Source organism: Helianthus annuus, chromosome 9 (assembly GCF_002127325.2).
Source record: "Helianthus annuus cultivar XRQ/B chromosome 9, HanXRQr2.0-SUNRISE, whole genome shotgun sequence".
NCBI classification, from domain to species: domain Eukaryota; kingdom Viridiplantae; phylum Streptophyta; class Magnoliopsida; order Asterales; family Asteraceae; genus Helianthus; species Helianthus annuus.
In genome coordinates, this window is record NC_035441.2 from 178754238 (window position 1) to 178826326 (window position 72089).

At 37.2% G+C, this 72089-nt stretch overlaps 3 protein-coding genes across 4 annotated transcripts; 1 reads left to right on the forward strand and 2 right to left on the reverse strand.

The window, feature by feature from the left end:
- The first annotated feature begins 15736 nt into the window (after positions 1 to 15736).
- LOC110891139 (tryptophan aminotransferase-related protein 2) lies at positions 15737 to 24971 on the forward strand. Of its 2 annotated transcripts, none has more exons than XM_022138807.2 (6): positions 15737 to 16039; positions 16162 to 16458; positions 20646 to 20949; positions 23977 to 24257; positions 24351 to 24655; positions 24736 to 24971. In XM_022138807.2, the coding sequence occupies exons 2-6, from the start codon at positions 16166 to 16168 to the stop codon at positions 24918 to 24920; spliced, it is 1368 nt and encodes a 455-aa protein (XP_021994499.1). In that variant the 5' UTR covers positions 15737 to 16039; positions 16162 to 16165; the 3' UTR covers positions 24921 to 24971. The 2 variants fall into 2 exon arrangements, with proteins under 2 accessions (XP_021994499.1, XP_021994498.1); XM_022138806.2 differs by having other exon boundaries at positions 15738 to 16039; positions 16153 to 16458.
- Positions 24972 to 24992: 21 nt separating this feature from the next.
- LOC110891140 lies at positions 24993 to 26164 on the reverse strand. The gene has a single exon (XM_022138808.2). It carries the CDS (start codon positions 26162 to 26164, stop codon positions 25133 to 25135), a length of 1032 nt encoding a protein of 343 aa, XP_021994500.1. The 3' UTR covers positions 24993 to 25132.
- Positions 26165 to 33289: 7125 nt separating this feature from the next.
- On the reverse strand, positions 33290 to 38418 carry LOC110891141 (copper methylamine oxidase). Its single transcript, XM_022138809.2, has 12 exons — positions 37876 to 38418; positions 36396 to 36505; positions 35985 to 36290; positions 35786 to 35898; positions 35351 to 35681; positions 34976 to 35191; positions 34651 to 34887; positions 34373 to 34558; positions 34133 to 34273; positions 33770 to 34038; positions 33604 to 33685; positions 33290 to 33505 (listed from the first exon to the last, which is right to left on the reverse strand). Exons 1-12 carry the CDS (start codon positions 38048 to 38050, stop codon positions 33395 to 33397), a joined length of 2277 nt encoding a protein of 758 aa, XP_021994501.1. The 5' UTR covers positions 38051 to 38418; the 3' UTR covers positions 33290 to 33394.
- Between the last annotated feature and the right edge of the window lie 33671 nt (positions 38419 to 72089).

A 72089-nucleotide genomic window follows, 5' to 3' on the forward strand; every position in this document is an offset into this window, starting at 1 on the left:
CTCTAATACAGATCTCAAACATGCATGCACGGATCCGAATCGAGAGTCAACGAAAAAGTTGTTTTACAAGACCTTCGGTTCCAATCCGGGTTTATACTAAAGATTGTCGAGTTGATCATGGTAAAACATATTCTTACATTCATTATAAAGCTATTTTTGATGATCAAACTGATTGCATGTCATCTACATTACCATTTAAGCTATTTTTCGCAAAAACGATTTCTGTTGACTTTTTAAGAACATCTTTGACTCGACAAATAGCATGCATAAAGTGGAAATCAGAGAATACCCTTTTGAGGGTTTGTTTCCCACATAAATACCAACTTATAAGTGGTTTTAATTTGAGAAATGACAGAGCCAAACTCGTTTGATCGAAAAGTCAAACTATATGATCAACGGTTTGACTTTTAACTAATAATCTATGCTAGAACGGATTTGAGGATGATATGAAGGCTTACAAAGGTCCTAATGAAGCCTAGCAAGCACTTGGAGTCTGCCTTGTCGATCAGATTGCTTCTGGAGGAGTCTTGTGAGTTCTTGAAGTGGTGAGAGTTCTTTGTTTACAAAACAAGTGCCTCAAAATGTGAAGAATGATCTAATTTATGGTGAATTCAGATGTTACCAGAGCTTCACAGGTGTCCCAACATGCAAGCACTCTTATTGGTGAGTTTTAGAGGTGCTCCCAGCTGGTTCCCACTCGAAATTCGGACTTAACAGCAGCTAATTCGCGAATTCTGTATCTGTGCTTGGGTCGCGGCCCGCATTAGGCAGCCCAGGCGGGCCGCCTGGCTTCTGCTGCTGTCAAACTTTGCCAAACATTGGCAGTTTTGGTCCCTGTCTTCGCAAACGATGTTTCGGCTACTTATTTTGACTCGTAAACCCCCAAACTTGGTTTTTAAGAACCTTGGGACATTTACCAACATGGTAATGTCCTCGGATAACTTTGCGCTCAACCGAAAAGCCATGAAATTCGACGTTGACGCTTTTAACCCCTCAAGTACGGTTTTGGCCATAACTTTCTCATACGGTAACGAAACTTCATGAAATTTTTACCACACATTCTAATGAGTATATTTTAGCATTACAAAGCTTCGGGTCTGCCAAAAGTTCACTCAGAGGTATAAATTAAACATGTTGACACTTTTAGCCCCTATAGTTTATAATTCCTCACTTTTGTGCAATTTCCGCTTCGTATGATCCATGATCCATCCGTTTAAGGTTATAAACATTATGTAGGGTTATCATAGAGTCTATTTATCCATTGTTGACACTTTGGACCCTTACGTTCCATAGTTTTCACCGTTTGTCGATTTTAGTCCCTCTAAAGTTTGTTTTCACATACCGGAACTTTATGACACGTGTCAATACATTATTGGACGTAATTTTTTTTTGAGGTGTTACATCCTCACCCCCTTAAAAGAAATCTCGACCTCGAGATTTACTGAAACAGATGTGGATATTTCTCTTTCATCGTGGATTCCACTTCCCACGTGTATTCGGGACCTCTACGGGCATCCCATTTGACCTTAACAATAGGCACATGCTTCCTTCGAAGCTTCTTCACCTGTCGATCCTCAATCGACAAAGGTTTTTCCACGAACTTCAAACTCTCATCTATGTGTATATCTGTATGCGGTATAACCAGTGATTCATCCGCGAAACACTTCTTCAAATTACAGATGTGGAACACATTATGAATAGCGCTAAGTTCTTCAGGCAAGTTTAACTTATAAGCGACTGACCCTACGCGTTCGATGATCTCGAAAGGTCCTATGTATCTCGGGCTTAGCTTGCCTTTCTTACCAAATCGCATCACCCCTTTCCAGGGCGATACCTTAAGCAACACTTTATCACCTACATCGAAGTGAAAATCTTTGCGCTTTGGATCCGCATAACTTTTCTGCCTATCCCTGGCAGCTTTCAAACGATCGCGAATCTGCACGATCTTGTCCGTCGTCTCAAAAACGATATCTGGTCCTGACAGTTGGACATCTCCAACTTCTGCCCAACAGATGGGCGATCTACACTTCCTACCATATAAGGCCTCAAAAGGCGCAGCTTTTATGCTGGAATGGTAGCTATTGTTGTAGGAGAATTCGATCAGTGGTAGGTTCTTATCCCAACTACCACCCAAGTCGATCGCACATGCACGCAGCATGTCTTCCAAAGTTTGAATAGTACGCTCACTCTGACCATCGGTCTGAGGATGATAAGCCGTACTAAAGTTCAAACGAGTGCCCAACGATTGTTGGAAACTCTTCCAAAAATGCGACGTATATCTAGTATCTCTATCGGAGATAATAGATACAGGTATACCATGCAACGCTACAATCTTATCAACGTATAATTGAGCTAACATATCGGAGCTATACGTCTCCTTGATGGGTAGAAAATGAGCTGACTTCGTCAGTCTATCTACTATGACCCATATGGTATCATTTCCCTTTTTCGTCTTCGGCAACTTAGTGATGAAATCCATTGTCACCATTTCCCATTTCCACTTGGGAATTTCAGGTTGCTGAAGCAAACCTGACGGCTTCTGATGCTCAGCCTTGACTTGCGCACAAGTCAAACATTTAGCTACGTGCTCAGCTACTGACTTTTTCAAACCAATCCACCAGTAGTTTGCTTTCAGATCCTGATACATCTTATCAGCTCCAGGATGAACGGAATATTTAGAGCTGTGGGCTTCCTGGAGGATAACTTCCCGAAGTCCTCCATAAACTGGAACCCATATTCGCCCATTTAGCCTTAGCATACCATCTTTGTCGTAGGATAACTGCTCTTCAGTTACTCCTAACTTCTCTTCAGGATAGTTAGCTTCCAACACAGCTTCCTTCTGTGCAGCTAACACCCTTTCGTTCAAACTATTCCTTATTTCAATGCGCTTGGCATTGATTCTGATCGGTTTCACCCTTTCCTTTCTGCTTAAGGTGTCGGCAACTACATTTGCCTTGCCTGGATGGTATCTTATCTCACAGTCATAATCATTTAGAGTTTCCATCCATCGCCTTTGTCGCATGTTCAATTCCTTCTGATTGAACAAGTGTTGAAGACTCTTGTGATCCGAATAAATTATACACTTGGTTCCGTACAAGTAATGTCTCCATAGCTTCAAAGCAAACACAACAGCACCCAGTTCCAAATCGTGGGTGGTGTAGTTCTTCTCGTGCACCTTTAATTGTCGAGAAGCGTAGGCAATGACCTTGCCTCTCTGCATGAGTACACAACCCATACCAGTATGTGACGCATCGCAGTACACTACGAATTCTTCTATACCATCAGGCAATGTCAGCACTGGTGCATTGCTCAACTTCTTCTTCAGGATGTCGAAGGATTCCTGCTGCTTAGGACCCCAATCAAACTTAATCTTCTTACGAGTCAACGAAGTTAGGGGCGCAACAATTCTTGAAAAGTTCTCGATGAATCGCCTATAGTATCCTGCCAATCCGAGGAAACTGCGAATCTCAGTAGGAGTCTTCGGCTCCTGCCAATTCATGACTGCTTCTACTTTAGCGGGATCTACTTGGATACCTCGCTCACTTACGACATGTCCAAGGAATTGGACTTCCCGAAGCCAAAATTCACACTTCGAAAATTTGGCATAAAGCTTCTCCTGATGCAGAAGTTTGAGAATACAACGAAGGTGTTTCTCATGGTCAGCTTGGCTCTTCGAGTAGATAAGGATGTCGTCGATAAAGACGATGACGAATTTATCCAGATAAGGCTTGCAGACGCGATTCATGAGATCCATGAATGCGGCTGGTGCGTTAGTGAGCCCAAAAGGCATCACTGGGAACTCGTAATGTCCATAACGAGTCCTAAATGCTGTCTTGTGTACATCTTCATCCTTGACTTTCAATTGATGATAACCTGACCTTAGGTCGATCTTTGAGAAATAGCTTGCTCCTTGCAACTGATCGAACAGATCGTCGATCCTGGGTAAAGGATACCTATTCTTGATAGTGATCTTGTTAAGCTCACGGTAATCGATGCACAGACGCATCGATCCATCCTTCTTTTTAACGAACAAGATTGGCGCTCCCCAAGGAGACGAGCTAGGCCTAATAAAACCTTTAGCTAACAGTTCATCTAGCTGCGTCCTCAACTCCTTCATCTCCGTTGGTGCCAATCTGTACGGTGCTCTCGCTACAGGCGCTGCACCTGGAATGATGTCTATTCGGAACTCCACTTGCCTATCCGGTGGCAAACCGGGTAGTTCTTCAGGGAATACTTCAGGATATTCCGAGATAACAGGGATATCCTCAATCTTCGGCTTTGGTTCATCAATAGTAACTTGTGCCATATAAATGACACATCCCTTCTGCAGGCATCTGGATGCCTTGAGCATGGACACTTGCTCCGGCAATCCATGCTGGGTATCTCCTTGGATAGTAAGTGACTCACCAGACAGAGTCTTCACTACCACTTGCTTTCTGTTGCACACAATCTGGGCTTGGTTACGCGATAACCAATCCATGCCTATCACTATATCAAATCCGGCTAGCTTAAAGGGAAGCAAGGATAACGGGAAAGAATGATTCCTAATGGATATAACACATCCATCTAGAACAGTCGAGGCGGTTTCTATGGTTCCATCGGCTAATTCCACCTCATACTTCACACTTAAGGTTTTAACAGGTAGGTTTAACAACTTACATAACTTATCATCTACAAATGAGTTATCAGCTCCTGAATCAAATAGAACTCTAGCAAAAACATCATTTACAAGAAAAGTACCTGTAATGACGTTGTCATCTAGAACTGCTTCCTTGGCGTCCATTCTGAAGACTCTCACATTTGTCTTCTTTCCATCCTCAGCTTTCTTAGTACTCTTTGGGCAATTAGACTTGATGTGCCCCTTTTCGTTGCAACCGTAACAGGTTGCATCTTTCAGACCTTTGCACTTCAGAGTTGTATGATCTGCAGATTTGCAGATTCCACAGGGCCTCACGGGAGACTGCGATTTCGATTCCAAACGACATTTCCCAAAATGATGTCTCTTGCAGGTCTTGCATCTGGGCTTATCCCCTGATGGTTGCCAATCTCTCCGAGATCCCGACCCTTTCCTGCGGTCGTTGTTCCCTCGGTGTCGTTTCTCAGATCTTCGTGAGGTGTCATCCTCACGTTTCCTCTTGTTTTCCTCCGAGCTCTTAAGGGCTCTCAATCTGACTACATCTTGAGTGAGGGAGAGGGATAGATCAGCTGCTGATCTGAACGTCGTAGGCCTGGATGCCTTAACGCTCGCCTTGATCTCTGGTGCCAGACCCCCAATAAAACGAGCGATCCTTCGCGGCTCTGGGGTCACCAAATACGGCACTAATCGAGATAAGGTGTTGAAGGTAGTGAGATACGCCTGACAGTCGAGGTTCTTCATTACCAGGGATACGAAATCCGATTCGATCCTTTTGACTTCGTGTTGCGGACAGAAATTTTCCTTGATCAGGGCTACAAACTGATCCCATGTCATGCTGTACAATGTGGCCTTACCGGCAGCTTGTAGGAGTGACTTCCACCATGCTAGAGCATCTCCTTTAAACGACTGGGACACGTACTTCACCACGTCCCTATCAGCACACCCGCTGATATCAACTACCGTATCCATCTCATCTAACCACGTCATGCAGTCAACTACTCCTTTCTCCCCAGTAAAATCCCTGGGTTTGCATGAAACGAAATACTTGTACGTGCAGGACTTGCTGTGCGTATCATGCTTCAGCTTGAATTCTTGTTTCGGTACGCTGCTGTGGTTGGAGGAGTGATTATCCTCCTCATCCTTCTTCGGCTCATTCTTCTTAGAAGGCGGCTTACTATGAGCCTCCGAATGAGTCTTGGGCTTTACGTGCGATACGGTTCGGGTCCTACTCCGGGTCCCGCTAGATTCTCTGAATTGCCTATCCATAGCTTTGGCAACAGCGTTTTCTACCAGTGCTTGCAGTTCAGCACCAGTTACGTGAATTTTCACGTTATCTGGGTGTTCCCCAGAACGACTGTTGGTTTCCTCCGATTTTGCCATGTAGCTTTAAGCTACATAAAAGTAAGGACAAGGTCTATTTAGAAACCTAACCGCATTATCGTTCTTGACGATTTATTAACCATGGTATTAATAACCATAATAGTTAATTTATTTAATTTCATTCAGCACTTTTATTAGCAACTATATCATAGAATGAAATATATATATATTGGCACCATAGGCCTAGTCACTTCGGACAACTTCTAAATTTTAAATTCAGATTTTTATAGGATTAAAATTTGTATAATTAAACAAGTAATCCTTTGCTTGGCAGGGAGTCATAAACCACAACTGCCTTTATGACATAGTCATAACCCGTAGGCATCAAGTCACAATCAGACTTGTATACAGATATAATCTGTAGATAATTTATTAAAAAGGGTGGCTTGTGTGATTTTACAGATCACGCTTAGCCAAGAATGTTAACATGTTCACAGATGTTAACAGAGATTTGAATCTTTTTAACCAGGTTTTACCATATTGGCCAGGCCTTTTAATAAGACATTCAAGCTAGGTTTTACCTTTTTAAGATTCTTATTAAAATGGTAAATCAAATAAAAATTGATATTTTTCATTTATTTGTATTTTATGTTCATGCACATAGATAAAATGAAAACTTAAATTAACCATTTTAAATAAAGTAAACTAGTACAACTTTGCCCTAAACGGGACTTTTCTCAAATAGCATGCCCACGCAGGGGCTAAACCAAAAACAAACAACAAACAAACAAAACAAACCCACGCAGGGGTTAAACAGAAATAACATACCCACGCAGGGGTAGAATAAGAGAAATATACCCACGCAGGGGTAGAATACAGGAATAAATGTCCTCGCAGGGACATGAGTAAATGAGCTAACAACCAAAGGATTTAATAATCCTTCTTACTCTTACCCTTAATCAAGTCAACCATCTTATTGAACACACCGCGGTTGTGTCGGCGATCTTGTCGCATTTCCTGTCGCAATTCCCGTCGCACGTCGTGTATCCCTTGCAGGATTTCTTGGACTTGCGGTGGCGACATCATCGGCGCCAGCGGCGGTGGCTGATACTGCGGTGGCTGTGGAGGCTGCGGCTGCTGGTACCCTTGCGGTAAGTACCCAAAAGCTGATTGTCCCGTAGCCCAGGGACCTCCAAAAGCACTCTCCTGGTTGAGAGGGTTGTAGCCTGAAGCTAACCAGTAGGGATCTCCCGTATAATCATAACCGGGAGGAAAAGTCGGCTCGAAAGGGTTGAACTGTGCTGCGCTAGCATACGCAGGGATTGGCTCTCCAAAGTTCTGTGGTGGCGGTGGCGCAATAGGCGCAGAAGAAACCTCTGAGACGGGATGCGGAGACTCTCCCATCTCTGACTCCTCGTGGAGCGGCGAGTAGCGGCTGCTACCAACATGCGGAGGGGTGCCAATGCGAATCCCTCCTCGCGTAGACATACGCGCGTTCCTCCTTGGCCTCTGAGGCGGAGGAGGCAAAACCGGTGGTGGTGGTGGCGACGGAGTGACCACGTCGCGCCAGAAGGCCTCAGATGGGTCCTGCTGCTGAGGCTGCTGCTGATGCTGCTGCTGCTGGGAGTGATGCTGCGAGTGCACGGGAGAACCGTGGTAAGACTGGTGCATGGGGGAGTTATGGTAGCTGGGGGTATAGACCCAGTCGTGCTGCTTAAACCTCTCCTCGTAGCTGTCAACACCATTGAAAGGTGATCCCCTGTATGGTGACCCATCCGATATCTCAATGGGATGGTTGGGAATGCCGGACGGTGGCATGGAGGGATCGGTGTCCTCGTCGACCTCCATCTCGTTGCCACCAGAGAAGTGGTCTTCAGGTCCTAGTGGGTTATGACCCACTGGTTCATCCAAGTAGGCATCAGGGTTGTACAGGCCCTGATAAACGGGTGCTGGGTAGTTGTGAGGTGACTGGTGAAGAGGTATGAAAGATCCATGGGAGTCGTGGGGCCCATTTTCAGAATGTGGCCCAAAGGAGTGAGGTAGGGATGGTGAGGTACTCAGTGATACCGAGTGTCTGGCTGGTTCAGCAAATGATCTCCAAAGATCGTGGGCAGCAGTGTTGTGGGATGCTGATGGGGTTCGCCTATGCGAAGGCCCTGCCTCGTGATCATGTGAGGTGGCGAATCCTCCTCGTCCCCTTCCTCGAACTCGTGGCGGCATGTTGAACCTGTCAAAAATCAAACAAGTTGCACAACAAAATATATATATGAGACAAAGTTAGAAAAAAATAAAAATAAACGAAATTTTGAACATTTCCTAAGTTCTTTGTCTAGACTCGAAAATCGAGGAATGTGCAATTGTGTAACTGAGATTAAACACAAAAGACTAGTGTTTAATTCACTCAGCGTTGGCTCTGATACGAACCTGTCACACCCCGATCTCCACGTGTCACCGGTGGGCCCGGTGTGGGGTATCGTGACGTAGTTGGCGTCATCATAGACAAACAACACAATATAATAATGCACAGCGGAAGCAGAAATAGATTCATTTCAACTTTAATTAAAATGTAATAATAAATATCACAAGTAGTTGAAACGGATCCACGGGCGGATCAAATAAAATAAGATAGATTGTTCAACAGTTTATTGTCGTCCGAGCTTGCGAGACTATTGTGGACGCTCTTTAGGAAACAGCCAGCCTAGTACGTATAGTACCTGCACTTAACCTTTTGGAAAAAATACGTCAGTTTACACTGGTAAATACAAATTAACTGACTCATTTTGAAAATGATTGAAAATTGATTTAAATGCACATGGCATAAATATTTTTATAACTTGGGATAATTATGCAAGATAAACTTGTAATGGATTTATATGTTACTCCGCGTTCAGTAGCCCGGGATCTTCTGTCCGGGTTAAAGATTAATAGACACACCACAATATAGAGTTATACACGACGGATGTACGCCTACACCCCGTGCTCTGGTCGTGGCCATCTCGTAAGATAATGCCAAGGATATCCGGGACATGGTCATTAACCCCCCAAAGGCTTCAAGTAATAAAACACATTCAAAACAGGGTCATCTCAATGGATTTAACCACTATACGATTAAATGATTCGATGCCGGACCAAGCGGTATTTTATATACCTTACCCCAAGCCCATATAGGGAAAATAAGTCAAAATGTATTTACCTGAGTAAGTATGAATCACAATTGGTAAGTGTAGATAGCTTTTACTGGGCCTCCTATTCTGGAACAAAGGTTTATAATAACCTATTAGATTCTTAACGGGTCTTTATTTAAGCTTTAGCTTAGACCGGTTAGTTTTAAGGACGGTACGGTACAAGCGCACGATTAAGCGAACGACCGGATAGAATGTGATTTAGACCCGACAAGTTTGAATACTTGTATAATATGGGTATACTAAATACATTCTGGATTTTGAGATAAAAATGATAACGTTTGACCCGTTTCGGTTAATTTACGCAAACTAGTTACGTAAACCGAACCGAACGCAAAAAGGGCGTTACGGGTAGGCAAATGAGTCATATGCAAGTTCCCTGAGATAATATGCTTTAAATATGATATAATATCAGTAAGTTGTGTTCTATTATGCCCCGAATAACTTTAAACTCAATTTATGCCTTAGAAGGGCATTTTGGTCATTTAAAAGATTATAAAAGAGTCAAATTAGAAATCTGAATTACAGGTCTGGTTTATACAGTAAATATACTTAATTTGTCATGTTATAACAGTAGGGTATGACCTGTATACAAAACTTATCATTTAAAATCAAACTATGCACCGTAGGGGTATTTTAGTAATTTCACAAGGGCTAAAAATGCCAAAACTGGAAATCTGAGTTCAAACATTTATACTTACTGTTATTATATGAAAATATGCTAAATACATCAGTAGGTATGAGTCTTATATGTTTAATACGAGTATAACGCTTACTATGCGCTAAAAACGCTAAAAATGCGATTTAGAGCCGTTTCCGGGTTTTTAAAAGAAAGCTGAGATTTTTATATTTCCAGAATGCTCAAAATAATTTATTTAACAAATAAAATCAGTAGAAAAAGGTTTGGGGTCAAAAGGATTTATAAAACTCATTTTATGGCTTAAACGGTCAAAACCGGCATTAACAGAATTGACTTAGCGACGTATGATCCGATCAGCCAAAAATTAAATAAAAATCATCAAAAATCCCAAAATATTATATAACATCAGTGGGTAAAAGGTTTTATATCAAAACGTGGCCTGAAATAGGTTATACGCTAAATGCGCCGTTTATTTAACATAAAGATATAGTTTTACGCTATCGGCCATAACTCAAAATCTGGACCACCAACTGACCTCAAATTTTCGGTGCAAGTTTATATATTAGAAATAAAGATTTACACTCTTTCACTTTTCCAAAAATCACGTTTTATATCAAAAAGGGCAAAATAGTCAACTTTAAGCATAAATCGAAAACATGCATATGAATCGGTTAAGCATAGACTCAAGATGTAAAAATTCCAGAGAGTTAAACTAAAATAAAAATGGTCAAAAATGAACTCTAATACAAATCTCAAACATGCATGCACGGATCCGAATCGAGAGTCAACGAAAAAGTCGTTTTACAAGACCTTCGGTTCCAATCCGGGTTTATACTAAAGATTGTCGAGTTGATCATGGTAAAACATATTCTTACATTCATTATAAAGCTATTTTTGATGATCAAACTGATTGCATGTCATCTACATTACCATTTAAGCTATTTTTCGCAAAAACGATTTCTGTTGACTTTTTAAGAACATCTTTGACTCGACAAATAGCATGCATAAAGTGGAAATCAGAGAATACCCTTTTGTGGGTTTGTTTCCCACATAAATACCAACTTATAAGTGGTTTTAATTTGAGAAATGACAGAGCCAAACTCGTTTAATCGAAAAGTCAAACTATATGATCAACGGTTTGACTTTTAACTAATAATCTATGCTAGAACGGATTTGAGGATGATATGAAGGCTTACAAAGGTCCTAATGAAGCCTAGCAAGCACTTGGAGTCTGCCTTGTCGATCAGATTGCTTCTGGAGGAGTCTTGTGAGTTCTTGAAGTGGTGAGAATTCTTTGTTTACAAAACAAGTGCCTCAAAATGTGAAGAATGATCTAATTTATGGTGAATTCAGATGTTACCAGAGCTTCACAGGTGTCCCAACATGCAAGCACTCTTATTGGTGAGTTTTAGAGGTGCTCCCAGCTGGTTCCCACTCGAAATTCGGACTCAACAGCAGCTAATTCGCGAATTCTGTATCTGTGCTTGGGTCGCGGCCCGCATTAGGCAGCCCAGGCGGGCCGCCTGGCTTCTGCTGCTGTCAAACTTTGCCAAACATTGGCAGTTTTGGTCCCTGTCTTCGCAAACGATGTTTCGGCTACTTATTTTGACTCGTAAACCCCCAAACTTGGTTTTTAAGAACCTTGGGACATTTACCAACATGGTAATGTCCTCGGATAACTTTGCGCTCAACCGAAAAGCCATGAAATTCGACGTTGACGCTTTTAACCCCTCAAGTACGGTTTTGGCCATAACTTTCTCATACGGTAACGAAACTTCATGAAATTTTTACCACACATTCTAATGAGTATATTTTAGCATTACAAAGCTTCGGGTCTGCCAAAAGTTCACTCAGAGGGATAAATTAAACATGTTGACACTTTTAGCCCCTATAGTTTATAATTCCTCACTTTTGTGCAATTTCCGCTTCGTATGATCCATGATCCATCCGTTTAAGGTTATAAACATTATGTAGGGTTATCATAGAGTCTATTTATCCATTGTTGACACTTTGGACCCTTACATTCCATAGTTTTCACCGTTTGTCGATTTTAGTCCCTCTAAAGTTTGTTTTCACATACCGGAACTTTATGACACGTGTCAATACATTATTGGACGTAATTTTTTTTTGAGGTGTTACAACCGAGCATCCCTGGAAAATGCCATCTAGCCTCATGTGCGGCGTAAATACGTGAGATGTCGTGGCTCATCGGTTTACGTAAAAACTCTTTACCATACAACTTAATGACCGCGTTGCAAAAAAATTGCAGACATTTACGGGAAGTTCTGGACGCCATAGCTAGGTATTCATCATATTGATCGGGAGGGTTACCTGTCGCTAGTTGGCGAATGGCGGACGTGCATTTTTGTATTGCCGTGAAACTTGGTTTGCCCCTCGCATCGTAACCTTCTTGAAACCATTCCTCGCTTGCTTCGATGTCTCCAACAATCTTTAAAAATAATTCTTTTGGTAAACGAAACCGATCTCTAAACGTTTCGGCATTGTAGAGCGGATTCTCCACAAAATAATCGTTCATTAACACTTCGTTGACACGTATTCGATCACGGTCTACCATCTTCTTCTTTGGGTGGGACAAACTAGTATCAAGTTCGTTATACACCGACACAAAAGATTTAACGTCTCATTGTCGGAAGACGACTCGGTATAGCTATCGCTAGACATCGGAAACGTCGAATCCGTAGGAAACTCCATTTGAGAAAGATGTAGATTGTGTGAAATGTGTTGTGTTTTGGTATGAGTGAAATGGTTTAAAATGGAGAAGTATATATAAAAGGTTTATAGGGTTTTTTTTTTAATTAAGTTTACCGTTGAAAAACGGTCGAAAATGGGCAACGTTCAAATTCATTCAATTCTTCAACGCGTGATATTATCAACGCGTTAAAGTTTCCACGCGTTATATATTGTGGTGGCGGCGGTGTGCTAAACTCCATCACTCGTGATGGAGTGTCCATAACGGACCACCCCCACTAGCCTTATGTAATTTTTCTATCGTTAATATAAATTAAACTATAAAATTGTTTTGATCCATTTGTTGAACCGTTCGTTGTCCATTCACCCCAAATCCAGAGGCCTTCACATTATTGGATATTGGCCCAATAAGTAAGCTACTTATTATTGGTTCTAATGAAAAGTTGGGCTAAAAGCCCAGAGGGCTTTCTAATCCATGATGATCTGGGCCCGAACCTTCATTTGGAATAACAAACCTTCATTTTTCTTTTTCTAATCCATGCTGATCTGGCATAATAATCTAGCGGTCTCTTTCCTCCCAAATGGACGGTTTTGTAAAGAAATGAAGATTTTTAATTTTTTTAACGGACAACAAATTTTTTTAATAACCACCGTGTCGGTCAACAAAAAAATGTTAACACAACACACTTACATTAGCCTATTGGTATTTTAGTGGTGGGATAAAGCTTATGACCATTAGGTCACGGGTTTGATTCTCAGAAAGGGGGTTTTTCCCAGATTTATTGGGTTTCCTCCTGAATTGGTGTATAGACATTATTGCCTAGTGGAGATGGATATGATCGGGTGGTTCTGGTGGTGACACGATGATACTCCAGTGGTCCGTCAGTGATCCAAATTTGCCGTTAAAAAAAAAAAAAAAACTAAAACGATTACAAGCTACAAAATTGAAGTTGCACGAACGAGAAAAAGATTTTTAATAATCTTCTTCTCAGCTTACCTCCCAAAATGTTATTCCCATCGAGAACTCTGTAACACAAAATTATAATAAACACCGGAACACAATGTCAATCCAAAACAAGAAGATTTTAATAATCTTCCGACTGTAACTTTCATTTTCCTTTCTTTTATCCACTTAATTTCATTTCCTTTTTTTCTTCTTCTAATTCCTTTTCCCTTATTTCCCTTTGTTTATTAAACTCAGTGATGAAACAGTGGTTAATCAAGAGAGGTTAATTCACTGGTCTCGTCAAGTAGGGTTAATCCCTTCTTTCCGATGATCGGTGGCTTGATCGTCCGCTTGATCTGTCTCCTGCATAAGGGAAACACACAGTGACTCGTAACAAGGAGGACGGGGTGGGGGCTATGTAGCACGGGAATGAGTATGAGACTGGGTACGGGGACGATACGGGTACGAGAAACGGCAAAACTCAAAAATCCAAGATAGGGTACGGCAAAGGTACCGCAAAAAATATAAAATATATAGAATATAAACGGGTAGTTGATGATCCTTGTGTTTCTTGAGAAGTGATAATCGATGATGATGAATATATATGATAATGAACTGAGAAAAGAAGGAAATGAAAGGCTGACGTTATGTATAATTGGATATTGATCGGTTTTTTAACTGAAAGGTCGCCTATTTGTTATAGAATTTGAAAGGTTTAAAAGATAAAACCCTAAAAATAATAAGATACGTCCTCGAAACTTGTAGTCGCCGTCCCCAATACCCGGAAACATTTAGGGGACGTCCCCATGGCGTTTCCGTCCCCAAAACGTCCCTGGGACGGGTACCCGATGGTTCTAGGCGTCCCGTGCTACATAGGTGGGGGGTGCTCCTTGTTACCACTCTCTGGTGTGAGAATCAGTAATTTGCTTGAGAGCAAAGTGTGTGATAGTAGTATGAGTGAGAAAGTTAGATAAGCGGTACCTCAAACCTGGTCCGGGATGGGTATTTATAGCCGAGGAGTGAAGGAGTGTAATTGAGTGGCTAGATTGACAACACGCAGCCATTTGCAGGCGTGTCAGGTTTGTCGGTCACGGAGGTGACGCCACGTCCCACTGCGGCTGTCAGTCTGTGTGCCAGCGTTGCTAACGTGTGGGCTGACAGGCAACCGTCATTGGTGCCACTTGTTGTTAAGGTGTCAGTCCAACTTGTTCTATGGATAGGATGCAGTGCCAGGCCGCATCGCTATCTGCGGTAACTGCAGTCGTTTCCGCGTCCCCCGGTATGATGAAGATGTGTATGGGATGTGGTGCCAGGCCGCATCGCCGTGTATGGTAACCGTTGGTGTTACCTAGATCCCTTGTCGTGACGAAAATGTGTATAGGATGCGGTGTTGGACCGCATCGCTATGTGTGACATCCATTTTCATACACAAGGTAAGTCTTTTCATCACTTGACCGATTGGATTCGGTATCTGTGTTCGCGCATGCCCGTACGGACGCAGATAAGTCCTTGCCGGTGGAAGTATTTGATAAGGGTGATGGTCACTCGCGACTGACTGCTTTGATGCGAGATTTGGGACCATACCCCTTCACTCAGGTACACAACAAAGTCCGAGGTGCAAAAGAGGTGGAGGCTGCCCATCGTCAGGTGCGATGCGGCTGCTAGAATGATTAACCTTTTAAGCTTGTTATTTTTCATTGATTAATTTTTGGACGGGTATGACGAGTAAAGTGATGGGGCGATCTGTAAAGTGATCGACTTTATTATAAAACATGAATCAAGGCTACAGTGAATGATATCATTTTTAATAACTATTAGTGGCAATTAATTATAATTAGTGCATGACTTAAGAATAATTACAAAAAAGAATTATTATTGTGAACATATTCCATTCTGTTTATTAAACAGAAGACTCATAAAATACTGGTTACTTTTAGCAAATAATAATGCAAAACAAAAAAAAAAGCTTTTTCCATGACTTTATAGCGTAGTGGCATCTTGGGTGGAATAAAACTTTGGGATTCAATAGGTCGTGAGTTCGATTCTAACAAGAGTGTTTTTCACATATTTATGTCTAGTGGAGATGAATATGATTGGGTGGTAAGGGGGGTTTTCCCATATTTATTGGGGTTCTCCTGAATTGGTGTATAGGCATTATGCCTAGTGGAGATAAATATGATCGGGTGGCTCCGCTGTTGATATGATGATACTCTAGTGGTACGTCAGTGATCCAAATTTACGTTAAAAAAAAGAAAAAAAAAAGCTTTAGCTAGTGGAAAAGCTCAACTCAAAGGACCTGTAACTGTAACTCTGTAAGCAGCCTTTGAAAGCCCATTTGCACCCCACACTCATTCTCTTCACCTTTTGAACTCTCCTTGGTTCAATACATTCCCTATCGACTCCCCAAATCATCTCAACAATCGATGTAGGTCACTATCTTATCGAGATAAATACTACTGTAGCTTCTCTGTCTAGATTCATCATCCATGTTCATAGTCTTAGAATAACTACTAGTATCTTCGGTCCTCAACCGATATTATTCTGGTGGTCAAGTGGTGTGTTTCACAACCAAAAGGTCAGGAGTTCAAATCCTGCACTTTAGACAGGTATAGTGTATTTATCTTAGAAAATCTAGGAATTGGTGTTAAAAGCGTTTTTTTTTTTTTTTTTTTTTTTTTTTTTTATAACTAAAAGGGCATCATTTCATATTGTTTTGAAGCAAAAACAGTTAGATGGCGGATTATTATGTGTTATTTTTGAAGAATGTTCTGGTGGTGTCTTTAGCTATGAATATGGGGTTAATATGGAGAATGAGGTATGAGGATGAAGAAAACCTAACACCCAGCTGGGGGAATATGCTTCATCTTCATGGCTCTGGTTTATATGCTCAGAAAAACAGCAGGATACAAGAGGAGGAGGAGGAGGAAGAGGAGGCTCATGCTAGCAAGAAGACACATATTCTGACAACAACGTTGTCTTCTGCTGCTCCTGATGGCTTGGAGAGTGTAGTCATCAATCTTGATCAGTAAGTGCTGTAGTACAATTTTTCTCAAATCTTTATCAGTGTTTTGTTTTTGTCAAATCAGAGTCAAATCTTTATCAACGTTTTCTTTTTATTTTAAACTAATTGGAGTGAAGTTTTTAAATTTTACATATTAATTTTAACTATATTATTATTATTATTATTGTTGTTATGATTATATGTATTATGTATATGTATGTTCTTTTTATGTTGTAGTAGAGGCGGACCTAGGTAGAGCCTTTAGTGGGAGCATACCTCTTGAAAGAAAATAATAGTGTATTTTGTAGGGCAAAATCCTGCTCGCATTTTTTAAAAATTTGGTTAAACTCGCACCCCTTAAAAATATTACTGGCACCCCTTAAAAATATTGTCTAGATGGGCCAATGAACCCACTAGTTGATCCGGCAGTTCAGAATAAAGAAGTAAACGGCTTACTAAACACAAAATTACAATTTTTTTTTTTTTGATAATAGTTGAGTTACTTCATACAGTAGTTGATCTATTCAATTTCATTAATTACGGTTCAGTTCGTCTATAATTAAAAAAATAATTTGGTTTACTATTTATGAATTCTGCACGAGCATCGAACACAAGTTCCGTAATTGTAAAATTAAATGCAGACAACTGTTTTTCTTATACCAAACCAAACACTCCCCAAATGTGAAAGTTTATAAAAGAAAAACGGGAAACACTAACGTGCGCCATTCACATACGTTCATGTTAGATAAGAGACAAAGACAAGAAGACGATGTTGTGGATTCCGACGGTGGATGTCAGGGTTCGGGGGAGCCACCCCTTTTTACCTCTAAACCCGATTCTCGGGTCTACCGTTTATGCTAACGTGCACTCTGGGTTAACGTGCGCATTGTCTCGTTGCTTTCGTTTTCACGTATTCTTTTTTGTGCTCTTTATTGCCATTACCACCACCACCGCCACCACTACCTCCTCCACCACCGTCCATAATCATTTTCATTGCTTTGCTGTCATTAGCTTTCTTCATGCAGCACCGAGAATATCAATAAAACTAATAATATTAATGTTCGCTACATCACACTTCCTTTATTTTTATTTGAGTTAAATGTTATTTTAGTATTTGGTCCATTTTGACAATTTAGTTCAAAGGTTTTATTTTTCTCTTATGGGTACAAAAATGTTTCATCGTTGCCATTTTAGTCCACTGGATTAACTTCATTCATTTTTTCCGTTAAGGAGAAGGGCAATTCGGTCATTTTATATGGCCGAATTGGTCTTATAGTTAACAGTATCACATATAAAATGACTAAATTGTCCTCGTTACTAGAAAAAAATGGATGAAGTTAACCCAGTAGATTAAAATGGCAACGGTGAAACTTTTTTGAATCCACATGCAAAAAAATGCAGTCTTTGGACTAAACCAGCAAAATAGACAAAATGATCCAAACCATAAGAACTAAAATGACATTTACTTCTTTTTATTTTTAGCCATCAACATTTTTTTTTACTTTTTGTTTTACCACTAAACTTTTTTAATTTTACTTTTTAATGATACCATATTACATCATAAACTACGTAGTAATAGTTAGAGTAAGTTTGTTTGCTGTTTATTTAGTTTTAATTTAACGTTTTACACTATAAATAATATACGTCTTTAATTAAATAGTTTTATTTTTCTTTTATAATTTTCGTTTGTTAGTTTTATTTACAAAAACTAAATACGATATATCATTTTGAAAACGAACCAACCCTGTACCCACCGAAAAATAATTTTTTTACAAAAACTAGATATGTTTTCATTTATTTATTTTTTTTTAAATCGGGTCGGCCTCGCCACTATAATAGTTAATATTAAAACATAACTTTCTGTTTAACGAACCATGCCGGCCACAATCGCAAGTTGCGGTGATGGTGACTATTACAAGTTGGTAATCTTCGGCACATGGGGTCGCAACCACACCACATCATAAGTACCGGTACAATGTCACCATTTTTTCTTGTATTTGTTACATTTATTTTGTTTTTTGGTGTTTTAAATATTTATATTTTGTAGCTTCATACTGGTTTTTACCATTTGGTTCGTATGCGAATTCCCCGCCGCAACGCGCGGCTGGGAAGTTCTAGTTAATACTAACTAGGTACAAGACCCGCGCGCGTTGCGGTGCGAGTACATCGCAAATATCGAACGGATTAGTCCAAACGTTATGTGCTGCGTTAATCATATGAAAACATGTGTTTCGACGTAGCTTATTGAACTCAATACAACCTATATAATCATTGCGATTGGATCAACACAAATTATAATGTATTATATGTGGCCCGAGTATATAAAATCTAACAATTATAATGGAAATGCTGACACGTATAATTAAAAGAGATTAATTGGAACTTTAAAAAAAAGGAAAAAAGAAACCGCAATTAGACTCCACTTGGATCGAAACAAAATTTACAAAACATTCATAAAAGTCACGAAAACATATTATATTTGAACTGACTTGTTTCCCAAAAAGTTTACGTCGAAACATACACCAACTCGAATTTATACCGAAACATAAATAAAAATATGTAGGTAAAATTTGTTTTTTTAAACGAAAACGTATTATATTTAACCAGACTCGTTTCCATAAAAAGTTCACGTCGAAACGTAGAGCAAATCGAATTTATATCGAGACGTACGTAAAAATAAAATATGCATATAAAAATTAGTTTTTCTTAAGTAAAGGAGATATAGTTGTAAAGTCAAAACAAATTATTGTAAAAAACTCAATAGGTTAAATACGTTCGTAAAAAATCGTGCCAAGTAGCACTAATGCCACAGCAGTGCTAGCGACCACCAACATTAGAAGAGCTCGTAAAAGTAAAATAAATAAAAAAGTAAAAGAAAATAATATCGAACGAAAAACATACGTAAAATCGTTGAACCACGCACGCCCGTTGCAGCGTGTTAATACGAAAAAAATAGACATAAATGTAAAACGTAGAAAATAATACCTAAGTCGATCCAGGACCCGCGTGTTGCGACGAACTTGTCAAACGAAGAAAAATAGACGTGTTGCGATTGCCTGGCAAACGGGAAGAAACAAACGAAAAAATGTTGAATCCTACACGCACGTTATGTCGTGTTGACTCGAAAAATTTATATCGAAGCTTAAAACGAAAAACTTGTGAAAGATGAAAAGTATGAGGGACCAAAGTTGAAAATAAAAAAGTGTTAGGGGTTAAATTGCAAAACATGAAAAGCTTTTTGTTAAAAGTAAAAAAGTCAAAGGGGTAAAAATGCAAAAGATTAAAATCTTTGGGTTAAAAGTGAAAGATACAAATTTTTTTTGAAAAACTCCCAATACCAATATTACAATCACATAAAACATATATTTGTTGCTAATTTATAGTTTTGAAATAATAGTAAGATAATGACTTTCATCTTTATTTAGATCAAACACTTCAAGTGTCATATTGGTGTTCTTTTAAATAATAATAAGTTCTAGTAAAAAAGCACGTGTATTTGTATGGAAGTCACGAGGACTGTTTATACGACTTTTTTTGTTCATGTGCTTCGTTCATGTACTAGGAATATAACTGGTTGGTTTCTTTGGTCAATATTAATTCAGTTCATTACAGTATCAATTTGATATCGATACTTAGCGTACCAATTGACATCTGATTTGAATCAACTGATAACCATAAAAACAAATAGATGCACGATAACGGAGTTGTTTGGTTCTTTAAGATACCACCGGTATGTTAGCTAGACTCAATATAGCTTACGATATCAAATTAATATATTATTATGAATACAACTTTGTGTCAAACGAATTTTATGCAGCCACGTTGAGAAAACCAATAAAAACGAATACGGCATCGGTACTGATGTTGACCCCCGCGTTGCGGATGAGAGAGTTGTAAAACCGTGTTAAGTAGTAAGCAAACGGCAACCAAAACCATTAAAATCATAAAACAAATACGCGAATTTATGCTGGCGCGTGAAGTAAAACGTAAGCAAAGACAAAAGCAAACTTATTTCGCAAACGCAAACAAACTCACTACGAGACGAAAGAATAAAAGACAAAAAACCATTACAAGATAAGAACCATAAAAAAAAGAAAAAAAATAAATTAAAGAAGATCACTATTCATAAGTTGCAACGAACATGAATAACATTTTTTTTGTTTATTTAGTTAAACGAGTAAGCTCATTAACTAATATGTTACATTTTTTAGTGGCGACCCGACGATGTATGAGGAGTTTTGGAAGCAAAAGGGTGAAGAAACAACGGTTGTGACTTCAAGTTGGCAGCACATAAGTTATTTTTCAGATGTAAATAACGTTTGCTGGTTTTTGGAGCCTGGGCTCGTGAGTGCAATTACTGCGCTGCATAGAACGGTTGGCAATGCGGTCACTGAGGGTCGACATATTGTGGTGGGAACGGGTTCCTCACAACTTTATCAGGCTGCACTATACGCCCTTTCACCGGTTGATGGTCCAGGTCCCATGAATGTCGTGTCTGCCGCTCCATTTTACTCGGTAATTCAATTTACAATTTAAAAACTCAAACCTGTTTATTACTCTTTTGGTCAATGAAGTTACTTGCACATGCTTTTCCGCAACTATTTATTAATCACTTGTAGTGAAAGCAATGACTAAAAAACGAGAACTCATTCTATATTCGGTCTGTAATGACTTTGTTCCTTGTGTCACACTTCCTCACTGTGAGTCACACATGTAGTGATGGGTTCATTGCACCTGTCGATTTTGTTAAACTGAGATAACTTAGCTTGGAAGTTGGAACTACACTTACATAGGGAACACAACATGAGTTTAAGAAGTCAACGGATTAATATGTCAGCTTAAATGGCATGATAATACTTAGGATACAAGCTACCAAAAAGGATCAGAGTTTTTTTAAACTATCATAGTTTGATGCACATATGAGCTGCTGACATAGTATTGGTTGCAGTACAAGCTGTTGATGACAGACTACTTGAAAGTTTTGGAAGAACAATATTTTCTGTACATTTCACTAATCAACGTTACATACATATATAATCAAGACAAGTGACGAAATAAAGGAAGTGATGACTCTAAATATTCACACAACTATACTAAATCAATACAACTAATACACCTTTGGATTTCTATTTTTAACACTCCTCACGTTGAAGCATATATATGTAACATGCTCAACTTGTTACATATACAATTTATTGGTGCTTTGCAAAGAGGCTTAGTTAGAATGTCGGCGGGCTGAAGATCTGTCCGAACGTGTATGAGTTGAATACAAGGGGGGACAAGAGGGTGTTCCTAACCCAAGACAAGATCTCGAATCAGATGACTATCGACCTTAGTTTGCTTTGTCCTTTTACTCTTCCAGGACATAAGGTTACCACCATAGAAGATACAATATCCAGTAGTGGACCTTCATTAGGATAACCGATAACCTGCCCAATCGCCATCAGCGAACACTGTGATATCCTACTATGTATGTCCCTGATCAGAATATATGAGTCCTTTACCTAGAGATCTCTCGATGTATCTATGGATTCGAATAGCTGCATCCTGGTGGTGAGTTAGTGGCCAGGTCAGGTGATTGCTTACCCCTTCGAGTATATCTGAGTAATAGGAAGCACGGGAGGTGTTGGTGGCTCGCTACTCTCGATATGAACGTCAGGATATTTCAGAATAGTCATGATGGGTGGAGAATTACCAGATGTAGATAAGGTACTAGATTATGAATTTAGGAAAAACGGTACAGACTTCATTACAATAACATCAGATGAGACAAAGTACCTACTAACAGGGGGACTATAAGTCTATAACATTTTATAGTTCCAGAATAAGTTGAATAACCTACAAACATGCTTTCCTTTCAACACCTGGAGAGATGGATGCCTCAATTGAACCTCCTTAGCACTACTAGTACTTGGTATGCCACTCGCTAAGGTGAACCCTATGCAATATAGACCTGTGTCCTTGTCAATCAACCTATTCGTCCCTCCTAGTTCCAGAAAGGCTATTTAGTTGGGGTGAAAGTGACAGAATTGCTTACAGACATAAGATTTTCAGGAAAAGAAGTAACATATAAGAAAATGAAGAAAGCAAATTTTGGACAATCTAGGTTGATCCAATTCCTTTGTTACTAGTCATATGGACATTAGCGTCTGAATCAACAATCCATGATAATTTTTAAGGCTTTTAACACTTCGAAGTTGAGCAAGTCTCCCGGCGAAAAAGGAGTCCTCGGAGTCTGTGGCTGAGAGGTCATGTCAGCAGAGAGAAGCTCAACTGCTCAAGTCGCTGAACAAGTGTAGTTACTTCATCTGAATTGCTTGCTACATTCACTTGGTGATTGATTGACAGTGGCTACTTGAGCACGAGGAGGGTGTGTTGAACCTTTTTGAAGATTTGGCTAGTCCCACTTCCTGTGACCCCACTCCTTGCAATAGTGATACTGCACAATCTTACTGCTATTAGAAGTACCCTCAGATCCTTTTCCTCCTTTCACAAATGACTGACGTGTACTCTTACCTTTTCTAAGAATTTGGCACTAATGCTGAGTTTTTAGTAATAGGAGATGAATCAATCCCATCAGAAGATGATAGGTAGCAGATAACGACGGATCGTGCTGAGGAGAATCTGGATGACATACCTCCAGTAAATGAGTGCATTCAGCTCCTCCCATATTGTGGCTGAATCCGCACCCAAGAGAAATAAGAAATTAATCTTTCACCACATTAGATAGCTTACTGAATTTGAAGTGAAGTACTGCATCACCTTGTTCACACCTTGCATGTGCCTGAGAAACTGCATACGAGTGTCCCATGTTGGTTTTTTTAGAATGTGGATCGGAGTTGAGTCACATTATCTTAGTGGTCTACGGTGGACAGAATATTCGATCCATCGCATTACCTAGAAACATACTATTAGAGCCATCCTTAGCTTTCTAGTCCTCAAAAGTTTGGGATTCTTCTTTCAGATATTTTCCTTTTTCGAAGAAAATCCAACCCGGTCTCAACAAATGTGGACCATCATTCCTCGTTAGAGCTAGAGAGGTTAACAGGAATTTTCAATTGATGTGTGGAAATCGATTGAAAACCTATAGGTACAATTTGAGAAAACAAAACTCCAAACAAGTAAGATGGCATCGAACCCTGGTTTCACAAAGAAAGAAAGAGCAGCCACTGCAGAGGAGTGCGGAATGGAGCAGAACAGAAAGATCAGTGTGTGCCGAACGAAGCGATGCAGAGCGGACGCTGCCATGGACCAGACGAAACCCTAGCTGTCTAGATCCTGTAACGGCAATGATGCCATGAAAGTTATGGAAGAATTATATTTTCTGTATTTCACTAATCAACGTTACATACATATATAATCAAAGACGAGACAAAATAAGGAAAATAATAACGGTAAATAATCACAAAGCTAATCCTAAATCAATACAAGCTAATACACCTCTGGCTTCCTATCTTTAACACAAGCTACGAAAAACAAGCAGGGTTCTTTCATACTATCATAGTTTGATGCACATGTGAGCTGACATAATATTGGTTGCAGTCATACCCATTGATGACCGACTACTTGAAATCAGAGCTACACAAATGGGCGGGTGACGCGTACAAGTTTAACAAAGAAGAACCCTACATCGAGCTCGTGACTTCTCCAAACAACCCTGATGGATTCACGAGACAAGATGTAGTCAAAGGAGATAAAGGGATTTTGATTCATGATCTAGCTTATTACTGGCCACAATATACACCGATTTTATCACCTGCAGACTATGATATAATGCTCTTTACCGTCTCCAAAAGTACAGGCCATGCTGGTTCCCGAATCGGGTATGAGAACATACCCGTTGGATTAAACCTTTTAACTATCTTTTGGGACGAAAGGAACCACCTTTATTAACGTTTTCGGTCGATATGTTGCAGTTGGGCTGTTGTAAAGGATAGAGAGATTGCTAAGAAAATGACCACATTTATAGAGATCAACACCATTGGTGTGTCTAAAGAATCACAAATCCGAGCAGCAAAGATTTTGCAAGCCGTTTCTGATGGTTGTATCCATCACAACCGAAAAGAAGCTGAGACTAATTTCTTTGATTATAGCTACAAACTCATGGCAGAAAGATGGAAGAGAATTAGAGAAGCAGTGAATAAAACCACACTTTTCAGTTTGCCTAGTTTTCCGCAGGAAACATGTTCGTTCAGTGGCCGAACGTTCGGGCAGCTGCCTGGTAAATTTCCCAATCAAAACAATTGTTTTTCAATTTTACCAGTAAACTATTCTGACTCTTATGTTTGTTTTTGCATGCAGCATTCGCTTGGTTAAAGTGTGAGGGAGAGATAGATGATTGCGAAAGCTTTCTGAGGAGGCATAAGGTAATAACACGAAGCGGGAAGCACTTCGGGGCCAGCATGAAATACGTGAGAGTCAGCATGTTAAGTCGAGAGAGCGAATTTAAACTCTTAACTGAACGGCTGCCTGCAATTAAAACTTGAATGGAATCCAATTTCTGTTTTTTTTTTCCAGCAATATATTGGGGTTAGCCATAGGTCTGTGTAAGAAAGATGTTTTCTTAATCAAGTCTACTTGCATAAAAAAAAGATACCATCCATACAACCAAAACATAGTTCTGTGAGGCATTTTGTCGAACAGGTTATGTGCAAATTGTCACACCATTCATTACAAAGCAGACTCTTGAACTAAAATACTATACCCTGAAAGGTTTCCACATATCAACATAAAACCTCAAAGATTTAGGCAAACTCTTCTTCCACAACTCCGAATCAGGCAATTTCCCCGTAAGCGCAATCGAACTATCATCCTTCCTACCAAGATTCAACACACACACCTGACCCGGAAACACGGTCTCCATCGCCTTCAACGTCTCCTCCATAACCACCTTCCCATCCCTCCTAGAATCCTCAGCCTCCACACAACTCCCACCAACATTCACCATAATCCTCCCACCTTCTCTCAACTTCTTCTTCATCTTCACCCAAGTATCCGGATCCTGCAACTCCGGGATCAAACACCCTTTACTAAACAAATCAACCAACAACCCAGCAAACCCAGAGTCAACCTTCGCAGTCAACGCATTGCCCACGTAGACAAACAGCCTATCCGGGTATTGTCTTTCAAGCTTTTCGAGCCCGAAAAACTCTCTCCCAACGGAAATAACCGCCGGGTCAAGCTCCCACCCGTGAACCACACCTTGTGGGTACAGCTCTAATATCAATTTAGCAGCTGACCCGGCTCCGAACCCGAGAATTCCCAAAGGTCCGGGGGGTAAAATGGGTGGGAGTGTAGCGAAAACGTCGAAGTATGTTCCGGTGAGTAGTTTTAGAAGAAATGAGATGCTGTGAATGTTGCCAGGGGTGTCTAGTAACAGGAGCCTTGAACCGGCGAATGGGTGGTCCGATTTACGGGAGACTTCGAGGACTCTGATGAAGTTGTGTCGTGATTTGAATCGGGCTAGGGTTTTGACGTAGTCGGTTGGGATTCCGTCGTCGTGTGTTTTGGTGGTTTGGGATGTTGATATGTTGGGTTTTTTGCATTTGATTGTTAAGCGTTTGTGGGGATTTGATTTTGGTGAGAATGGGATTGAGAGTTGTTGGATTTGGAGGGAAATGAGAGTTGCTGCCATTGTTGTATCTCCTACTACCTCCGGTTTACTCGTCCCCAAGATGTAGTCAAAGAGATAAAAGCTACAAACGAACTCAGCAAACACTTCATGAATCATTCGAGACGGTTGTTAGGCTCATGAATATTTAGTAACGTGTCAATACCTAAACTTAAAGTTATGTTTGTTTGTTTATTGAGACACTATTTTATTATGTTTCTCAAGATTATGTTAAGTAATCAAGTATGTTTCGATAATTATCTATTCTTATGTTCCCATTAAAGTCAATGGGAACAAGAAGAAATATGAACCCTTAGATCAAACTAAGATTAAATCCTGACCCTTATAATTCAATAAAAACTTCTAGAACGGGAGGTTATTTGACAGTTTCTGAAATCTCTTTTGACTTTACATATCGCGAAGAACGGAGGCCACGATCAATATCCAGTTACCTTGCAGTTTATCTTCCAGGGATTCAGTTTGCGTTGGTTTTAGATGATAAAGCGCTCCCATGTTGTCCACCTCCCACAATTTCGCTGCAGTTGAAGACGGTTTTTGGGTTTGTACAAGAATGCAGTTGTTAAATAGTGGGTATCAAACTAGGTATCAAACCTTTTCTTGAGTTCTTCTTCCTCTCTTCTCCCAGACTCCACCATAAATATGATTCAGTGGTTTAAATCGGTAATTTGTATGCTTCTGAAGAACAATAGAAGAATGGGTATAAAGCGATGCCGAAGTTTCATACCGTCATCATTATCCCCAATTAACCATCCGCTATATCATCGAATGAATCCTCTGTTTGATTCCTCTTTCAAAATTTTGCCATATTTTAATTGCAGGAAAATATAATGTTTCTCAGAAAAGATGCCTGGAATCCGTCGCCGGAATGATACCTCCAACACCCGTCTCTCGCCATTTTCAGTTTCAACCAGAGGTACTGTTAGTTTCTTATTTTTGGGAATTTCGCATTAGAACTTGGGGTTCACAATTTTTCACATACATATATCATTAGAATATGTAATTGTATTAATTTTTCATTCACTGCCTGATATGGTTTTGTTTCGTTATGATTTCTCATATTTTCCATTAATTGAAGGCTAATTTCAATTTGTTTTGGCTAGATGTAAATTACGGTATCTTATCTCTTCTATGGGTTTTCTGACCGTTCAGTTTAAAATTCCAAATGTTGCTACTTTGTTACAGATTTCAATCCTCCATCAGAACATCCATGGATTCGTAGTCGCCTTTTGGTTATCTCGTCTTCGGTATGCATTCTTTATTTTTCTCTATTTTCGATATATGAGTTACTAGCATATCGTTGCCAAATTTTTGTTTTTTTTTCAAAATTCCCTAATTATTGATTTGTTCTTTACAAGAACAACTAATACGAATTTGTGAGTGAAATCTGCTTATTAGGTGCATTCATAACTGATATTGGTGATAATTTTGCAGATCCCATTGTCGTTTGACTTATTCATTTTTTTTCCAACTACCTTTGTCAGATCATCCAAATATGAAGGTTATTTGATTTTCATTTACAAAAAGGATGGTCGAGAAGAAGTAGTTGTTGCAAGACTGTTCGCGTATGTGAAGAGCAGTGTAGAATACAACAATAGTGGTGCTTTTGCCCATTGCTTATTACACGTATCTTCACAAGTATAAACTCAGGTATTGCGTTGTTGAATATGCATCATTTTGTTTACAAAACATAATTTATGCTAATTTGCATTTTCTTTATATGTAGGCTGTTTGATTTCGACGGTGGTGGTAACCTAAGGATGAATTAATGGTTTGATCTTCGCACAAGTTCTTTTGTTAGTTGTTCAGACCAACGGTACTCTCAAGCGGGCAGATCATTTCATTTGGGTTGTTCCAATATGCAGTGCAGTTACCTGTATATTTTTATCCCCACTTGGGTTTTTTAGTGGGTGTTTAGCGTTTTGAAGGTGATCGTTGTATAAGTTCTTTTCATATCACAATTACTTTCGAAACAAAATGCGAAACATCCTCTAACCAAGTTGTGTGATCTGATGAAAACTACAGAAAGTGGCAAGATTGTTGGGAGTGTTACAAGATTTCCGGCTGTTAGTGTAGCTCATAAGTCATGGCTTTAAATGTCTCAACTGTTGTTACATGAAGGTTGTGATATCACTCATTTGGAAGGGTTTTAAAGGAAACTACATGTGAGCAGGATCTGATGGGTGGCAATGCAGAACTCAAAGATCTGCAGGTAACTTATGACTACGAGAATCTATAATCCTAAAACTAATCAAGTGTGTTGTGTTCCTTTAAATGATGAAGTTTCTTGAATGTTTGCTTGTGATAACAGGGTGAGGTATCGTGGTGTCTCGTGGCTAGAATGTCTGTTAATTTTAGGTATTCTATTACTAAATCGTAGATCCGGTGGTTAAGTGTCGTGGATAGTGGATATGAGTCAAGAGTTATCTTATCATACGCATTCTTTCGGTAACCTTAATCATTTTTATCGTTTATATTAAGTTTCTTCTCCAATCCATGGGTTATTCAAGTGAGATGCTGATGAATTTAGACATTTGCAGGCTTTGGTTCGAGTTCGATCCCAGGTTCAAACTCGTGCTTGCCGCCGTCGGGTCCAGATTACCGAGTCACCCCAGTCGACCACAAAGGTTGTTTCTTTTATTCGAGTTCGATCCTAGGTTGTGCTCGGGTTGATGTGTTTAATTAAAAGGTTCAACCTGTTAACACGTTTTAAATAAATATACCCCACTTACCCTATTCAACACATTTTTCACAACACACCAACATGATTAACACGTTTTAAACTTGATTACTACCCGACAACCTGTTTTAGACATTGAGGATAAATGGTTAAACGGGTCGTGTCCAGGTTACATATATTTTTAGGGTGTATGTGTTAAGTTTTTTTTTTTTTTTTGATACAGATAAAAATATAGGCCGTGTCCGAGTTACAATTTATAAGTGTGGATGGGTTAAGGCTGTTTTTGAAACGGATAAAAATATGGTTAGTGCTCCGGTCAAGATGTATAAGCATGTATGGGTTAAAGTTGGTGTTTTAGACACGGAGAAAAATATGGGTCATGTTCGGGTTACACAATTCATAAGTGTGAACCGTTGTACGGGTTTATAGCTCGTATTTTTTACATGGATAAAAATACGGGTCGAATTCGGGTTGGACAATCTAACCCGTCAACCCAACATGATTAGCAACCAAAGGTTTCATATCTGACGTAAACTGCTACTCGCGGGGGCCCTGCCTCCAACTCCCGAAAAGTTTGAGCACGTCCATCAATCATGGATGATAAAACATAACCAACTATCGATGCTAAAGGTGGGTGTTATTTGTTCTTATATTTATTTTTTACTATGTTTCCTGCTGGGTTCTTTCCATTTATTATTCAAATTTATCCAAACTGTTTACTGTGGTTCTGTAAAGAGGCAAACAAAGTAGGCCGGGTTGGTTAGGCTGGTCAAACCGTAGCCATAACAGTTCGGTTTGGTCGGTTTGTACTATTTTTTTTTTCAATCATCATGATTGTATTAAGTTTTTAAAAATGATAAAATAACATTCATGAACTTTAGAAATATTCATAGTTGAATGTTGTAGAAAGAAAATAAAGATGAATGGTTGGTTCTCAGTTGTAAATTGTGAATTGAAACATTAAGCATGGTTTGAAAAACTGTGAACTGAACCATATAAACATCAAACTGACCGCTAATTTATTATGCAGAAAAACTGTTCTAGGTTGTACGACGATCACACCGAAAAATCCTTGAAATGGACACAACGAAATCCCACATAAGACGACAGAACATGTTCCAATCGGACCATATCAGTTACAGTCAAAGTCAAAGTTTGACCACTTCTTGAGGGTCAACGCTCCACCCAAAGGGCCCGAGCCCAGGTGGCTCATGCGAAGTAAGCTCTCTAACTGGCCCTTTAAAGTGGTTTCCTCATGACATTGCGAAATAAGTTTCTTTAAGCATTATCCAAAATAGCCCTCCTTTTTACGCGTATACTTCTAAGAACGGGTTGATGAGAGTGGCCCGTTTACCCCAGCTAAGAGTGATAGTTCAAGAAGCTGTCTTAGTGGCTACTCGGACCAGCCTAACTACATTGCGTACACGGGGTCTTCACAGGCTAAAGGCAGGTCTGTAAGTGCACCTAGACAAAGGCCTCATATGGAGTTTCCTAGCACCACAGAGGTATTCGGTCTACGGATACGGTTTAGGTGATCATCGTGGTTCAAACTTGAAGGATAAGTTTGTGAGCAAAGCGTATCCGGGTTCGGGGCGACTTGATCGACTTGGTCTGCCGGTCGGTGGCATCGTTTTTCATGAAGGTGAGTTTAGTGGTGGTTATTGGAATTAGCAACTTATATATGTTAACTTTTTACATTTGAGCAAGTGGTTGGAATGCCATTTGAAAGTTATGATGGCCTTTTTGTAATTTTCTCTATAATTGAGGGTTTGATATGAACTTTTTACTAATGTAGGGGGACTTAATTAATTATCAGATGATAAATAATTAAATATTATATCCTTGTGTTTGAACCGTGGATGAATATGGGGTATCAAACCCTCTGAAGACACTACAATTCCTAAAAGTCAAACATACTGACAAGTTTTACAAGTTTCAGACTTCAACTCTAAACTAATATTTTTTTATTGAATCCAAGATATACTTTCAAGTGTTATCGAACTTTATAACAATCTACAAACAGTCAAATGCATAGATAGATTTCAGAAGCCTTCATAGGCCATAGCTATAAAATGTTTTAGCAAAACATGTTTGACCTCAAAACTCAACATCGATCAATAAGATCATGGAAAAAATCCAAAATGCATATTGGAACATCTTGCATGTTGGATTTCCCACGAGCCTCAATGGGAAGATGACCACATTATCGCCAAGAAATTTGAGGACGAGTACAATCTGAGTAAGAAACATATTAAGAAACCAATAATATGAGACATATTAAGAAACCAATAATATGAGCAAAACTGTCAACATGTGGAAGCATCCCAAGTGCTAAACTTACCAAGGTTAGACGCGATCTATTGTGGTTTTGGAGACGCTGGTGCCCCTCTTGATGCAAGGATGGTAGCCGGCGTGAGGGGTGGGGAAACACAACCAATCCCATTCACACTCACACTTCTTTAAAAAAATTGACTAAATGCCATCACATTTCAAATGACCACAATGTAAGTTTCTCAAATAGTGAATTGATATTATTTGAATAAATGTATTATAAATGGTAAGATTACCTCCGCTACGCTACGGTATTTCAGTCAATTTGTGTTTTGTTAATGGTCTTATTGGTTTTAATATTATTGTTATTTATAATCATTTTATTTCTGTTGTTTGCTTGTCTACTTTACCTCTTTTAAAAATACATGTCCCCGTCCACCGGACGGGTATAGAACTAGTTAGGTTAGTAGGGGATGGTTCAAATGAAAACCACTTTTATTGTGAAAACTCGAAAACTAACTAAAAAAGCCTAAAAAAACCTAAAAAACATACAATTTTTTTTTTTTACAATTTTTTTTAGAAAAATCGCTACTTTTTATATTTGGAAAAAAAATTTAAAAAAAAAAAAAAATTTTTTTGGTTGTACTGCACATGTGCACTAATACGGAAAGCCTAAACCACTTAACCCACCCCCCACCGACACCCCCAAAAACCTAAACCCCCCACCCCCACCCCCCACCCCCCCAAAAAAAAAGAACCTAAACCCCCCCCCCCCCCCCACCCCCACCCTACCGAAAACCTAAAACTAAACCCTAAACATAAACCCGAAAAAAACCTAACCCCCCCACCCCCCAAAAACCTAAACCCCCCTCCCCCCCACACCCAAAAACCTAATCCTAATCCTAAACCTCCAAAAAAACTAACCCTAAAAGCTAAACTAGAATCAAAAAGCTAATTTTAAGCATGTAATGCACATTGTAGTACATGTTATATTGCACATGTGCACTACTATAATAATAGTATTGAAAACAAGACGACACCATAAATCTTTTTTTATGTCATAAAAAATATGCTCGAATATACTTGAATGAAAGATAAGAAAATTTGTGATCTTATGATGCCATTTTTGTTTTAAAATGATAACGTATGGAGAAATGAGAAATGTTTGAAAAGTTATATATTTTTTGTTCCAATTTTACCCCTCCTTCATTAAAAGTCTTCCTCCCCTCCTTTTTAGTGGGTTTTAGTTAGTTTTCTAGTTTTCACAATAGCTAGTGGTTTTCATTTGAACCTTCCCCTAGGTTAGTATACTTTAGATGAATCTACTTAACTAGTTATATGTATGGGTGGTGGACGGACATATTAACGGTATAATTACATAACTATATTAAAACTCATATAAAATTTAGAGTAAATTTCTGTTTTCGTCCCTAAGGTTTATCAATTTTAACTAGTTTAGTCCAAAAATCTAAATTATAACAAATTCAGCCCTGAAGTTTGCATTTCTTAACGTTTTTCATCCCTAAGGGTGCTTTTTCATTTAATTCTTAGGGATGAAAAGCGTTAAGAAATGCAAACATTAGTGATGAAAAGCGTTAAGAAATGCAAAACTTAGGGATGGTTTTGTTATAAATTAGATTTTTGGACTAAACTAGTTAAAATGGACAAACCTCAGGGACGAAAACAGAAATTTACTCTAAAATTTATATACTTGAATATTTTATTTAGAGTAAATTTCTGTTTTCGTCCCTAAGGTTTGTCAATTTTAACTAGTTTAGTCCAAAAATCTAATTTATAACAAATCCAGCCCTGAAGTTTGCATTTCTTAACGCTTTTCATCCCTAAGGGTGCTTTTTCATTTAATTCATAGGGATGAAAAGCGTTAAGAAGTGCAAACCTTAGGAATGAAAAGCGTTAAGAAATGCAAACCTTAGGGATGGTTTTGTTATAAATTAGATTTTTGGACTAAACTAGTTAAAATGGACAAACCTCAGGGACGAAAACGGAAATTTACTCTTTTATTTAAAAGATGTCGATTTTATTTGAAATTTATTACATGTTTGTTATGTTGTTAATAAAATCAAGTAGGTTTAATTCAAGCTCATTTTTTCGTTAACAGCAAACTCAGGTAGATGGCCTAATGTAAGGTTTTGAATGCTATAACCGATATAATCTCTCTTAGTTTTATTACTTTATGACCCGTTGAATGGCAGCATTGCCCACGTCAACATGTTTTACAAGACATCACCATGTTGTATACCATACAGACGTATACGTGCGCAAACATGAGGTATAAACTTAAACACAAATTCAACAAAAAAGTATATAAACCAAACGAAAGGTTGTACTAGTTCACATTCATACACCAAATTAAGATCAAATCAAAGCTTAGCTAGTAACCCATTTGAAACCGCCTTCGTATCTTTCACATCTGACTCACAAGCTCCAGGAGGAACATCGACAGCCGGAGAGCAATTAAAGAACCCATGTGGCTGCACAGTGCACACAATACAATACGATACGATATCACTTTCACTCAGTCACACCCACATGTTAATATATCTATAAACTCATTTTCCTTCAAACTTACCTGAAGCATAAACCCAATCCGCTCCACTGGCATTACAGGCCAGTCTTCCAACCTAGGAACATGAGTGATCCCAAACACATACCTGCAAAATTTTAAATTCAAATGCGGCACTCATTGAATGTTTAATAGGCTTGTAAATTAACATCACGAATATGAATTTACTAACCAGAGGACGATATCAGTTTCTTCAAGAGATCGGTTTTTCTGGACCCATGAGGCCAGACCTTCACCAACCCGTGGGTTTTGGTTCGGAAACTCTCCTCCGGGAAATTCCTCACCAGCTGCATATGGTGTAACCCACAGATTATGTTTTAGAAAAGCGGCCCGTCTCAAAAACTTGGCTTCTGAACCTGCTAAAGGCAAGCAGTTTGAACCAGGTACCAGCTTGTACCCCGTCAATTGCCCCGTTCGATTCACGGTTCTCGTGTTTCTAACCTGACATAAACATATGTTAAATAATACTCATGGTAACTAACTGAATTTCTTAAAAGATGTTGGCCTTAAAAGCAAAAATAAAGAATAGACTTACAATCCAATGACGAGCAGATAACGGATTACAATCCCGCATTGCTTGAGATTCAGATTTAAGCAATGTTTCTTGTGTGTAGAATGCATTATTATGAACATTGTTGTTTCCAGGTTCCTCGACTTTAACATCAACTTCAACAACCTAGAAAGATCAAACATCACACAAGAAGATTTCAACGTACATATATGTACTGTAGCTTATGTTCCTAATAAGTAAGTCAACTTTATTCAGCATGCATACCTGATTGTATGATTCTCCGGGCTTACAATCAACCGCCATATCCATTCGAGAAACAAAAAAATGTTGATGAACCGGTGCATACAGTCCTGGTGCAATTGTAGTGCCGTATTTTCTAACTTCTCCTGGCTGCAATGCTCCCAAGCTTAGAATTCCAGTGAGTTTAACTTCAGCTTCAATCTTTCCATCCTGCAAGCAGCATGCATATCATTTCATAGGCCTCACAATAGTTGAGGTTCGTATAATCGTATAATTATAAAACATGCAAACATTAAACTTGCCTGATAAAAATGCCAATAGAAGCCATATTCATAGTTTGCAACGGTGCATATAAAAGAAACCGTAAGTCGTCGGGATCGTCGAACTTCAGCTAAGCCAGTTCTCCAATCTTGGTGCTTCCATAAGATTCCATGGTCCTCTTCATGCATACATACACAATTTTCAATTGTTTCAACACCTCCAATGAAGTTGGTAAAATGTGCATCAAAGTACTTGATATATCCTAAGCAATCACATCCCTGTAGAAATGAATATTATTATTAGCATAGAACAACATTAACGATAATTAAGACGTCTTAGTTTGAGCACAACACAATCTAAACAAACCTTTTTAAGAGAGTGAGCATTCTTTCCAAGGCCATCTTCACCAGCATCAAATGCATTCTTTCTGTAATGCGGATCATTTGGATCACCATAAGGCACAACCATCTCCACAAAGCTCAATCTATGAGCTATCGGTCGTCTACCTCTATTACCATCAACATATGCAACCGAATGTATTACCAAACCCTCCCTCGGAGTGAAACCGATGCGAAAGTTCCACTGCCAACCAACCAAAATACAAAACACACTCTCAATAAACATGTAAGTTAATAATTAAAGTAGAGGAGGCAGCTATGACCCATTTGGTTCTGAATGGGCGCGTATAGGATGTGTTTTATCTCAAACGGGTCAAATAAAAAGAATGAATGAAAATGTTACCTTTTGCCACTCTACATAGTGCCCATTAACACGGAAGCTTGGTCCATCAGGCTGAAGAATATGTAGAGGTTTTACATCACTGCGGTCAACGCCGCCTCGTGTATGACCAGGAGTGTAGTTTCTTAACGGATCAGCTGGTGGAAGGGGAACAAGCTTACGGTCTTCAAATTCAAGCACTGCCATATTTTGCATATCAACAAGAACATATATTCCTTCAACTGGACGTGCATATCCATTTTCCATCGGACTATCACTTTCCGTCCTACAAAATATAAGTGGTTTTGCTAGTCTGCGGCTAGGAGCATCAGCCTTGCTGTGATATCCCACACACCTGTAGAAGTTTTCATACAAAAGTGTAGCATGTGTAACTCACATCAATACATCATATACGTACGGTGTTAAAAAAAATCCGATGTGAGTTTAAATTTAACTAACCAAGCATCAACCATCACTAGATCCATATCATCGATACCCCTCTTCTTCATAGCCTCCCGAAAGGGAGGATAATCTTTCACAACAGCTTCACATTCAGCATATTCCACAGCATCCTGTGATAGATTAACGATAAGCAACTAACATAAAGCCAAAATCTAAAAAACAAATGTTGCATAACTAACTGTAATATTAGGATTACCATGGGAGGCTGTACATCTGGGATTACTTGTGATGAAATGACTTTTCCTCTGTGATGCCCACCGCGAGTTGCTGCATGTACCTCAGATAATTCAACGATCCATACGCTTGTCTCATTTGATTTTTTATTATAAACAACAAGCCGAGCTCTCCTTGGAGGAAGTTTAGTAGGTATTACAGCTCCTCCTTTGCTTCTGGGTAACAATGATGATTGGAACGGTGGAAAGAAGTACGCATCTGCAAGCGCCACAACGCTTTTATCTGGTTCTGATAGAACCACCTCCACAAATCGCATGCCATCTCTGACCTAAAAAGGACAATTAATTAACAACTTCAAAAATTTCATCACATCACTTAATTTTTTTTAATCATGATTTAGATGCTTTATGAACGAAACAATCATATTGTGTACCTCAGGGGTTGCTCCAGCGGCCCTGACAGTTGCAACGGCTACTTTGATTTCAGCGGCAGATAATGGATCCAAAGGATGACTGCTTTGAGCCCTTGTGAGGACTTGGATTCCTAAATATGACAGCTCAGTTAGCCAACTAACAATAGTGAAATAAGCACAACCAAAAAGATCATAGTATGGTAGTAACAGTTTCTTGAATATAGAGGTCCTTGTGGTGTCATATTATCTTTACCATATTGTTTATGTAAAGAAAGAGAAAAAAGAGTTTTTGGATCGGAGAGTCTCAACAGGACCAGCCTCTCTATCCTTGTGATAAAGGTAAGGATTATACTAGGTACGTTTGTTGGTTGGTTGGTTTGTTTGTTTGTTTGTTTGTATCTACTAGTCAACTTCTATGCACATCAGGCGTCAGCTATGCAGTTAATGCGGTAAAATATCGGATATCGGTCAAGGACCGATATTTGAAATATAGGTTATCTAGGTGAGATATCGGTAATTTTAATATAATGCAGAATTTATATATTATAGCAATTTAACACCAATAATTCAGTGATATATCGGTTATATCGGTCAAATATCGGTCAATATCGCCGATAATATCGTTACCGATATTTTGACCAATATTTGACACTGATATTTTACTAAGGGACCGATATAACCGATATATCACCGATATTAACTGCATAGGGCGTCAGTAAATTAAACTACCAGTTATAAATGACCCCTCTACTGAACTGTTAATCGATTATAACAAAAAAAGGCAATCGCCTTCAAAGGAGTAAATCCGAGATCAGAAGTTACTAAACACCTTATCTGATTCGTGGCGTCTCAAACCAGAGACATGGGAAGCTGTGTGCATAAACTACTGGTAATTAAAAACTGTAGCTGATAAATAATACTTAATCCATGACTATCCTTACAGTCTGTCATCACTAAATAGCTACAAAACCCCTATGGGACACAGAATTTTATTCTTTCAAAATAAACAGTGGATCACTAGATTGTTTTTTCTTTGATTTGAAAAATCCAATTGGAAATTGAATATAGGGAGATGCCAATTCAGGTAAGCCCCACCAACAAACATGACAATTAAAAAGAACAAATGTTGACGAATCTTACCAGCAAACACCAGATCTGATATCAAATTGTCTCAATCTACATATAGAAGCAAATTACAAATTTCGTACATCCATTATCCAACTCACATGTCTCCTGATAAATCCTTATCTAAACATCTACACCTATACATATACGTATACCGTGTATACGTATACATTAGACTAGTATGTAACAGTACCGAGTACACATGTCCATATAGAATATCCACCACATAATTTGTACAATTCATATTCATAATTTGTACAATTCATATTCATATTCTAAGTGTAGATATACTTATGACGGATAAATCGATACAAATATACAAATACGTATGTATATATATATATATATATATATACATGAGAAAACCAGTAACTACCTTTAGTGGAAGCAGTAGACGAAGGATCAGAAGAGTTGATTACGGGATTGTTGATCGGAAGCGGTCGATCGTCGTTACTCCAATCGTCGACGACGATGACGTCGGCGGAGGCGGAGGCAATTGGAAGAGAATGATGATCGGAGGAATGCGACGTCGTTTTCGAAGCTGAGGCCATTGTAAGGGGTTAGCAAGCTCAGTAAATCCACCGTAATAGTAGTAGTTGCAGTGCGTACAATCTACTGACATACAGAAGCAATTCTGCTTTCGTATACGTGTTGTGCCACACCCTGTACGGTAGCACCGATCGTTTCGTTGCGGTTATAGTGGAGGTTGAAATATGTATGTATATGTGGTGGTGGGTGTAATGGGATGAAAGAGGGCTTCTGGTTTGTTCTTTTAAGTTTGCTGGCAGAGCCGCAGAAGGAAAGGGTGTGTATATATAGAGGAGATAGAAGAATGCGTGACAAATTCCTATATCAAGATATTTTTTATTTTTTATTTTCTAAAGAAAAAGATGATAAACAATCACACATTATTTTCTATGCGTTTAACATGTCTGGCCTATCTTGGTTATTATCATCATTCGATTTACCTATTATTTTATCTATATCCGTAGTTAAAATATTCGATTTACCCATTGATTTGTCATCTCTTTTAATATTATGATAGCTATTAGACTAATTTTATATTATTATTAGTTGGTTGATTTTATTATTATTTTTTTATTTATGCTAAGGATTGATTTATCTCTTCAACTAGGTTATAACTCCGTATATTACACGGGTTGAATAAATGAATTTTATATACTAACTAATAAAACAACATATCTTTATAAACCTCCTTTATTGCAAGGGTTGAATAACTATCATTTTTAAGTATTAAGTAATAAAAAGTATGAGTTGAATAAATATAATTTTATATACCAAGTAATAAAAAAATATCTTTAAAACCACGTAATTTACATGGGTTAAATAAATGTAATATTGTTTATCAAATAATAAAAAAATATATCTTTAAAAACCCTCGTGTATTTATTACACGACATGAATAAATATGAATTTATATACAAATAAATAAAATTATATTTAAAAAAACTAATTGATATACTCGGTACGCGATAGATATGGTGATTGCGGAAATGATTATTGAAAAGAAGATAAGTGGTCAAACATGTTATTCAAAAAGCAATATTGAAAGTTATATACAATTTGTTATAAATTATGTAATAAAATCGATATAATATTTTTTTAATAATGAAAATAAAAATAAATAATATATTAATACAAAGTTTGGTTTTGGTGATAAATAATTTGGTTATTTAAAAATATCTTAAATTAATAATATTTAGTAGGAGAGTTATTTATAATTAATTAGAAGAGATTAAACTAAATAATAATTATCCGTAAGATATTAAACTAAATAATACTAGGTTAGAACCCCCTGTAATACACGGGTTGAGTAAATGTAATTTCATATACTAATTTTTTAAATAAACCAAATTATCAATCACGAAAACCAAACTTTGTATTAATATATTAATTATTTTTCTTTTCATTAATTAAAAAATATTATTTCGATTTTATTACTTAATGTATTAATCAAATTGTATATAACTTTCAATGTTATCTGATATATAAAATTAATAAAAAAATTATTTCTAACATATATTATATAATTTTAGTTACTTATGTAAATTGAAACTGATACTTATCATAATTATTCGAATTTAAACAATTAAGTAGGGACAAATGGGAAAAATACGTTTTAGACGGGAAATTCATAAAAAGTGTCGTACGTCCACCATTTGATTTCTTTTATTATATGATAGTATAGATATAGAATAATTTATAAGGTATAATTTCATTAGTGAATCATGATTGTGAGCATTGGCAAAGTATAGAAGGGGCGGGAGGGGCACCCGACCTCCCGAACTTTTCGCTTAGTAGTGTTATATATGTAGTTTTCGTATAGAAATTTTTGGGTATATACGTTTTCGACCCCCCGGTTCAATAGAATTTTTTTGGTATATACGTTTTCGACCCCACGGTCAATCAGGTCAAGCTTCGCCACTGACTGTGAGCGTTTGATATAATATTTACTTATCTTTTCTTTCACAAAATCAGGAACGAAATAAAATAGAGTTTGTAATAGAATAGAATTTTTTTCATCAATTTGTGACCAACACTTAATTTTAATTTTAATGTATTATTTATTTAATTCCTTGGGACTGGTTATAAATTGTACTAAACTTACATTCTTTATTCTTTCTTATCTTTTGTGACTAAAATAAAACAATCACAAAAACTTTAAATAGCTTTACGACCGGTTTATTAATGAAAATAAATTTTAGTTTATCTATTAGCATGTGGTATATAATTTTAATTTTAGTTTATCTATTAGCATGTGGTATATAATTTTAATTTTAGTTTATTATCTTCTTCAGCTCTTGAAGAGTATCCATATCCTCATATACTTAACTCTCAACTTGCTTGATAAAGAGCTGCTTTAAATCATCAGAGCCTGCAGAAGTGTATACATTCTATACATCAAAATTCCAAACTTTATGCTTCTTTTAATACAAAAAAGGCAGGAAAGAACAAACTGAATCTACTTATATATCTTATTAAATAAAATCTTATCTTATAGCAGAAGCAGATCCTTTCTTGCATTTAGTAGGAACCACTGTGGGTTCTACATCATCATCATCTGCCCAAGTCATTCATAATCATCATTTAGTCATAAGCAAAAATTATTTTAACTGTACATTTAATAATCTTTCTTTGTGTTTAATTTAATACCATCAATATCCATATTAACATATTCTAAAACTATTCAGTCTAATCACAAATACTTCTACCACTGGTCGCTCGAAGAAAACAGAGCTGGAATTTATCAACAGTTTAAAATCCACAAACCTAAAATAACCCGCAGATGATTGTATGAATTTCAATAGACTGAAATATAAAGCGAGAATTAGAATAGATCAGTTCAAAATTAAAAATTAAAATTTTCAAAATTACAAAAAAAAACATACGTTCAACGATGTTGGAACAATGATGCTGGAAACAACTGTAGAAGAATCACCATCATCATCTGCTCAAATCATTCACAATCATCATTTAGTCATAACTCAGATAAAAAACAATTACGAAAATCAAAAACCAAAACAAACATAATTATATATATGACATTACCATCATCAAGGCAAACCACATATCCCCAAAATTTGTTCTGAAAGTGGGTCAGAGAGAGCTTCCGTTTTCTCTTATCCTTTATGAACAAATGTCGAGTATTGAGAAGAAGGGATTTGAGGGAGAGATACATTGGAAGTGTGGTTTGAAGATACAAAAGCAGAGAACACGAGAGTGTAAATATGAAGAGTGAAATGAGAAAAAAAAACCTTTATATAAGAAGATGATTGACAGAAGTGAGTGAGTAACATGCATTAATTGCAAATTACATAGCCCCAGGCATTTTGAATTTGAAATTACCGGCATTTTCAAAACATCTTCTAAGTTATACGTTTGCTAAAGGATAGACTTTCAACACTTGCTGGCTTTAAAGGAATGATACGGGCAGAGGTTTTGGGATGAGGCAGACTTTTAGATAGATTTTAAAATGATTTTATATATCATGCTTTATGATGCAGTAATGACATAAGAAAAACATTCTTGGACAGCCTCTCTAGCTGCCACATCAGTTTTTCTTATGCAATTGGGATTTCTCCTTTTATAGAAAGTATAGATAGACTAGGTTAGAACTCCGTGTATTACACAGGTTAAATAAATGTAATTTTATATATTAAATAAAAGAACAATATATTTTTAAAAACCACATTTATTACATTATTGAGTAAATATGATTTTATATATTAAATAATAAAAAAGTTATATCTTTAAGAACCTCGTTTATTGTGCGGTTTGAATAAATGTAATTTTATATACCAAACAATAAAAAAGTTATATTTTAAAAAAACCCTGTATATTCACGGGTGGAAGAAATGTAATTTTATATACTAAATAATAAAAAAGTTATATTTAAAAAAAAACTCCGTGTATTGTACGGGTTGAATAAATCTAATTTTATATAGAAAATATTAAAAAAATGTTATATCTTTAAAAACCCTGTGTATTACATGGGTTTATCTATTGTTACAAAAATCTTTTTAAATCAAAATGGAATTTTTAATTATTTCTTTAACTTAGGTTAATACTATTTTAAATTTTTTGTTTGATTAATAAGTTGTTTAATATAATTTCTCATAGTTAACAATAATAACATTAACAATAAACAATATGCATGTTTATCTATGTTAAGTGAAACAATACTTTTTAGTTTAGATAAGACTTTAAGTTAAGTTTATGCCAATAATTTAGAGTTGATAAGATTTATATTAATTTAATTAATATTTAATAATTTAAATTAAATAATAATGATCTACAATTAAGGATGGTTTAGAATAATGACAAGTGTCCCTCAATTGGTTTCTTTTATTATATAGTAAGTAAGTATAGATAGATATAGATATTATGATTGCTATTAGAGAATTTATGTTATTAGTTGATTAATTTTATTATTATTTTTTTTATGTCAAGTATATAGAGAATTTATGATATTAGTTGGTTAATTTTATTATTATCTTTTTGTGTCAAGGATCAAATAAGAAGATTGACCCTTATAGAAAATTTAAGAATGCATCTTGATCTTATATGATCTTATATGTGGCAAAGTAGAAAAATAAGAGGGAAGAGTATCTTAGTTATTGTTATACCAACTCATCTTCAATCCATTCTCAAAACCACATTTCAACTTTTCCTTTCAGTTTCTCTATTTAGAATCACTACATCATAGTATGATGTTCTTCATCAATCACTAATTTAAACACCCAATCAACTTGTTATTCAAATTCTCTAAAGAAACTCGGTTCATTTTCATACAATTTCTCACTTTTTTCGTGTGATTTTGAAGCGAATCATTCAATTCGTTCAATTTGATCGTTGATTAGTGTTTCTAGCATTCAAATTTCATCAACTATTGAAGAAATTTGAAAAAAAATCGGCTTCAATCTGTGTAATTTTGTCTGATTTTGAAACGATTGTGATATGGTGAGTGATTTGTTATTAATTTTGGTTATGATCGGTGAACTGTTTGATAATTTTGTGGTTTAATTTTGATTTTATGGTTTTTTGGTGGTTTTTGTGGTTTTAGTTCATTGCGTTTTTGTATTGTGTTTCATAAAACACTCAATTCATTGTTTATAGTCCATTGTGTTTTTAATTGTTTTATAACACAGTGATAAAACACATTTTATTGTGTTTTTGTCCATTGCGTTTTAGTCCATTGTGTTTTTTAATTGTATTTATAACATAATGATAAAACACATTCTATTGTGTTTTTGAGTTCTGTTTTAATTTTGAGGTTCATTGGTTATAGTGTGTTGTGCTTTTTGTTGTGTTTTACGCATCTGAGTTTTGGGAAAAAAAATTCAAAGTATAGTAATAGCATACTCATTATAAAGATAAAAAACGCTCGTTTTTATGATTCATTTTTTTAAAAGTAAACTACAATTTTACACCGTGACTTTTACAGGGAGGATCAGCTTTACCCTTATTTTTTAAAGTAAATCAATTTTACACCCCCCCCTTTTTCCTAATTGCATCAATCTTCGACTTCAACCCTGGTGTGTGCTGACATAATGTTTCTGTTATGTTTTTTTTGCGAATTGGGCGTTGTACCCTTTCTTTTTACACCTTGTATTTTTAATAACTTACAACTTTAGTCCTTGAATCAGGTTTAAGGCGAAATGACCATTCTACCCTTTCATTTTACACCCCGTGATCTCTAGTATATAATAGTTTTAGGCCCAAAACCTGGTTATTGATTCCCACCTAAATTATGTTTGACCGTGTAAAGTCAAATAGTGAGTTAAGGTTGACCCTGTAAAGTCAAACGGCCAATTCAATCCATGAATCACACAAACCAACATGATATACACGAAGACAATACACCAAAACAATAGTTATAGTCAAAATACCATTGACCATTAACATATGTCATAGTTAAGTACATCATTTGAATTACTAAAACATCAATTGATCATGGTTAAAATACTAAATGCCTAGTCGATCCTCTAAACATCGCGTGGATACTGTAGGTTGAGGATTGGTGTAACACCTCGAAAAATTTCGTCCAATAATGTCTTGACACGTGTCATAAGGTTCCGTTATGAGAAAACATACTTTAGAGGGACTAAAAGTGACAAACAGTGAAAACTATGGAACGTAAGGGTCCAAAGTGTCAACAATGGATAAATAGGCTCTATGATAACCCTACATAATGTTTATAACCTTAAACGGATGGTTCATGGATCATACGACGCGGAAATTGCACAAAAGTGAAGTATTGCAAACTATAGGGGCCAAAAGTGTCAACATGTTTAATTTATACCTCTGAGTGAACTTTTGGCAGACCCGAAGCTTTGAGAAGCTAAAATATACTCACTAGAATATGTGGTTAAAATTTCGTGAAGTTTCGTCAACGTATGAGAAAGTTATGGCCAAAACCGTACTTGAAGGACTAAAAGCGTCAACGTCGAATTTCAGGGCTTTTCGGTTGAGCGCAAAATTACCCGAGGACATTTCCATGTTGGTAAAAGTCTTAAGGTCCTTAGAAACCAAGTTTGGGGGTTTACGGGTCGAGAAAAGTAGCCGAAACGTCGCGTACAAGCTCAGGGACTAAAGCTGTCAAAATGGAAACTTGTTTGGCTGAACAGGGGGTCAGGCGACCCGCCTGGACTGACCCAAGCGGGCCGCGTGGGGCTGCCAGCGACAGAATTCGCAAAAAATGGATGATTTGGGTCCGAATTTAAGTTGTTTACAGCTCATTCCACCTCCATTCTGCTCCAATACGTGCCCTTGCATGCCTAGATCAACAGTAGCCTACTCCAACCATCTGATTACACCATAAATCAGATCAAAGATCATTTTTCTTGGCACTTGAAGTTGTGAACAAGGAGCTCTCTACATTCAAGAACTCTCTCAAGCTTTCTGGAGTTAATCTGATCATCAAGGCCGAATTCTAGTGTTCACTAATCACCTATAGGACCTTTGTAAGCTTTCAATTCGTTCTATAATCCGTTCTTGTTGTGATTATTGCTAAAAGTCAAACTGGTTGTTCATAAGCTTTGACTTTCTGATTAAACAAGTTTCAATCAGTCATTTCTCGAATTGAAACCTGATTTATGTTGGTAATATTATGGGAAACAAACCCTCTAAAGGGTACTCTTTGATTCCCACTACATGCATGCTAAATGTCGAGTCAAACCTATTTCTAAAAAGTCAACAGAAGCGATTTTTGTGAAAAATGACATGAATAATGATATAAATGACATGCAATCTGTTTGATCTTCATAGAAAGCTTTATTATGAATATAAGAATGTATTTTACCACGATCAACTCGACGATCTTTAGTGTAAACCCGGATTGGCACCGAAAGTCTTAATAAACGACTTTTTCGTAAACTATCGGTTCGGATCCGTACATGCATGTGTGAGATCTGTATTTTAGAGCATTTTTGACCATTGGCATTTTAGTTAAACTTTCTGGAAATTTTATGTCATAAGTCTATGCTTAGCCGATTCGAATGCATGTTTCCGATTTATGCATAAAGTTGACTATTTTGCCCTTTTTGATATAAAACGTGATTTTTGGAAAAGTGAAAGGATAGAAATCTTTATTTCTAATATATAAACTTGCACCGAAAATTTCGGATCAGTTGGTGGTCCAGATTGTGAGTTATGGCCATTAGCGTAAAACTATATTATAAATTTACATAAACGGTCCTTTTCGCGTAGAACCCGTTTCTGGCCACGTTTTGATACGAAACTCTTTACCAACAGAAGTAATATAATATTCTGGGAATTTTGATGATTTTTAATTAATTTTTGGCTGAACGGATCCTAGATCGCCTAGTCATTTCGGCTTATGTCGGTTTTGACCGTTTTTGCCATAAAATGAGTTTTACATATCCTTTTGACCCGAAACCTTTTTCTACTGATTTTATATGATGAATAAATTATTTTAAGTATTCTGGAAATATAAAAATCTCAGATTTATTGTGAAAACCCGAAAACGCCCTTAAATCGCATATTTAGCGTTTTAAGCGCATAGTAAGCGTTATACTCGTTTTAAACATATAAGACTCATACCTACTGATGTAATTAGCATATTTTCATATAATAACGGTAAGTATAAGTATATGATCCCAGATTTCCAGTTTTGGCATTTTTAGCCCTTGTGAAATTACTAAAATACCCCTACGGTGCATAGTTTGGTTTTAAATGATAAATTTGATATATGGGTCATACCCTACTGATATAATATGTTATATTAAGTATATTTACTGTATGAACCAGACCCGAAACTCAGATTTCTAATTTTACTCTTTTATTATCTTTTAAATGACCAAAATGCCCTTCTAAGGCATAAATTGGGTTTAAAATTATTCCGGGCAATATAGAACATAACTTACTGATATAATATCATATTTTAAGCATATTATCTCAGGGAACTTGCATTTGAATCATTTGACTACCCGTATCGCCCTTTTTCCGTTCGGTTCGGTTTACGTAACTAATTTGCGTAAATTGACCGAAACGGGTCAAACGATATCATTTTTATTTCAAAATCCAGAATGTATTTAGTATACCCATATTATACAAGTATTCAAACTTGTCGGGTCTAAATCACATTCTATCCGGTCTTTCGCTTAATCGTGCGTAAACCGTATCATTCTTAAAACTAACCGGTCAAAGCTTAGGCTTAAATAAAAGACCCGTTAGGAATCTAATAGGTTAATTATAAACCTTTGTTCCAGATTAGGAGGCCCAGTAAAAGCTACCACACTTACCGTTTGTGTTACATACTTGCTCAGGTAAATACATTTTGACTTATTTTCCCTATACGGGCTTGGGGTACGGTATTTAAAATACCGCTTGATCGGGCGCACAAGTCCTGCGCCTTATGGGTGTACAGTCTTGAATAGCTTGTGCGACTTCGTTTAAACAGTTTTGTCTTACTTAAAGGCTTTGGGGGGGTTATTGACCGTGTCCCGGATATCCTTGGCATTATCTTACGAGATGGCCACGACCAGAGCACGGGGTGTAGGCGTACACCCGACGTGTATAACTCTTTAATGTGGTGTGTCATTTAATCTCTAGCCCGGACAGCAGATCCCGGGCCACCAGAGATATAAGTGCATGTAATTCGTTCACAAGTTTATATTGCATAAATATCCCAAGTTAATAAAAATATTTATGCCTTGTGCATTTAAATCAATTTTCAATCATTTTCAAAATGAGTCAGTCGATTTGTATTTACCAGTGTAAACTGACGTATTTTTCCCAAAAGGTTAAGTGCAGGTACTATACGAAAATAGGCTGGCTGTTTCCTAAGAGCGTCCACTATAGTCTCGCAAGCTCGGACGACAAATATCTGTTGAACTATTTTTATCTTATTTTATTGATCCGCCTGTGGATCCGTTTCAACTACTGTGATATTATTATTGCACTTTATTTTAAAAGTTGAAATGTATCTATTCTGCTTCCGCTGTGCATTATTATATTGTGTTGATTGTCTATGACGATGCCAACTACGTCACTGTACCCCACACCGGGCCCACCGGTGACACGTGGAAATGGGGGTGTGACAGGTTGGTATCAGAGCCAACGCTGAGTGAATTAAACACTATCCTAATGTGTTTAATCTCAGTTACACAATTGCACATTCCTCGATTTTCGAGTCTAGACAAAGAACTTAGGAAATGTTCAACATTTCGTTTATTTTATTTTAATCTCATTATTTGCTTTGTCTTATATATTTGTTGTGCAACTTGTTTAAATTTTTGACAGGATCATTATGCCGCCACGAATGAGAGGTCGAGGAGGATTTGCTACATCCCACGACCATGAGGCAGGGCCCTCACATAGGCGAGCTCCATCCGCCACGCACAACACAGCCGCCAACGACCTTTGGAGGTCTTTCGCCGAGCCTGCTAGACACTCGGTATCCGCGAGCACTTCACCGTCATTACCCCACTCGTTTGGGCCCCACTCGGAGAATGGGCCCCATGGTTCGCATGGATCCTACATACCTTTGCATCAGTCACCGCACCAGTATCCAGCACCAGACTACCAGGGTTTATATAACCCTGATGCTTTTGTGGATGAGCCAGTGGGTCATAACCCACTTGGACCGGAGGACCACTTTTCTGGTGGTCACGAGATGGACGTCGACGAGGATACGGACCCCTCGCTACCACCGTCAGGTACGCCTAACCATCCGATTGAGATATCGGATGGGTCGCCATTTAGGGGATCACCCTACAATGGTGGGGACAGCTTTCAGGAGAGATTTAAGCAGCATGATTGGTATTACACCCCCAGCCACAACTCTCCGATGCTCCAGTCTCACCAGGTTTCGCCGGTGCACTCGCAGCACCACTCGCAGCAGCAGCAGCTTCAGCAGCAGCCGCCTCTACCGCAGGACCTATCTGAGGCCCTATGGCGTGACGTGATCACTCCGTCACCACCGCCGCCACCAGTTTTACCTCCTCCGCCTCAGAGGCCAAGGAGGAATGCGCGCATGTCTACGCGCGGAGGGATTCGCATAGGCACCCCTCCACATGTTGGTAGCAGCCGCTACACGTCTCTTCCCGGGGAGTCCGAGACGGGGGAGTCTCAGCATCCCGTATCGGAGGTCACTTCAGTACCGATCCCGCCTCTGCCGCCGCAGAATTATGGAGAGCCGATTCCAGCTTATGCTAGTGCAGCTCAGTTTAACCCATTCGAGCATGTTTTCCCTCAGGGTTATGATTACACGGGAGACCCTTATTGGCAAGCTGTGAACTACAGCTCACTCCCACCTAGTGGTCCATTGGGAGACACTTGGGCTGCTGGGCAGTCTACTTTTGGTTACCCTCCGGGTTACCAGCAGCCACCGCAGCCGCAGCAGTACCAGTCGCCGCAGCCGCAACAGTACCAGCCGCCGCAGCCGCAGCAGTACCAGCCACCGCCACCGGCGCCTATGATGTCGCCGCCGCAGGTTCAGGAAATCCTGCATGGGATTGATAGCATGCGACGAGAGTTTCAACACGAGATGCGAGCTGATCGCCGTCGCACCAGTGGCATGTTCAAGAAGGTGTTTGATTTGCTCAAGGGTAAGAGCAAGAGGGATCATTGAATCCTTCGATTACCATTTCCTTTACTCATGTCCCTGCGTGGACATCTATTCCTGTACTCTACCCCTGCGTGGGTATATCTATCTTATTCTACCCCTGCGTGGGTATGTGGTTCTGTTAACCCCTGCGCGGGTTTGCTTTACTTTATTTACTTTTGTTGTTAGTTGTTTAGCCCCTGCGCGGGCAAGTTATTCGTGTTATTTGCATTAAAGTCCCGTTTAGGGCAAATATGTACTGGTACTTTATTTGAAATTTGAAATGGTTAATTTGAATTTCTCATTTTATTTATATGCATGAATATAATATTAAAATAATGGAAAATATCAATTTTTATTTGATTTGCCATTTATAAGAATCTTAGTAAGGTATAACCTAGCTTGAATGCCTTATTAACAGGCCTGGCCATGATGGTAAAACCTAGTTGAAAGGATTTAACTCCTTGTTAACATCTGAGAACATGTTAACATTCCTGGCCAAGCGTGATCTGTAAAATCACACAAGCCACCCTTTTTAATAAATTATCTACAAATTATATCTGTATACAAGTCTATTAATGACTTGATACCTACGGGTTATGACTATGTCATATAGTGGCAGTTGTGGTTTATGACTCTCTGTCTAGTAAAGGATTATTTGTTTAATTATACAATTTATAATCCTATAAAAATCTAAATTTATAATTTAGTAATTGTCTATGTGACTAGGCCTATGGTGCCAATATATATATTTTCATTCCTTGATTGCTAATAAGAGCCTGAATGAAATTATTAAATTAACTGCTAAGGTTCTTGATACCATGGTTAATAAATCGTCTAGAACGATAATACTGTTAGGTTCTAAATTAGACCTTGTCCTTTATTGTAGCTTAAACCTACAATGGCCAAATCGGAGGAGACCAACAGTCATTCTGGGGAACACTCAGATAATGCAAAGATTCACGTTACTGGTGCAGAGTTGCAAGCACTGATAGATAACGATGTTGCCAAAGCTATGGATAGGCAATTCAGGGAATCTAGTGGTACTCGGAGTAGGACCCGAACAGAACCGCACGCAAAGCCCAAGACTCATTCTGAGGCTCATAGTAAGCCACCTTCTAAAAAGAGTGAGCCGAAGAAAGCTGAGGATGATAATCACTCCTCCAACCACAGCAGCATCCCAAAGCAGGAGATTAAGCTGAAACATGACACGTACAACAGGTCCTGTACGTACAAGTATTTTGTATCTTGCAAGCCCAGAGATTTCACTGGGGAAAAGGGAGCCGTCGATTGTATGACGTGGATTGATGAAATGGATACTGTGGTGGATATCAGCGGGTGTGCTGATAGGGATGTTGTGAAGTACGCATCCCAGTCGTTCAAGGGAGACGCGTTAGCATGGTGGAAGTCACTACTTCAAGCTGCCGGTAAGGCCGCCCTATATAGCATGAACTGGGATCAGTTTGTAGCACTGATCAAGGAGAACTTCTGTCCGCAGCACGAGGTCGAGCGAATTGAATCGGATTTTGTATCCTTAGTTATGAAGAACCTCGATTGTCAAGCGTATCTTACTACGTTCAACACGTTGTCTCGTTTAGTGCCTTATCTGGTGACCCCGGAGCCGCGTAGGATTGCTCGATTTATTGGGGGTCTGGCACCGGAGATAAAGGCGAGTGTTAAAGCTTCAAGGCCTACAACATTTAGATCCGTAGCAGATCTATCCCTCTCCCTCACTCAGGATGTGGTAAGATTGAGAGCTATGAGGAGCTCTGAGGAGAACAAACGGAAACGTGAGGATGACACCTCACGAAGGTCTGAGAAGCGATATAGAGGGAACAACGACCACAGGAAAGGGTCGGGGTCTAGGAAAAGTGATCATCAGTCGGGTGAGAAACCCAGATGCAAAATCTGCAGGAGACATCACTTTGGGAGATGTCGTTTGGAGACGAAATCCCAGTCTTCGGAGAAACGATGTGGAATCTGCAAGTCCACAGATCATAAAGCTGTGGATTGCAAGAAAATGAAGGATGCAACTTGTTTCGGTTGCAACGAGAAAGGGCACATTCGGCCCAACTGCCCAAAGAATGCAAAGAAGGTTGATGATGGGAAGAAGACTAATGCGAGAGTCTTCAGAATGGACGCTAAGGAAGCAGTCCTTGACGACAACGTCATTACGGGTACGTTTCTTGTAAATGATGTTTTTGCTAGAGTCTTGTTTGATTCAGGAGCTGATAAGTCGTTTGTAGATGATAAGTTTTGTAAACTGTTGAACCTTCCTGTTAACACCTTAAGTGTAAAATACGAGGTGGAATTAGCCGATGGAACCATAGAAACCGCCTCAACTGTTCTAGATGGATGTGTTATATCCATTAGGAATCATTCTTTCCCGTTATCCTTGCTTCCCTTTAAGTTAGCTGGATTCGACATAGTGATAGGCATGGATTGGTTGTCAAGTAACCAAGCCCAGATTCTGTGCAATAGAAAGCAAGTAATAGTTAAGACTCCGTCTGGTGAGTCACTTACTATTCAAGGAGATACCCATCATGGATTGCCGGAGCAAGTGTCCATGCTCAAGGCATCCAGATGCATGCAGAAAGGATGTGTCATTTATATGGCACAAGTTACCATAGATGAGCCGAAGCCGAAGATTGAGGATATCCCTGTTATTTCGGAATATCCTGAAGTATTTCCTGAAGAACTACCCGGTTTGCCACCAGATAGGCAAGTGGAGTTTCGGATAGACATCATTCCAGGTGCAGCACCTGTAGCAAGAGCACCATACAGATTGGCACCAACGGAGATGAAGGAGTTGAGGACGCAGTTGGATGATTTGTTAGCTAAAGGTTTTATTAGACCTAGCTCATCTCCTTGGGGAGCGCCAATCTTGTTCGTTAAAAAGAAGGATGGATCGATGCGTCTGTGCATCGATTACCGTGAGCTTAATAAGGTCACTATCAAGAATCGGTATCCGTTACCCAGGATCGACGATCTGTTCGATCAGTTGCAAGGAGCAAGTTATTTCTCCAAGATTGACCTGAGGTCAGGTTATCATCAGTTGAAAGTCAAAGAAGAAGACGTACACAAGACAGCGTTTAGGACTCGTTATGGACATTACGAGTTCCTAGTGATGCCGTTTGGGCTCACTAACGCACCAGCCGCATTCATGGATCTCATGAATCGTGTCTGCAAGCCTTATCTAGATAAATTCGTCATTGTCTTTATTGACGACATCCTTATCTACTCGAAGAGCCAAGCTGAACATGAGAAACACCTTCGTTGTATTCTCAAACTTCTGAATCAAGAGAAGCTTTATGCCAAATTTTCGAAGTGCGAATTTTGGCTACGAGAAGTCCAATTCCTTGGACATGTTGTAAGCGAGCGTGGTATCCAAGTAGATCCCGCTAAAGTAGAAGCAGTCATGAACTGGCAGGAGCCGAAGACTCCTACCGAGATTCGCAGTTTCCTCGGATTGGCAGGATATTATAGGAGATTCATCGAGAACTTCTCAAGGATTGCTGCGCCCCTAACCTCATTGACCCGTAAGAAGATTAAGTTTGATTGGGGCCCTAAGCAGCAGGAATCCTTTGACATTCTGAAGCAGAAGCTGAGCAATGCGCCAGTATTGACATTGCCCGATGGTATAGATGAATTTGTGGTGTATTGTGACGCATCACATACTGGCATGGGCTGTGTACTCATGCAGAAAGGCAAAGTCATTGCCTACGCTTCTCGACAGCTCAAGGTGCACGAGAAGAACTACACCACCCACGATTTGGAATTGGGTGCAGTTGTATTTGCTTTGAAGCTATGGAGACACTACTTGTATGGAACCAAGTGCATAATTTATTCGGATCACAAGAGTCTTCAGCATCTGTTCAATCAGAAGGAATTGAACATGCGACAAAGGCGATGGATGGAAACCTTAAACGATTATGACTGCGAGATACGATACCATCCAGGCAAGGCAAATGTGGTTGCCGACGCCTTAAGTAGAAAGGAAAGGGTGAAGCCAATCAGAATCAATGCCAAGCGCATTGAGATAAGAAATAATTTGAAAGAAAGGGTGTAAGCTGCACAGAAGGAAGCTGTGCTGGAAGCTAACTATCCTGCAGAAAAGTTGGGAGTAACTGAGGAGCAGTTATCCCACGACAAAGATGGAATGCTACGACTGAACGGACGAATATGGGTTCCAATATATGGAGGACTTCGGGATGTTATCCTCCAGGAAGCCCACAGCTCTAAATATTCCGTTCATCCTGGAGCTGATAAGATGTACCAGGATTTGAAAGCAAACTACTGGTGGATTGGTTTGAAAAAGTCAGTAGCTGAGCATGTAGCTAAATGTTTGACTTGTGCGCAAGTCAAAGCTGAGCATCAGAAGCCGTCAGGTTTGCTTCAACAACCTGAAATTCCCAAATGGAAATGGGAAATGGTGACAATGGATTTTATCACCAAGTTGCCGAAGACGAAAAAGGGAAATGATACCATATGGGTCATAGTAGATAGACTGACTAAGTCAGCTCATTTTCTACCCATCAAAGAGACGTATAGCTCAGATATGTTAGCTCAATTATACGTCGATAAGATAGTAGCACTACATGGTATACCTATATCTATTATCTCTGATAGAGATACTAGATATACGTCACATTTTTGGAAGAGTTTCCAACAGTCGTTGGGCACTCGTTTGAATTTTAGTACGGCTTATCATCCTCAGACTGATGGTCAGAGTGAGCGTACTATTCAAACTCTGGAAGACATGCTTCGCGCATGTGCGATCGATTTGGGTGGTAGTTGGGATAAGAACTTACCACTGATTGAATTCTCCTACAACAATAGCTACCATTCCAGCATAAAGGCTGCGCCTTTCGAGGCCCTATACGGTAGGAAGTGTAGATCGCCCATTTGTTGGGCAGAAGTTGGAGATGTCCAGTTGTCTGGACCAGATATCGTCTTTGAGACGACAGACAAGATCGTTCAGATCCGTGATCGTTTGAAAGCTACCAGGGATAGGCAGAAAAGTTATGCGGATCCTAAGCGCAAGGATTTTCACTTCAATGTAGGTGATAAAGTGTTGCTCAAAGTATCGCCCTGGAAGGGTGTGATGAGATTTGGAAAGAAAGGCAAGCTGAGCCCGAGATACATAGGACCTTTCGAGATTATCGAACGTGTCGGGTCAGTCGCCTACAAGTTAAACTTGCCTGAAGAGCTTAGTGCTATTCATAATGTGTTCCATATCTGTAACTTGAAGAAGTGTTTCGCTAACGATTCACTGGTTATACCGCATACAGATATACACATAGACGAAAGACTAAAATTTGTGGAAAAACCTTTGTCGATTGAGGATCGACAGGTAAAGAAGCTTCGACGGAAGCACGTGCCTATTGTTAAGGTCAAATGGGATGCCCGTAGAGGACCCGAGTATACGTGGGAAGTGGAATCCACGATGAAAGAAAAATATCCCCATTTGTTTGAATAAATCTCGGGGTCGAGATTTCGTTTAAGGGGGTGAGGATGTAACACCTTGAAAAATTTCGTCCAATAATGTCTTGACACGTGTCATAAGGTTCCGTTATGAGAAAACATACTTTAGAGGGACTAAAAGTGACAAACAGTGAAAACTATGGAACGTAAGGGTCCAAAGTGTCAACAATGGATAAATAGGCTCTATGATAACCCTACATAATGTTTATAACCTTAAACGGATGGTTCATGGATCATACGACGCGGAAATTGCACAAAAGTGAAGTATTGCAAACTATAGGGGCCAAAAGTGTCAACATGTTTAATTTATACCTGAGTGAACTTTTGGCAGACCCGAAGCTTTGAGAAGCTAAAATATACTCACTAGAATATGTGGTTAAAATTTCGTGAAGTTTCGTCAACGTATGAGAAAGTTATGGCCAAAACCGTACTTGAAGGACTAAAAGCGTCAACGTCGAATTTCAGGGCTTTTCGGTTGAGCGCAAAATTACCCGAGGACATTTCCATGTTGGTAAAAGTCTTAAGGTCCTTAGAAACCAAGTTTGGGGGTTTACGGGTCGAGAAAAGTAGCCGAAACGTCGCGTACAAGCTCAGGGACTAAAGCTGTCAAAATGGAAACTTGTTTGGCTGAACAGGGGGTCAGGCGACCCGCCTGGACTGACCCAAGCGGGCCGCGTGGGGCTGCCAGCGACAGAATTCGCAAAAAATGGATGATTTGGGTCCGAATTTAAGTTGTTTACAGCTCATTCCACCTCCATTCTGCTCCAATACGTGCCCTTGCATGCCTAGATCAACAGTAGCCTACTCCAACCATCTGATTACACCATAAATCAGATCAAAGATCATTTTTCTTGGCACTTGAAGTTGTGAACAAGGAGCTCTCTACATTCAAGAACTCTCTCAAGCTTTCTGGAGTTAATCTGATCATCAAGGCCGAATTCTAGTGTTCACTAATCACCTATAGGACCTTTGTAAGCTTTCAATTCGTTCTATAATCCGTTCTTGTTGTGATTATTGCTAAAAGTCAAACTGGTTGTTCATAAGCTTTGACTTTCTGATTAAACAAGTTTCAATCAGTCATTTCTCGAATTGAAACCTGATTTATGTTGGTAATATTATGGGAAACAAACCCTCTAAAGGGTACTCTTTGATTCCCACTACATGCATGCTAAATGTCGAGTCAAACCTATTTCTAAAAAGTCAACAGAAGCGATTTTTGTGAAAAATGACATGAATAATGATATAAATGACATGCAATCTGTTTGATCTTCATAGAAAGCTTTATTATGAATATAAGAATGTATTTTACCACGATCAACTCGACGATCTTTAGTGTAAACCCGGATTGGCACCGAAAGTCTTAATAAACGACTTTTTCGTAAACTATCGGTTCGGATCCGTACATGCATGTGTGAGATCTGTATTTTAGAGCATTTTTGACCATTGGCATTTTAGTTAAACTTTCTGGAAATTTTATGTCATAAGTCTATGCTTAGCCGATTCGAATGCATGTTTCCGATTTATGCATAAAGTTGACTATTTTGCCCTTTTTGATATAAAACGTGATTTTTGGAAAAGTGAAAGGATAGAAATCTTTATTTCTAATATATAAACTTGCACCGAAAATTTCGGATCAGTTGGTGGTCCAGATTGTGAGTTATGGCCATTAGCGTAAAACTATATTATAAATTTACATAAACGGTCCTTTTCGCGTAGAACCCGTTTCTGGCCACGTTTTGATACGAAACTCTTTACCAACAGAAGTAATATAATATTCTGGGAATTTTGATGATTTTTAATTAATTTTTGGCTGAACGGATCCTAGATCGCCTAGTCATTTCGGCTTATGTCGGTTTTGACCGTTTTTGCCATAAAATGAGTTTTACATATCCTTTTGACCCGAAACCTTTTTCTACTGATTTTATATGATGAATAAATTATTTTAAGTATTCTGGAAATATAAAAATCTCAGATTTATTGTGAAAACCCGAAAACGCCCTTAAATCGCATATTTAGCGTTTTAAGCGCATAGTAAGCGTTATACTCGTTTTAAACATATAAGACTCATACCTACTGATGTAATTAGCATATTTTCATATAATAACGGTAAGTATAAGTATATGATCCCAGATTTCCAGTTTTGGCATTTTTAGCCCTTGTGAAATTACTAAAATACCCCTACGGTGCATAGTTTGGTTTTAAATGATAAATTTGATATATGGGTCATACCCTACTGATATAATATGTTATATTAAGTATATTTACTGTATGAACCAGACCCGAAACTCAGATTTCTAATTTTACTCTTTTATTATCTTTTAAATGACCAAAATGCCCTTCTAAGGCATAAATTGGGTTTAAAATTATTCCGGGCAATATAGAACATAACTTACTGATATAATATCATATTTTAAGCATATTATCTCAGGGAACTTGCATTTGAATCATTTGACTACCCGTATCGCCCTTTTTCCGTTCGGTTCGGTTTACGTAACTAATTTGCGTAAATTGACCGAAACGGGTCAAACGATATCATTTTTATTTCAAAATCCAGAATGTATTTAGTATACCCATATTATACAAGTATTCAAACTTGTCGGGTCTAAATCACATTCTATCCGGTCTTTCGCTTAATCGTGCGTAAACCGTATCATTCTTAAAACTAACCGGTCAAAGCTTAGGCTTAAATAAAAGACCCGTTAGGAATCTAATAGGTTAATTATAAACCTTTGTTCCAGATTAGGAGGCCCAGTAAAAGCTACCACACTTACCGTTTGTGTTACATACTTGCTCAGGTAAATACATTTTGACTTATTTTCCCTATACGGGCTTGGGGTACGGTATTTAAAATACCGCTTGATCGGGCGCACAAGTCCTGCGCCTTATGGGTGTACAGTCTTGAATAGCTTGTGCGACTTCGTTTAAACAGTTTTGTCTTACTTAAAGGCTTTGGGGGGGTTATTGACCGTGTCCCGGATATCCTTGGCATTATCTTACGAGATGGCCACGACCAGAGCACGGGGTGTAGGCGTACACCCGACGTGTATAACTCTTTAATGTGGTGTGTCATTTAATCTCTAGCCCGGACAGCAGATCCCGGGCCACCAGAGATATAAGTGCATGTAATTCGTTCACAAGTTTATATTGCATAAATATCCCAAGTTAATAAAAATATTTATGCCTTGTGCATTTAAATCAATTTTCAATCATTTTCAAAATGAGTCAGTCGATTTGTATTTACCAGTGTAAACTGACGTATTTTTCCCAAAAGGTTAAGTGCAGGTACTATACGAAAATAGGCTGGCTGTTTCCTAAGAGCGTCCACTATAGTCTCGCAAGCTCGGACGACAAATATCTGTTGAACTATTTTTATCTTATTTTATTGATCCGCCTGTGGATCCGTTTCAACTACTGTGATATTATTATTGCACTTTATTTTAAAAGTTGAAATGTATCTATTCTGCTTCCGCTGTGCATTATTATATTGTGTTGATTGTCTATGACGATGCCAACTACGTCACTGTACCCCACACCGGGCCCACCGGTGACACGTGGAAATGGGGGTGTGACAATTGGAAGACCATAAACTATGACCACCGCATGGATTGTCCATGATGTAAGGGTCATGTTCGCCCTCAATTTAACTACAAAAACATAAACAGATTAACCACATTGCACTCTACATTACCATGGATACAGTTACTTACAGGTAGACTTTAATTAGTCAAATTGATTACACTGCATACACAAATTAAGTAGATTGCACCTTTGATCACTAACAATACGCATTGCACATTTCAGTTTAGTTTTATTTTAAGTTTCACTTAATTAACACAATGAATTCACTGATCCATAACCCCTTGATTTCACTGATCTGGAACTTAAATAAATCGATAATTGTAGATAACCCAAGATCGTTACATGTAAAACTAACACAATGATTGACAATGCTAGATTACACAATGATTTCAGTTAATATCAGAAGGGGTTTGAAATACCTCTTACGGCTCAGAGAAGGTTGGTAACCATGGTTCTGAGAGGCATGATTTCAGTCGATCACCAGAGAAGACGACTTAAAGGATTTTCTGGTCGGAAGATGAAGTCGGCAGCGGGGTATCAAAAGGAGGAAAGATTGTGTGTGAAGTCAGGTTGTAAAAGAGAACTAGGGTAGATAATGGGAGGTGGGTTATTGAGATGAGTAAGTAATGCGAGTAAAAATACCATTATACCCTTTGACCGTTACTGACTAACGGTAGACTTTGACGATGTTAAGGGCCAGGGTCGGAGATTGATCCAATTAGGAAAACAAGGGGTGTAAAATTGATTGATTAAAAAAAGGGTAACGCTGATCCCACCTGTAAATGTCAGTGTGTAAAATTGTAGTTTACTCTAAAAAAATATAACGTCATATGAAAGACTTTCTAATGCTTTAAAAAATTGCGGGAAGTGGAAGAGCTAGAAAAGGTTATCTTGAATGGACCAATATACCCCTTTAAATTTACGCGCCTCTTTTACATTTGATTAATTTCACCTCTTTAATCTTAACCATCCATTATCAAATCTAGTGTCCAAGATAACTTTCGAGGCTTCCTACCAAAACACAACTTCCTATTATATCCTAACCCTTCTTTTTTATTGTAATTTATTGACATAAAGAAAAGTATTTATCAGATATTATTATTTTTAATATGTTTATGTGATTTGTTTTAGTTATTTCATGATATAAGAGTTTTATTACTCATAGCGACCAAACTATTATTGTCTTTTTTTATTCTTTTAATTTTATAAATCAAACACTCGATTTACTATTTATCTTTAAGTTTGTTTGTTGGTTATTATTTTATCTTTAGATTCGTTGTTGTTGTCGTCGTCGTCATTGTTGTTACTGTTGTTGTTGTTGTTGTAGCTGCTGATGTTGTTGTTGTAGTTGTTGTTGTTATTATTTATTTTATTACTATTAATTGGTTAGCTTTATCATTAGTTAGTTAGCTTTATAGTTATCTTTTTCATTGTAATCTTCTTGAATAATGAGATATGCTTTCCAGCTTTTCTGTACACTGAAAAATCTTTTTCACCATTATCGTTATATACTTCGTTAAAATTCTTTTACTTATTTTAAATTTGAATACAACTCGTTAATGGTTTCTATGTGATTAGATATTAAGTTAAACTATAACAAATTTGTTATAAAAATGATAAGCGTAGATGAGTTATCTTTAATAGGTTAAACCTAGTAACATACACATCAACGCTAGAGCGGACAAATTTTAATATGCCCATAAGACTAACATTGGTAGGGACAGAACCCATACCATTATCTGGATCAACACCAAGTCAAACAAAGGTGGGCACATAATAGAGACAAAAGGCACTACGACATACACTAAATGTAACATGATACCTTCATGCCCTGAAAAGGGTAAAAGAGCAACGAATCTTAATTGATACTTCTCTTCCTTAATTACTATGTTATATATCCTGTTAAGTCAAAATGTCAATTGACTTATGCCTATTACGGTACTCCGTATAAATGCTTCAAGCAAGGCTACGAATATAAGAGTTTTGTGGTATGATCGTTCAATATCCCTTACTCATACCTTTGTTTAAAAGACGGCTAGCACATGAAGTTTATAATTTATGAATTTAAGTTTGATAATTATCAATTCCAATTTACCTATTTGATAACTTTTAACCCGTGATAAGAAAATGGAAATATGACATAAAGTCAAATATTTACACTTTTTTAACATGTTTTAAACATTTACTAACATTTAATTTCAATCTTGATAACTTTAACTTTTGCTAATGAATTGCATTTGATCAAATCATTCTATTCCAATATCTCCATTTAACTCATTCTTAGCGGCTTTAGCCATTTTAGCGCCCACTAGCACCAATTTGTTAGCCATTATATGTATCCAAATCCTTAAAACTTTGCACCAACACTCAGTTGAAATCCTGTCAGAAGTCCGTTACCAAGACTAAAAAACCTCATATGAATTAATTAGCTCTTTCAAATTGCTTCAATAAAAAAATCAGTCGGCGCCTTATTGCTTGATCGAAACAACCTGCGCAACAAGATTCCGGTGATTCTTGATCGGGATAACAACCAGTCATCATTTGTTCTTTGTTCCGATCACAAAACCTAATCGAGTTCTTTCCAGTCTTGCACACCAAGTGTAACACCCCAAAAATATAAGATTATATATAGGGTCGGGATTTGGAGAAAACGGTAGAAAGTGTGAGAACGGTGAGAACGCTTATCGATCGTCCGATTAAAACAATCTATGGACTAGATTGGCGCGATGACGTTTTCGTAAATAACATCAATTTTCTTACGTGGACGCACATCATTAAGGGTAAAAGCGTCTTTACACCTCTATACCAAAACGCCATAATGATGAATAAAGCGCCAATATGGACCAAATCACATCGCTATACAAACAAAAAACATCATAAAAACACATCCCCCAGAACCTGAAACGCCATATTTTCTACTATATACCATTCAACTTACAAACGCCAAAATTCCCAAAACATCAAACACAACTACTCAAAAACGCCATATTTTCTACTATATACCATTCATCTTAGAAAACGCCAAAAACACTCAAACATCAAAAAGATTCCAAAAGGTCAACGGTTCTTTCAGATACACTATTTCCTCGGTAAAACGCCAAAAATGCCAAATATCGTTTCTTGTATATTTAAAATATTGTTCTACGCCAAAGTGTCGAATAGTGCATTCTTCCATGAGGTGCTGTGACTCAAATAACATTTTGCTGCATGAGATGGACAAATCATAAACAAAAAGATGCTGGGGTCAAACTTATGTCATTTTCTGTGTTTTATTTTTGATGAATATTTAAATGGCATGAAAAGACGAATGACACTATTGAATTGTTTGAAGATACATATTCAAAAAAAAAAAAACTCATGACATTTTGACTTTCCAAATGGCCACAAAAACACAAGCATGGCTAAGCTAAACCACCAGCGAATATGATTCAAAGAAGAAAGAGACTGATGACAGTGAAGATTTGGAAGATTAATTGTTTTTTTTTTAATTTTCTTTTTTTGTTGTTTGCTATGTATTTTTCAATTTAGAATAAAAAATACATTATCTTAATTAAACGCCAAAGAGTCATAATGCATATGAAAACGCCATAAATGGAGTAAAAACGCCAAAAACTCCAAAACTATAATGAAAGTAACTTACAGAAGTATTAATTAAAAAAAGCTAAAAATGGAAAAAAAAGGCCAAAAACTACTAAAACCCATTCAAAAACGCCAAACTTGAAAAAGCTGAACAAAAAAAACAGTAAAAATACACAGTAAAACTGAAAAGACGGCTACTTTATTAGTATCATTTATTATAAATAAAATCCCGCCTAAACTACGCGCCAAAAATATCCTGTAAAGAGAGACTTCTCTGCACAAACAACTTATCACAAAACCAGAAACAAACGCCTTATTCCCTAGAAACCATTCACTTTAAAACGCCAAAAAAATACTTAAAAAAGCCACAGATTCAGAACCTCGATTCTGCTATATTGATCTGAATGAAGTTTCACTGAATGGATTCTTCTCTGAGTTGGGTATCTCTATAATCTTTTGCTGAATGAGATGGACAAATATTCAAGACAAATAGACTGATGACACTGATATGACATCATGCCACTTTGTTCTTGATGGATATATGGATGTCATGAAGGGATCAATACATTAGAGCAGGCATTGATCTTCAACATGTCATCAAACAAAGTATATAACCCCCCACCATAAAGGATGCCACAAAAAATAAGTATCTTCTAAAGACGGCCGTTATGTAGGAAAATAAGGATCTACATAAGGCATTCAAAAATAGGTTCAAAACGCCAAAAAGGTTAAAGTAGAAGAGGCTGATGACAGTGAAGATTTAAATGAGAAATTAGATTGTAACTTTTAATTTTTTTCATTAATAATTGTTTGTTATGTAATTATGTGTTGTTTACCATCTAATTCTCTGCTATTTTAAAAAAATTGAGTATAAAACGCCAAAATCTACAAACACCAAAACGCATGATAGTGTGAGAACGAATGCTAGCAAAGTACGAGGTTGCTATATAAAATGCCAAAAACGCAAACAAAGTATTACTGGAAAAATCAACACTAATTGACAGATGAAAATTGAAAGAAACAGTAAAATAAAGAGACGGTATCATTTATTGCCAAAAACATTAAAGTTATATTAATGCCACTACATGGAAAATTGAAACTTATTTATCTTTTCAAAACGCCATAATTGCCTGTCACATTATAGGCCTGTATCCTTGATGGCAAAACACTTGATATAATAAAATCAAAGAAAATTACTGATGTTTTTTAAATCAATAAAAACGCCAAAACAAATACTTAAAACGCCAAAATATTTACTATAGTTCTGATCTAAAAACAATAAAAACGCCGCGTATTTAATAAACGCCAAAAAGATGAAAAGATGAAGGGACACGTGTTAATAAAAAAGAAATATGAAAGGACAAAAAAGCCCCTCCACCTTTCTCTAAGCGGCGTGACACGTGTTAGGCCAGGAAGCGTTCTCAACGTTCTCACACTTTCTACCGTTTTCTCCTGATCCCGTTTCTATATATATATATATATATATATATACACACATATATATTTGGTTATAACTTTATAAATAATAACTAGGAATATCTATCCTAGTTAATGGCATGTAGAAAACAATGAAATTATGAAATATTGCCCTTTTATATCAAAATGAACATCTGGGACTAAAAATGGTCAAGTGGGTAAAATTGTTTATTAAAAACTAAAAATAAAATAAAACACAACACATACTTATGTGCGTATGTGTGTGTGCAGAGCCAAGAAAAACCTCAACCGTTCAATCTCTAAATTGATCAAAAATGGAGGGTGAATTGGGAGTGTTATTGATGCATGGATCAAGAAGACTAATCACCCATATCTGTCTAACACAATGTAAGTTGTAATCTCAGTTTTGGTGATGTTTAATTTTGAGTGAAAATTGGTTTAATAAGGTTCTTGAACAATCGGTTGATGTTATGATCAAAGGGAGATGTAGTCTAAATGTAGGATCTTAATCCTAACCGAAATTGTTAATGATTTATCAAGAAACACATGTTAGAACCATCATGTAGGGGGGGGGGGGATATTCCACGGTCCTCCCAACCGCTGGAGTGATCACACTCCACAATCTAGCTTAGCCTCATAGCTGCCTGGGGCTGAATACCCAACCGAGAGCGAAGAGCTTGGCCGTGGGGATGCGGACACCAAGATTCGAACCCAGGACCTCTAGGGAGAGGGTGGGTGAGGCTGGCCAACTGGGCTACCCCAGAAGGTTGTTAGAACCATCATGTATGCATTATGAAAGTGGGTTTTTGTGAACATATATGAATGTAAAGGTTATGATGGTTAATTTGTGCTTATGATGTATCTTACACTAAAATAATGGATGTAAAAACATGAATTTGTTGAAATTACATGTTAATAGGAATTAAGATGAGTAATTGAGCTCGATAAGTTGAGAATTCTTAGTTAATCAAGGTTTAATTGAACTAAAATGGCCAGCTAAAATGTATGCACACAAGGTGCTCGACAAAATGCCTAAATGAACTACCCTTTTTAGTTAATGAACGGAAAACGTTGATATGAATTTATGGTTAAAACCTTGGCAAGTGTACATGCCATGAGTATGGACAATGAGGTATTAATAATAATTGGGTTGCGCATTATAGGCAACTCAGGTGAAGCTTCGGGAAGTCAAGCCGGGGCGAACGCACGACTAAAGGAAAAGCATTAAGGTACGCGGCTTACGCTTCGTAGAATTTAGTTATTATTTTGTGTTGATATATGTTGAACATTGTAGATATATTCATGAAATTCGGTTCATTCTTAAATGATGGATTTCATACGAATGAACCGGATGGATAATTATGAATAACAAGAGTTTGGTTGTTAAAAGTGATGGATTTCACTAAGACATCCAAACGGGTCAAAATAATGAATTTGTGAAAAGTTTGTTTGTTTAAAAGTGATGGACTTCACTAAAATAATCAAATGGGTCAAAATGACGAATTGATAAAGGTTTGTTGTATAAAAGCGATGGATTTTGCTAAGACAACCAAACGAGATAAAACGAGTCTTAATGCATACCGGAATGGTTGCATTAATAACGACTTCGGTATAATACCTGACCGATGGGTAAGACTACGAATATATGCGTAAATCGAGAAACGGAAACGCGGATTAAAAGTCAAAAGACTCGGAAAATGATTTATGACGAAAAGATGATGAATTCGCGAAAGGAATTCGGAATAATTACGTTCAACTTTGTGAGCTTGAACAGGTGGAATAATTGTGATCCATACCGGATAACGGATGCGTAAAACTTAAGGATATTGATCCGAATAATGGGAAGTAATCATAGATAACACATCCATGTAAATGTGGTGTGTGTATATGAGCTTTTTGTTTAAAAATGCAAACGGATCGAATAAATTTCGTAAATAAATTTTATTTTCACTTAAGCCGAAAGCTTATAGGATAATAAATTTATTAATCCAGATGGCGGATTTTGAGTATATAATATGGGCGATCCATTTACGATCACGTAGAAACGTGAGGTTAAACGGATAAGCGGGTTAAAAGTTATGCAAAATTTAGTGTCGAACGGACAAACCAACATTACGGCAACATAATTGATGCAGCGTGTGGCATCGTCGACGCCTAGAATGGCCATCGCCGACGGGTTTCAAGATCTGATGTTGTCCGACGCTTAATTAAACTGCCTACGGCAGTTTTGTCCCGACGCTATAAACCACACGGCGTTGCCGACGCACCCATGTGCCGTCGCCGACGCCACCCCAGAACTTGCTCCTCAATTTTTTTTTTGTTATTTGCAATAAAAATTTAGTTATGGTGTGCACACCATTAAACGTTATAACACTAACTAATTGCAAATTTTCAATTTTAGGTTATTGCAAGTACTTTTGGATGAAAATCAAGTCATTACCAAGGAACCGAACACAGAGAAGATCTTGTTTCCACACCTTTTGTCAATCATATGTTTATGATCTAAATATTTAGTTGTCAAGGGAACACAATTGAAATCGAAGCTTCCGCGTTTGTTTAGTCGTTTTTGTTAATCTAAACATCGTTAAATAGTAGAAATGCTCCTTTTAATATTTATATGAAGTTTTAAACAACTACGAATTATGTTTTGTGTTTTGAATTTAGCGTTATAAATAATTTCCATATAATAATCTGGGTCTTACACCAAGTCTCGTCTACCATCGTCGTTGAAGCCCCGCGCCCGGGGGGCGGGACCCTTCTCCAAAAACGACTTTCAAAACCGCCATGCTCTGATGCCAATTGTTGAAAAAATCAAGCCCTTAATCGAACACAAAGAACACGAGATTGAATGAAACGACTCTTTTTTATTATAAACCAAAAGCACACGAAATTATAATAAACCTAAACATCTATTTGTACTAGACTCATTCTTATCTTTATCCAACTCAAACGCTATGTTAATAATAAAATAAACTAACTAAACAAAGATATCTAATAAAAATAATAATTAAACTATATTTATCTTGAATCTACTTGAATGCAATTTAACTCATTTAAACTGTCTGAATAACCCTTCAAATCAAAATTACATCTTCAAGTAAAAAAAATCAAAAGGTATCTTACGTTTGGAAAATAAAATCTATCTACTATAATAAAAGAAACCAATAAGTGACACGTGTCATTCATTGAAGATGTCTATATTTGTAATTTCCTATATTTTCATACTTATCTTATATCAATTAATTAAATAGTAAATAATCAATTAATATTAAATCTTATCTTACTTTGAATGTTGGATAGAATCATTCTATTTTTTCTAATAATATATTAATCTTAAACTTAAAAAAACAATAATATGCTCATATAAAAAATTTAAAGTAAAAACAAAATATACAAAATAACTTATTATACATTAGATCAAACTTAAAAAAACACTAATTAGGAAGATAAGCTAATAATATAATTCTGTTTTTGATTTTTCAAATTGGGGTTCTAATCAATTCGAATTAAACTTAACCAAGTTTGTGATTTGATTCGAATTAAACCGAACCAAATTTATGATTTTTTAGACGAATCCAATAGCATATTATTTACCAAAATTACATTTATTTAACCCGTGTAATACATGGTGTTTTTAAAGATATAACTTTTTTATTATTTAGTATATATTCGCCCCGCTTGCGGTATACAAGGTTACAAAATTACATTTATTTAACCCGTGTAATACACAGTGTTTTTAAAGATATAATTTTTTTTATTATTTAGTATATATAATTAGATTTATTCAACCCGTACAATACACGGATTTTTATTATTTGGTATATAAAATTACATTTATTCAGTACAATACATGGAGTTCTTAGAGATATAATTTTTTTTATTATTTAATGTATAGAATTACATTTGTTCAACTCGTGTAATAAACGAGATTTTTAAAGAATAACTGTTTTAATTAAATATATAAAATTACATTTATTCAACCCGTGTAATACACGGGGTTCTAACCTAGTTATCTAATAAACAAATAATTTTCACTATTTAAATAAAGGGTTATTAGATTTTATCACCCCTGACTATTGGCTATCGGCTGCTGTCACCCCCCAACTATCATTTTGACGTCCGCCACCCCCAACTTAACACTTTGTATATTCTGTCACCATGTCGTTAACTGATCACTAACTTTTGATCATATTACTATACTTTTAGGGGTGTCCTAAGATCCCTATGACACCCCAAAAAGTATAGTAACATGATCAAAAGTTAGTAATTAGTTAACGACGTGGTGATAGAACACACCAGAGGCGGAGGATAGTGGGTGCTCGGGGGTGCACCCGCCCACCCCAATATTTTGGTTAGAAGTGTACAAGTTTCGATTTTTCGTCTGAAAATTTTAAAATTATATAGGATCGCCCCCCAGATTATTTTTCCTAAATTGTATATTCTAAATATTTATAAACTTTGTATATAAATGATGGGTAGTTTGGTAAATATACACTTTGTTTTATTTGGAACTATTATTATTTGACCCGATTTGAATCGAATAGCCAACCCGACCTGAACCGAAACATAACGATAGGAAAAAAGTTTTTTGGGTCCCATTACTTTACGCCCCCTCGAAACTTTTGGTCAAGCTCCGCCACTGGAACACACTAAGTGTTAAGTTGGAGATGACGAGCGTTAAAGTTATAATTGGGGATGACAGCAGCTAATAGCCAATAGTTGAGGGTGATAAAATCCAAACCCTTAAATAAATGAACCAAACTATATCTACCTTGAATCCACTTGAATGGTTTTTAACTTATTTAAACTCTCTGAGTAATGCTCCAAATAAAAAATTATCTCTTTATGTAAAAAAATTTCAAGAAGTATCTTAGTTTTGGAGATAAATTAAAATCTTTTATTCTATTGCAACTTAGGCTTCAATCTAGTGATCAATAGGAACTAAATCTTGTGAGGAGACAAGGTTTTCATCTTTGGGAGGTGTTTAGTATAGTATTTTTTTTTTTAATGATAAATTTGGATCACTGACGGACCATTAGAGTATTATCGTGTTACCAGCGGAACCACCCGATTATATCCATCTTCACTAGGCATAATATACCTATACATCAATTTCGGAGTAAACCCAATAAACATGGGATAACCCCTCTTGTGAGAATTGAATCCAGAACCTATTGGTGTAAAGACTCCAAAACATTATCTCACCTTTAAAATGCCACTAGACTATAAAGCCATGGACGATTTAGTATAGTATCTAGTGGGAAAAGCTTTTAATTGGTAAATAAAATAAAAAATGGATTCTATATTTCTGTTACGACAAATGGAGAATGAGTACATAAGTGCGTGAGTGAGATGGGAAGTGCACAACGCGATAAGTTGATAGGAGCATCTCCCTTTCTACTTAATAATAACATATTATATAAGCAAACAATGCATTGACGTGTAACTTGCTCATATTTGCATGATAAGACCTCTTCGTTCTCACATTTTTTCAATCGTGCCAATAAATGTCATGACAAAGCAATTTACTTTTCTTTAACACCACATGTACTTTTTAACTATTATTATCATTATCATTAATATTATTATTATTAATATTAATTATTTTATTATACTTGTGCAAAAACTTCAAATTTCGTTTATGACATATAATGAAATTAAACAAGTGTTTAGCATCTGTATTAGGCTAAACTAATAATATTAAAATAGTTGTAAAAATGTCTAAAGAGATAATTCTGATTTGAATAGGGCTGACCATAGATAACCTGCTAAGAAATGATAATAGAAAAATACACCATGTGATTTTTTACGTTTTTAAAAATAATCAAAATTTGAAAGTTAGGATCCATTATTTCTCTTTCTAGGTGCATAAAATATACATCCGTCTTATAGACATTGGATATAAAGTAGTTAAACCAGTCGTATTCATGTTTAAAATTTTTGTTGTTCGCGTTATCAGATACTTGTTAAACCTGCTAAGACACGATTTATCAGCCCTAAATTTGAAAGATAATATCTTTAGTTTACCTTCTTTATATTTATAAACTCAATAAACCGGGGCGTTACTATATTTTTGTCTATTTGAATGTAAATGAACTTTATAGATAGCATTTAAATTTAAATATTTCGTTTTGATTATATGTAAGTGATTAAATGTAAACTACTAAATATGTAATTTAAGTATTATAGGGTGGGAGTTGGCTACAAAGTCTATTTTTCCTACAAAGTGCATAAAGTCATAAAAAATCACAATTTCAGCCATAAAACACACTTAAAACTCACAAATAACAAAGTGAAGATTACTAAAACGTCATATTTGTGGGTTTTGTGTTTTGTTTTGGATGATAAGGCTTTGATTTTTGAATGACTAACATTAGTGTGTTTTATGTTGATTATCATGTTGTGTTTTATATTCATAGTTTTACGAAGGTGTGTTTGAAGTTTTTATGGAATGTTAGGGTTTGGATATTGTGTTTTAGTGATCTTCACTTTGTTATTTGTGGGTTTCGAATGTGTTTTATGGCTGAAATTTTGGTGTTTGATGACTTTGTACACTTTGTAGGAAAAATAGACCACCAAAGTATTATATTCAATTCATGTAATACATTAGATGAGGATGTTTCAAATGAAAACCACTTTTATTGCGAAAACTCGAAAACTAACTAAAAAAACCTAAAAAATACACAAAAATTTTTTTTTATAAAAATCGTAGTTTTTTTATATAAATTTTTTTTCAAAAAAAAAATATTTTGTAGTGCACATGTGTAGTACTAACACATGTGCACTACAATTTTTTTTTTTTTTTGAAAAAAGTTTTTTTTCTATAATTTAAAAAGCGAAAATTGGTATGCAAAAAAAAAAATTGGTATGTTTTTTAGGCTTTTTTAGTTAGTTTTCGCGATAACTACTGGTTTTCATTTGAACATTCCTCTACATTAGATATATAATAATTTAATATTCAAATGTATAAGTAACCACAATACAGATTTTATATATAGTTATTTGAAGTCTAATTTCTAAACATGTATATTAAATTACATATGCCTATTAAAATAAGATTGCAAAACTATTAAAATTTTAAATATCTTAAACAAAAAAAAAAAAACAGGTATGGTTCATAGTATGGTTCATGGTTGTAAACAATGTTTTCAGAACCGGACCGGAGGTCGACCCGGTCGCCTTACGAGGTCAAAGATCGGACCGATTCGACCGGATTTAAGACCCGGATTACGTCATAAATTATATAAAAATATATATAAAATATAGAAAAATAGATAAAATTCCAAATTTTTAAGAAACTAAAAACACAACCACTAGTCATCCAAAACATACAAAAGTACCAAATCCAAGAACATAAAAGAGTACAAAACCAACAACAAATTAAGTACCAATCCAACAACATACAAATCTACCAATCATCTTCCGAATCAGATTCATCATCATTAAAATCGCCATCACCATGACCAACATTAATAGCAACATCAACTTGAACCACATTATCTTCTTCGTTGAATTCTTGGCCTAAAATTTAGAAAATGACAAATCTAAATATATACTTTTTGAAAGTAAAAAATTATGCATCATCAATTTATCAAAAAGAAAATACTAACCTTCGAATGGTTGTGTTTGTGAATCAAGGTCAATTGGGAGTTCCTCGTCGAGCATATTTTCTAAATCATCATAGTTAAGCTCGGCTTCCTTCTCGTCTTCCACCACCCAAAATTCGTTTTTATCAATGCCTTGGTAATCAACCGGGTCATATGGCCTTTTGCCCTCATTTAGCCTAACAAGTTTAAATGTAAAATCTTTTATTCAATATCAAAAACTAATAATAAGTAAAGTTTCTGCTTGTATCATACCTATTTTGTAGACGTAAGTTGTAATGCACATATACGAGATCACATAGCCTTTGATGCTCCAAGCGGTTCCTTCTTTTGGTGTGAATTCTCTCAAACACACTCCAATTCCGTTCACATCCGGAAGAGGATGCGGTTTAACTTAAAATTCTTATGGCAAATTTTTGCAACGCCGGTACATCTCCACCGAACGCTTTCCCCCACTCATCTAATCATACAATTAACATGAAAATATAATTTTGTTATAATATATAAAACTAATATCGTAAGTAAACATTAAATAGACTAACCGGGACGCTCAAGCTCCACGGAATTCAAAGCAATAGATCAACCAAAAGTACCTACTTTATCCCGAAATTTTGCCAAGTGTGAATTCTCAGAGCTGGCCCTGATTTTCGTATTAAAAGTATCTAATAAATATTTGGAAAAATGTCACAGAATAATAATTAAGTTTATTATTAAAGTTACCTAAATATTTATGTAACTTTTAATTAGTTTTACATGATTTGACTCTTACGTATTAAAAGTATCTAACAAATATTTATGTAACTTTTAATTAGACCATGGGGTATGGTTTAGATAGTCTCAAAGGGACCATTCGCCACGTCACCGCCACGTAAGTGAGGTCAAAATGGGATGGATCTAGGAGATGGGGAATGAACCCCTTTATATATATATATATATACTAGTCGTTTACCCGCGCGATGCGGCGGGAAACATATCACTAAGGTTGGTGAGTTTAGAGCTATATACGGGGATGTAGTTTCCGATGTGGCGTACGACGACGATGATGGCAATGTAGTAGCACGTGAGGGTCGGTTGCGGCCTTCTTAAGTTACTTTTATTAAGTGAAAACATAGACAATCATAGATCAGGAAAAGATAATCACTTGCAAAATAAATATACGCTTTGACTTCTAAAATCAAATAAGACAATTTTGTTATGATGAATTATTACAAAGAGCCGGTGACCATGTTATTTCCCTATATCAAATGCTCATTCCTATGTTAAATTGTACAAAGAGGAAAAATAAAAAACACACAAGGATTATCATTTAAGTGTATTTAA

Coding starts and splice junctions, on each gene's coding strand:
- LOC110891139 (XM_022138807.2), top strand. CDS start 16,166: ATGGCGGATTATTATGTGTTATTTTTGAAGAATGTTCTGGTGGTGTCT. Junction 16,459..20,645: donor GTAGTCATCAATCTTGATCA/GTAAGTGCTGTA, acceptor TACATTTTTTAG/TGGCGACCCGACGATGTATG. Junction 20,950..23,976: donor CTGCCGCTCCATTTTACTCG/GTAATTCAATTT, acceptor TATTGGTTGCAG/TCATACCCATTGATGACCGA.
- LOC110891140 (XM_022138808.2), bottom strand. CDS start 26,164: ATGATTCATGAAGTGTTTGCTGAGTTCGTTTGTAGCTTTTATCTCTTT.
- LOC110891141 (XM_022138809.2), bottom strand. CDS start 38,050: ATGGCCTCAGCTTCGAAAACGACGTCGCATTCCTCCGATCATCATTCT. Junction 34,559..34,650: donor TCTATTGGCATTTTTATCAG/GCAAGTTTAATG, acceptor TGCTGCTTGCAG/GATGGAAAGATTGAAGCTGA. Junction 33,686..33,769: donor GAAACTGATATCGTCCTCTG/GTTAGTAAATTC, acceptor AAAATTTTGCAG/GTATGTGTTTGGGATCACTC.